Consider the following 65,208-nt stretch of genomic DNA (forward strand, 5'->3'; position numbering starts at 1 on the left):
CCCCACCTACATTGTCTTCTCCACCCCTCTCCCACCCCATCCATCGTCTTTTTCAAGATTTCCCATTGCCCGGCAGCATCAATCGTGGCCCGTCTAATGGATTGAAATTTGTTTTTTTTTTGTGAAATCTATTTGGGTTGAAATTCGTTTTTTTTTCCTGTAGCATCATCAAAACTATTTCCCCATGGAAGGTGATGTAATTCTCACAAGAGAAACTACAATCGATGCGGAAACAAAAGAAAGATAGAAGAAGAGACACAAGATAAGAAACAATTGGCAACTAAAGGATGTATTAAATCCAATAACCTCCAATTTCGATCCTAACAAGCACCTAATCCGGATAAATAGATAGACACAAAAAGAGGAAACAAAGAGCAACCTATGGGTATGTTAAACCCAAAGACCTCACTTTGTTAATCCAACAAGAAGCACCTAACTCTTATGATGACCTCAAGGGAATTGATATCCCAAGCAACCAATGTTTCTAACAAGGTTCAAGAAAAGCTTATACTAAGCTTTCAACACTCACACAAGGAGTTTCAGGTTCATAACCACAATATTCAAAACCAGTCTGACTAAAATGAACCCTAAGACGCCTATTTATAGTTTAGGGAATTATTACATAAATAGGCCCAAAAGTGACCCGAATGGACCAATAGGCGAGCTAAGTCGGGCTCGACCAATCATCTTGGCAAGTCGCCGACCAGTCGGCGATGTGCACTGGCTACTGTAACTTTCGGCGGTTTGGGGGTCAATGGGCGATGCGCCGAATGTCCTCCTTGCTCGCCGAATGGGCAGCCTTCTCTTGCAGCTCATTGGATCAGTTGGCGATCCTGGAACCCTCACCAAAGGGTTTTGGCGAGTCGCCGAAGTGATCTTTAACTCGCCGAATCGAGCACATTCTTCACTTGCTCCTCCTCGCTTCGTTAGGCCTCCCACGCTCCAAGATATCATCCAAGTATGGTGTTGCCCAACTGGGAGCTCCTTCAAGGTGCGTATGTGGCCATGCAAGGCGTGGAACCCCCTCTTTGGCATCCATACATGCCCAACAACCTCCATCATTGTGAACACTCCATCAAAACATTGAAGTTCGTGAATAGATAGCCTTGAGGCAATCTAGATTGCATCATTCTCCCCTTCTTGAAAATGATTCGTCCTCGAATCCATACCTTGCAAAACCATAGGGGAAGCAAACAGTACAAAGATCCTCATGGCATGAGGGCTAGCATTAGCAATAACAATTTCATCACCATGCTAAGGATGCACAAATTTAACATATAACTAAGCATCACAAATATCACCAAAGGGTTTTCAACCCATCAAAGTAATATACACCTGGCTAAGTAAGAAACATTGACAAAGGGGTAGAGCTAAGGAACCAATACACTTAAACAATCTCAAATGTAAGCCCTCATTGGTTCCATATCCAAACAAGCATAAGGACTCCCTTATGTCAAGTAGCAAATGATACTTTTCATCTTGACCAAGCATCACGTCACTAGTGCCACAAGTCAGCTTACTATCGGGGTCAAATGGAAAGGAGATCCATGGACTTGGATCAAGTACTTCTCCTTTTGCCCGATTGGCACTCTCATCTTCCAACATCATACTCCACTCAACAACATGAGCATCATCATATGCAAACAAGTAATAAAGAAAGGTGTCTCTCAAATACACTTCCTCTAGGGTGTTTACATGGGTATGACTACTAATAAGTTCAAACTCTTGGGTCATACCCTTGACAATTGGAACACACCAAGAAGAAGAGGGAATGGAGAACCAAACACCACATTCCTCATCCACAAGAGTACTCTCATCTTCCAAGAAGAGATTTCCATCTTGGGGAGGGAAATCCTCACACCATAGTGGGTTACTATAACAAGTTTAACTATCAAGAACTATACAGCTTTCAAAATTCACACTACTAGGTGCATCACTAGGAGTGATTTCATCGTCTTCAAATAGGATATTGTATTTAAAAGAGGGAATGATCAACTACTAGGGAATAATTAAAACATTCAAGTTCACCCTCAAAAAGACACATATCATCTTTCGAAGCATTTTCAAGCACATGATCTCTTTGAGCAAAGCAAGGGATTAAATCAGCCACAAAAGACATGCTCAAAGAGTCACTCCTAATAAAATGATCAACGTTTTCATTAGTACCACCAAATTGAGGTTTCTTAGTCACATTACAAGAACCCTCCTCAACCAGTGAACTACACTCACAAACAGGTTGATCAATACAATCATTACAAAATAATGAGTTAGCATTCAAAGCATATGTGTCAACACTAGGTAGACGCAAATCGATCTTACTAGAAGAATCAATTCGGTCATCAATAGGATCAACTAGTGTATCCACATTCTCAACAAACACATTATCAACTCATGGTAAAGAATCAATAGGCTCACATTAAGACAAGCTAACATTTACACTTTGTTCATTTGCAATGGTAAAAGTGCTAAGTTTAGCTATTGTACCTTGACGCATGCAAGAAAAATCTTCTTTACCTTAAAATCTCTTTTACCTTGGATATTGGGACATCCCATAAGTGTATCCATCACACCTTCAACTGTAGGCTCTTTGGTTGGAACTTGTGTTCCTCCATTCATCATGCTTGTACCTACATAAGAATCCTTACCAAGTGAAGGATGGACAACAATGTTAGATTGAGATTGTGGCAAGCCTCTCACTTCACTTCTCTCAACCTCTTCTTTTTCCACTTTGAGGTTGCCACCTTGCTTTCCCTTACTCCTCTCAATCTTTTGTCTCTCATTTTTCACCTTAGAAAGAGGAAATAGAGGTGTTCCCCAATGGTCCACAACACACTTGTACCCGTTCTGCTCATTTGGGACCCTATGTTCATTATAAATATATATATATATATATATATATATATATATATAGGTTATGAAATTTTTGGAATACGAAAAGATGACTTATTTTATTTGATAAATCTATTTCATAAATACTATTTTTTATAAAAAAAAATTACATATTATATAAATGCTACTACTTACCTTTTTTAATATTGTTTTTAAGGATTAACTCGATTTTTTAAATAAAAAAAATTCTATTATTGCGATGAATATTTTTTTTTGACATTTTTTCAAATCAGAAAGGCTTAATTAATTAATGAGTTACTAATTTATATTAATTTTCTTTTAGAATGACTAATTTTATCAAATAAGCTAGTCTTGCAATTTTATTTTTTTTAATTTAATAATTATGGCTATTTAATAAAAAGAGGTCATTATTTAAATGGACCTAATTTGAGCAAGATTTGAGCAATCCAAGTCTTTTAATTTAGCCAATCCATGCATGCCACATAAGAAGCACATCAGATTCAATCTCTACCATCCGATTTAATCTAAGGGCCCAATTTAATTCAGCGCGCACACACATATATATATATATATATATATATTACTCTTGATTATTTTTGACCGTCCAATCAAACGATCAAACGGTCCATAATGAGTAAGACTTTTCAACCCTTCTCAAAATACTCTACTGCCGCCCTATACTCTATTTTTGCCCAGAGATCATGTTCACCCTCCCCTTTCATCTTCCCCAAAGATCACCTCAACGATCTTCCCCTTTCCAGAAATCAGACGCCCCAGGCTCCTCTCCATGGCCGCCCCACATGCTCCCCCCATCCCCTTCGTCAGAGAAAGGCTCTGGGTAGCCTGAAAATGGCCCATCAGTCACACAATCCTCTCAAATCGACCTCAAAAGGTCAATTTTTGAGAGATTTTCTTCTCCGTCATGATTACTTTGCTGTTTCCTCTAAGATAGGTGTTTTCAAAAAATCAAAATTTGAATTCTTGGACCCCAAATCGACTATAAAAGGAGGACTTCGATTCTCATTCAAAAAAAAGGGAGGAGAATCACTTAAAAGAAATCATACAAGAATCGAGAGAAATCAGGCAACAAACAAAAAAAAAAGGGTAAAAAAATCATAGAGAGAAAACACTACAGGGTGAATCATTGTGATCGCCAGGGATTGTAAAATCATCTTTCTGTCCTCTGTTTTTGATTTATTTTAATTCGAGTTGAAGAAGAGTTTGTAGTCGGAATTCTTGACATAACCTCCCTAGTTTGCTGCTCCAGAAAAGGTATGGAACCTCACCTCTCCCAAAGTTTTCTTCTTATTTTGTCATTGTTTGTTCTGATAGTTTAGTAAGGATGAGGATTCTGTGTATGATTGAGATTTTTTTTTGTCTTTATTTGTGAACGTGATTCGAGTAGATATGGAGGTCGAAAGTATATTTCGAGTTGATTTCGTGAGCTAAAAAATCGTCACTGTTAATATTCTTGATTTTCGCAACCATATCATGTATAGTATTAACTTGTCCCGTTCGTCTTAGTTTATTTTGTTGTTTATGGATCTTCATTTTTTTGCCTAAAGATGATCTGCGAATCCAAGCTTTAAGTTGTTTAAGCCTATTTTGGTGTCCTTTTTTTAATCATCCTGAACCTGTTCATTCAGGTGTCACCTCTTTTGTTTGTAGTAATTTGTTGTGTTAGACTACTAACCCACCATTTTTTATTTACAACATTGTTATGCTTAAATAATAATAAAGAGAAGGATATTCTAGTTATTCTTTTCGATATACTTCTCTTAGTCGGGTTCCCATTTAAAATTCTTATTTTTGCTTCCCTTTACTCTTTTATGTGTTAATGGAGGGAATTTGCTGATTCAAAGTCTTGCCTTTTTATTTATGTGTAATTCTTGCTTTTGCTTCTGCTTTCTCTTCTTTCATCTACACAAATCATCTAAAAAATGCAAGTGCTATTAAATTTCTTTCATGTATATGTGAGTACTGCTTGCATTGTCGTCCAAGAATTGTAATGATGTCTCATCTTAATTTCTTCCCTAATATATGGTCGCTAGATTGTGTTAAGATTTAAACAAGGAGTCAAGCTACAAATTGTCAGAACGTGAATGTATATGTTATAGTTGTATGCTTAAGTTTGTTAAGTAAAAGTTCTCTATATAGTTGTTGGAAATTTAATTTACCAGAAACTATGAGATGTCACATTGCTTTTTTATTTGTTGGCTCATCCCATTTATGGAATCTCAAAACTATGTATATAGCTAAGGGTGATTTGCTTATATATTTTACCATGCCTGATTTGGTTTGTCTCACACTGTGTAAGCATTATGTATGTTTTTTAAAAAAAAGGGCAACTTTGGCAGACCTTGAAAGGTCACCACAAACTGCGTGCAACTTTGGCAGACCTTGAAAGGTCACCACAAACTGCGTAAACATTTGGCCTTCTAGTAATTGACGTCACTGTTTGATGTGTGTCCACATTTGTTTGCATATTTACATTATTGTACCTTTTAATTAGTTACTAATCTTTATCTCTTTATTTTTCTTGTGTTTCATGTACAACCGAAGGGCTGGAGTTTCTACTTTGGAACTCATTATTGGCCTAAAATATTAGGCCAACAACATTTAGGATCATCACAACGCTTGGAGTCTCGCAAATTAAGAGTCCAATGTTTTCTTAGCCTTTCTTACGTTGTCCTACTTATGTTGTTTTGATATGTTGGCTAACATTTACTTACAAGTTTTGATATATTGCTTGTCTTTTATTTTGAAGATTATTTATGTGAGCTAATATTATTTGTTTATGAATTTAGTTGAAACACTTTTAGAACAATGATACAAAAATTATTTTCTTTAAAAAGGGGTTGACATTTTTACTTATAACATTCTTTCAGGCCCTTTAAGTTGAAAAGAGGGGCATATAGTCTTAAAAGTTTTCCAATTGAAGTTTCAAAAGGGCTAAAATAATATTCATTTAGGCATACTCATATCTTAGGATCTCCAAATAAATTTGAAACTAGTTTAAAGAGTAGAATAATTATCTTTAGAAATTACTTATGGCGAAGATATTCACCTTTAGACATACTTATTTTAAAGAAAATAAGTAGGGAAGTAGGCTTATATATTTAACAAAATAAATGTAACTATTGAATAAGTCCAAATAGTTAGGCCTATTTTTATACTCTTTACATCACCCCTTTATAAAATATATTGGTTATTCTTACTTTTTTTTAATCAAATATTTCTAAAATATTTTAATTTATTAACATGCTATTTCAAGATTTTAAATATGTCAACAAGTTCAAAATACAAGGTATATACATATACACATCATACACATAAAGGTATAAATTCTATATTATTCCACATAAGCTATTACTTTTATCTAGGGATAAGAGTTTGAAAATACCCCAACTTTGGTCGGATTTGTTGTTGCGATACTAAACTTTTATAAGGACCTATTACCTCTCTAGACTATTTAATACCGTATTTTTTACCCCCTGAACTATTTAATAGTGTATTTTAAATGTATATATGTGCCCACGTGGACACATTACTATTTATAATTTTGCATTATTTTTTATGTCCACATGGGAAAATATATCTGATTAAAATACGGTATTAAATAATCTAGGGAGGTAATAGGTCCTCATGAAAGTTTAGTATCGCAACAACAAATCCGACCAAAGTTGCGTATTTTTCAGACCCTTGTCCCTTTTATCTACTATCCTTTTTACAAGTGTTACTTATTTATTTTTTATAATTTATAAATCTCTACACTTTAATATACATGTTATTTTACTACATCTAATTTATCACCAATTTATTCCTACATGTAAATAGAATAATAAACGTTCATATGTTTTTGTTTTTTAAACAACTTACATGTATAAACTATACTTTATAATAAACACATTTAAAATCACAAACTTTTTATATAATTTAGTATCATAATTATTTATTTCATTTAACCTCACTTTTCACACATCCTACTATACATTTAAACCTGACTAGAATTTTATTTTATTTTAGTCTTAATTCTATATTATTCCACATAACCTATTATTTTCAACCCGACAAATTTTTATATCCTTTAAACTCAACATTTATTTTTGATACATTTATATGTTTTTGTTTTTTAAAAAAAACAACTTACATGTATAAACTATACTTTATAAGAAACACAGTTAAAATCACAAAATTTTTATATAATTTTGTATCATTATTATTTATTTCATTTAACCTCATTTTTCACACATACTACTATACATTTAAACCCGACTATAATTTTATTTTATTTTACGTCTTAATTCTATATATAAATAAACGACAAATTTTCATATCCTTTAAACTCAACATTTATTTTTGCTACATTTATATAGGACACAACTATATTTTTCAACATATAAAATTGTCATCCATTTTAGTACATTTATTTATTTATTTATTTATTTATTACCGTATGATAAACATACTACTATTAATTTTATTTAATAGACATATATATGTCGTACCTTGTATTTTACTCTTTTCTTAAACTAATAAAATTTACTTATCATTGATTTTAAAGCAAATAAATGAACAAATTTTCCTAATTATTTTCCTAAATTGAGTTTAAGGACTATCTTCGGATAGGCTCCGAGGGATGCTTAATACCTTCCCCTCGAGTAACCAAAACCCTTACTCAGAATCTCACTAGTTTCGCAAATCAAAACAGAGTTTACATTTACATATTTAAAAAATGATTTTCCTAATATTTTCCTTAAAATTTAGGCGACGACTCTAAAACAAAAACAATTTTTTAAAAATCAGAGTGACAGCCATATTATGTTGTGAACTGTTTTGGCCGGTTTGAAATAGGGGTGCGACAACTTGGCTACTCCGCTGGGGACTTACCTAGGTTTTAACCTTAGAAAAACTCAATTTAGGAATAATATTTATGATTACGTGTTTATTTTCAGCTTATTATTTGATATATTGCTTGACTAAAAGGTTGCAAGTGAAATCCAAACTTGTGTTCCTCATTTGTTTTAAAACACTACTTGTTACTGCTTTCTCTACACTGTCATTTGCACTTTCTATTGAGTCTTTGGCCGTACACGCACACACTATACACGCGACGGGTGTTCCTGCACTCTTCCGAAACTCTCTTTAGATTCCTTAGTTTCAGAGTTGGTGCAATTAAGATAGTGCACCTTCTCGCAATTACTCCGTTCCACTCTCAATCATTTAGGAAAAAATCTTACTCTTAAAATAGGTAATGTTGCATAGCCTTAGGCAAGACAATATACGGTATTGTCGTTGAGTTTAGGAAACCACCCAAATGTCAAAGAGTTTCTTCTTCAAAACTCGACGACATAAACTTTGTGTGAAATTGATATAAATTATCCAAACTTAAACACTTAACGGATTTGGAGCAAATAAACTCATTACACCCTTTACCCTTTTTTAAGATGAACCTCAACCAAGACTTGCCGGATATTCAAATGGTCGTTTCAGCACCCTACATTCTACAGAATTGGTGGCAAAATATCCGAAGAATACATGGGGCTGAGATTCGAGGGCACTTAGGAGCATTATTGTCGCTTTTGGGGACACAATGCGATAAAGTATTTGTCACTCAGTTAATGGTATTTTGGGAACCGAGCACCGTAACTTTCAAATTCCTGGATTTTGAGATCACTCCAACACTAGAGGAGTTAGTAGTCTTACCGAGCTACCGATTAGAGGGAGGCTACCGATGATCCCGTCAGTTATCTGTACTGGTGATTTTCTAAGTCTTCTTGATTTGCATATATTTCGGTCATTGAGATATGTGGATGGAGGACAGGTCGAGTTAGACTATCTCTTTCAGAGGTTTGGGCGTTCAGAAGGTTACTATGAATATCAACATGAATTTGAATGTACTCGTGGAGCATGGGAACATATGAGGCCAAGGGTATTCGTTATGGCTTTCCTGGGGGTTATGGTGTTCCCGATAAAGTCTAATTCTGTCGATATCAACATATTGCCGATGGTTATAAACATCTTCAATGATCCACAAAGATTTTCTTTGGTGCCCATGATCCTCGCCGAAGTTCTTTGTTCGATGACAACCTGCATTAGGGGGCACAACTTCTTCGGGGGATGCAGTATGCTATTACAAATTTGGGCGAGAGAACATTTTTATCGTCATGATCCACAAGTGGAATTCTACATGGGTGCACGTAACAGGATCGAAAGCCATGAAGATCGTCTTCAAAATTGGATGGGTGCTCCAACAGAAAGGGAAAAGTGGCGCGCATTTTTAAACAACCTTACAAAAGATGCCATCTAGTGGAAGTTTTCTTGGATAAGAGGAGTGGCATTTGGAAGGACCTGATATTTTTTCTTTATCAAGTTAATTAGGCTGAGGGGCATTCAACCATATGCACCTCTTCGGGTTATGCGGCAATTTGGAGTCATCCAAGACATTCCGCTATGGTCAATCATAGGGTCATATGAAGATGCTTTCACTTCAGTCTCGCTAGAACAGATAAGAAATCTACAAGTCGAGTGGGAATACACGATCGATTTGGAAATAGGAGAAGAAAAATGGTGCACGCCAGAGTATTATGCTTGGCGAAATACTGTAAGTCATATGGCTCATCCAAGCGTACACGGGCATTGGGGGTTTGTAGACAACCAACAGATTGATTGGATTAGAGAATCAGTGCTTCCTCGCATGGGATTCACCACATCCATGTATAATCAGATTGTTCTCGGATCCATCGATTATTTGATTCAGGTGGTTGAAGAAGAAGAAGAAGAAGAGGAAGAAGACCCGGAAGAGGATCCTGAAGAAGACCCGGAAGAGAACCCTGAAGAAGACCCAAAAGAGGATCCTGAAGAAGACCCAGAGAAGAGGTGGAGGAAGACCACATCGAGGTTTTTGAAACGGGTTCTAACATCTATGACCCAAGAAATGAAGGGGTCATAGACATGTCTCCCGAATGCGGCCTCGACGAGCTTTCAGAGTACCACCCAGAGACATTTTATGATGTGGATGATGACGGTGATGATGCTCCAACCTGGCCGTAGATTCGTCTTTCTTCTTTGAAATCTTTTCATAAGCTCCTCAAAGTGCCATGTGGCCTATCTCTCTTGTATGCCTTATGGCCCCCCGTACTTTCATTTCTTAGGTTTCTGATTGCCTACCTCAATGTAACATCCAAGACTACCTTAATCAATGAAGCTATGTTTGCTCCAAATCTAAAATGTGTTAAATGGATAATTTATTATCAAACTGATTGCAACGTAAGCCTACCTCAGGCAAAAAGAGGTTCTACATTAGGACGCGTTTTGAATGTCACCAAATTGGCGTATATATGTGTTACACTTATATATTTGTTACATCTTTCAATATTTTCCAAACTAACATAGTTTCCTTTTTTCTTTGTTTTCTTTTCTTTTTCATCATTTATCCCCAAAAGTACGTTGATTTGTGTCGACTTGCAAACTGACTGACTCACAATACAACCTTCCACCCAAAGGAAAGATGACTGATTAAGACGAGTTTAATGGTGCTGCAAACATAATGATACCTATTGAGAACCCCGAAGGTTCTCGAAACATGACATACATCTAAAATGAAGAGAAAATGGCTCGCATGGAGTAAGAACTCGAGATCTTGAGAGAAGAACTACGCCAAGTGCGAGACTTGGCCATATTATCAGCTACCATTTTACCTACTTTCAAGGCACCTATCTACTTCACAAAGGCTAACCTGCCTTCTGCCGGCTTGCCAAATCAGCCAGAACAAACTCAACACGCTCCCGTTCACGGTCGAGTTCCACCAGCTTCTCCAACCGCAGTTAGGACCGTTCCCGTCCTTTCCAATCGCGACCCTACCATACCTACAATACAATAGATACTTGGGGCACATGTCGCCGCTCCGTATGAGCCACATGTTCCACCCGTATATGCCGCTGGACCTCCTACCTTCACAGTGCCAACAGTGGTTAATATCCCATATGAGGTCGATCAATATGCACAAATGGAGAAAGATACCCAGCTGAAAGAAGATGCATCGATAAATGCCCAGCTTCAGGGTCTAAGAAAGGCATTGAAAAGCCTAAAAGTTACTAGTGGAATGGAGATTCTGGATTATGATGACTTGTGCATCCATCCAGACATTGCATGCTGGTAGGGTACAAACCACCGAATTTTGACATGTCCTCACGCACATTTAAGGGCATACTGTGACAAGTTAGTCAGTGTAGGGAGAAATGAGAAGCTGAGGATGAAGTTGTTCATCCGAAGTCTGTCTGGAGAAGCATTTACCTGGTATACCCGCCAAGAACCTCGCAAATGGTGTGACTGGTAGGAAATGGATGAGGACTTCATGACTCGTTTCAGATTCAATACTGAAATTATTGCTGACAGATTCTCGTTGGCCAATATACAGAAGAAGCCATCTGAGAATTTCCAAGAATAGGCACGACGTTGGAGAACTGAGGCCGCAAGGCTGCAATCGCCACTAGATGAGAGTAAGCTCTCGAAGTACTTTATTCAAGCTCAAGAAGCTGTCTACTTCGACAAGATGATGTCAATGATGGGCCAGAAATTTGCAGAATTGGTCAAGATGTGAGACTTTATAGAGAAGGGTGTTAAAACTGGGAAGATTCAGTCTGTGGTCGCATTGCAAGCTGCAAGTAGGGCTATACAATCGGGTTCCATTAGCGGAATCAAAAAGAAAATGGAGGATGTTTCAGCTATCACTTACCAACAAGGAGGACCATCTTACCGATACCTAGTGATCCTTAAATCGCTACGCATACTTCACACGTCCCATACCCAGTATATAATACCCAACCATACTATAATCCACCCAGAGCACCAGTATACCAAAATCCTTCAAGACCATATGTCCCTGTCCAAGCACTAATCCACCAAAATAGACCAACATATACACCGAAACACATCCAAATCTTGAAGCTAGAAATGCTCACACTTACACATCGATCGCCGAACCCTATGCCCAATTGTTTGAGAGGTTCAGGACAACGGGAGTGCTGCAACCAGTTGAAGGAAAACTTCCTGATCCAATCCCTCGTAATTTTGATGGAAACAAACGATGCGCTTACCACTGGGGAATCCAAGGAAACGACACAGAAGATTGTTATGGGTTAAAGAACCAGATCGAGTGTTTGATCAGAAGAGGAGTAATCAAATGCACTCCAGCGTCTCCCAATGTGAACAACAACCCCTTGCCAAACATGAGAATCGGGAAGTCAACATGGTTACTCTAGATGAAGAATATGAGGGCACTGACTGTCCAGACATAGATAAACCAGATGCCATGACATCTTCGGCGCAACCTGATATCATTGTTCAAATAAGGGAACCTCTGACTGTCCAAACATATCTCCCAAGAGTTGTAGTGACCACTCTGATCGCTAAAAAGTCTGAATATGACACCAAAGCAGTCCCATGGGACTATCGAGCACGCGTCAAGGGCAAGATGATTGACACTGTCATGGCTCAAGCGATGACTAGGTCGGGGTGGTGTTATGCTCCAGAGGACCTAAATCAAATAGTTCTTGGAAAAGAACAGAATCCAAGGAAGAATGTTATCAATGCTGAAGCCGTAAAATTTTGAAAGAAGATGCAGCCTAAAGACTATTCAGTCGAAGAGCAGCTGAAGAAGACACCTACCTACATATCTATTTTGTCTCTACTTATGAGTTCTGAAGCTCATATGAATGCTTTGATGGAAGTGTTAGACAGAGTGAATATTGCAAAAGAGACCACCAGTGAAACCTTAGCTTCAACGATTGGAAGAATAGTGGAAACTAACAAGATTTCTTTCCATGATAATGGGGCTGGGGACAACAAAGCGCTTCATATCACAATCAAGTGTTGTGATAAGGTTGTGACTCGAGTTTTAATTGATGGTGGTTCTAGATGCAACATCTGTACTTTTACCACTTTGAGGGATTTAGGTGTTAATATGGAAGAGATAAGGGAAAGTCGTGTGAAAGTTAGAGCTTTTGATGGAGCCCAAAGAAATGTCATTGGAGAGATCTATCTCATAATGCAGGTATGGCCGGCTGAATTCCCCATCCTATTTCAAGTGATGGATGTATCATCCAACTACAACCTATTGCTGGGAAGACCATGGGTTCACATGGCAAGAACGGTTCCTTCCACTCTTTACCAATGTGTAAAGTTTGAATGGGGTCGCGCAGAAGTTACCATCCACGGAGAGCTCAGTCACCCCACCCTTTCTGTTAATTCTATCCCAGTCGCTGACGAGTTAGACGGAGCCATTTTTCACTCTTTGGAAATTATGCAAGCTGTAAGGGTCGATAAGGAAGTAGAGACAGGTAATACAAAATTGTCAAGTGCAGCAAAAATGCTTGCGTCAGAGATGTTGAAGTATGGATATCAGCCTAAGAATGGACTTGGACCTAAGTCCAATGGCATAGTTGAGCCTATCCGGCTGAAACATCAGAGAGGCACCAACGGGCTCGGATATGAGCCTGCCTCGGGAAGAGACTGTCGCGGGTCAAGTGATATAATCTTTGTACCAGATCAAACTTTGATTCGAGATCAAGCTGGCATTGATGACATCGTAGAAGGAATATGCAATCTGTTCGTGGACATGTCTGGAGAAGAGGAAGGGATAAATCTCAACAAGTTGACCATTCGTGATGCCGAACCTGGAGAAATCTTACAGAATTGGACCACCAACCCGTCCCTATTTCAACCAGAGTCCTGGTAGTGTGGAAAAGTAGTCTTAATTTTAAAATTCGCTTGATCAAATTGAGGCTTGAATCATGCCTAATTTTTTGTTGCTTGCCTCTTCTAAAAGCTAGAATGCTTTGAAATAAAAAGTATTTATTTTCTTTAAAAAATTTATCATTGTTTTAAATATCTATTTATTTATTTTATTTTTACTTACCATTTGCACTTTTCAGCACTCATATAAATATAAATCCTCATTCAACGGTTATGACATGTAACGAATCCACCGAGCAAGGTGAAAGCATTGAACAAGATCACGAAGAGTATGATGCTTGAAAATCTACCACATGAGATTGAACAAGTTGAAAGTCAAAAGAAACCCAATATGGATGAATCAGAGGTGGTCAATTTAGGAAATGAGGAAATTGTGAAAGAGACACGAGTCAACATACATTTGGAGGCTCAAAGAAAGCAAGAGTTAATAGAGTTTCTTAATCAGTATGTTGATGTATTTGCTTGGTCTTATGATGACATGCCAAGACTAAGCACTGATATTGTCTCACACAAATTACAGACTGATCCCACTTGTCTACCTGTTAAGCAAAAGACAAGAAAATTAAAGCCAGATTTGAGTTTAAGGATCAAGGAAGAGGTAACTAACAAAATTGAGGTGAACGTTGTGAGGGTTACAAATTACCCCACATGGTTAGCCAATATTGTGACTATGCCAAAAAAGGATGGAAAGATCAGAATATGTGTGGACTATCGAGATCTCAATAGGGCCAGTCCTAATGATGATTTCCCTTTTCCAAATATTCATATACTCATCAATAATTGGGCAAAACATGAGTTGCAATCATTTGTTGATTGCTTTGCAGGGTATCACCAAATCCTGATGGATGAAGATGATGTAGAGAAGACAATGTCTATTACTCCATGAGGAGTGTATTGCTACAGAGTAATGCCATTTGATCTAAAAAATGCCGGTGCAACCTACATGAGGGCTATGACTATCCTTTTTCACGATATGATCCACAAGGAAATGGAAGTGTACGTGGATGATGTCGTTATAAAAATCCAAAAGAAGTCCAGACCACCTGGATGACTTACGAAAGTTCTTTGAGAGGTTGCGTAAGTATAATCTGAAGTTGAACCCAACAAAGTATGCATTTGGAGTACCCGCGGGAAGACTATTGGGATTCATCGTTAGCAGGAAAGGCTTAGAGTTGGATCCATCGAAGATAAAGGCAATCCAAGAGCTACCTCCACCCAAGACCAGGATTGACGTGATGAGTTTCTTGGGAAGACTGAATTACATCAGTCGGTTCATAGCTCAATCCACAGTGATCTGTGAACCCATATTCAAGTTACTAAAGAAGGATGCTGCCACGAAATGGACAGAGGAATGCCAAAAGGCTTTCGATAGAATCAAAGAATACTTGTCCAACCTACAAGTATTGGTCCCACCAGAGCCGGGAAAGCCTTTGTTATTGTAACTATCTGTCATGGATAATGCGTTTGGATGTGTATTGGGACAATATGATGAGATAGGTAGAAGAGATCAAGCCATTTACTATTTGAGCAATAAGTTCACACCATACGAGGCAAGATAAACCTTATTGGAACGAACATGTTGCGCTTTGACTTGGATTGCGCAAAAATTTAGGCATTACCTATCTGCATACACCACATACTTGATCTCAAGAATGGATCCACTCAAGTACATCTTTTAGAAGTCGATGCTTATCGGTAAACTGGCAAAATGAAAAATTTTGTTGAGCGAGTTTGATATTGTGTACGTAACACAGAAGGCCATCAAAGGACAAGCCCTGGCTGATCACCTCGTAGAAAACCCGGTGGACCAGGATTACAAGCCGCTCATAACCTACTTCCCTGATGAAGAGGTTTTGTTTGTAGGAGAAGACATATCAGAGTCGTATGATGGATGTAGGATGTTCTTTGATGGAGCATCAACCTCTATTAGAGTTGGAATATGAGCTGTCTTAATTTTAGAAAGAGGTCAGTATTACCTAGTCTCAGCTAAGATTAGGTTCTACTGTACCAATAACATGGCAAAATATGAAGCTTGTATTCTCGGACTCAGGATGGCCATCGACATGAACATCAAAGAACTCTTGGTGATAAGAGACTCCAACTTATTGGTTCATTAAGTTCAAGGAGAATGGACCACTAAGAATGTCAAGATCCTTCCTTATTTGCATTACATAAAAGAGTTGAGTATGAGATTCATAAGGATTGAGTTCAAGCACGTCCCTCGAGCTCAAAATGAGTTTGCCGATGCTTTGGCAACATTGTCCTCGATGATTCAACATCCAGACAAGAATTACATCGAACTTATCGATATAGAGATACATGATCAACATGCATACTATTTTCATATAGATGAGGAACTGGATGGAAAACCTTGGTACTATGACATCAAAAGATTGATAGAAGCACAAGAATATCCTGAAAATACTACAAGCAAGCAGAAACGGACTTTGAAGAGGATGGACAATTATTTCTTCCTTAATGGATAAATCCTATATAGGAGAACTTCAGATTTAGGATTGCTGAGGTGTGTCAACACCGCAGAAGCGATAAGGCTTTTGGAAGAAATACATGTAGGAACATGTAGACCTCATATGAATGGGTTTACTTTGGCAAAGAAGATTTTAAGAGCCGGATATTTTTGGATGACCATGGAGAGAGATAGCATCCGGTATGTGCAAAAGTGTCATCAGTGTCAAGTGCATGGAGATTTTATACGGGTTCCACCGAATGAGCTCAATGTGATGGGTTCCCCTTGCCATTTGTCGCATGTGGCATGGATGTTATCAGACCCATAGAGCCTTCCGCATCAAATGGACATTGTTTCATTCTGGTAGCTATCAATTATTTCACAAAATGGGTTGAAGCTTCGACATACAAGGCAGTGACAAAGAAGGTGGTAGTAGACTTTGTTCGCAACAATATAGTTTGTCGGTTTGGAATTCCAGAATCAATCATAACAAATAATGCAATCAACCTCAACAACGATCTTATGAGGGAAACTTGTGAAAGGTTCAAGATTGCTCATCGAAATTCCACAGTTTACCGGCCACAGATGAATGGAGCAGTTGAGGCTGGAAATAGGAATATCAAGAACATTTTAAGGAAAATAGTGGACAGTCACAAGCAATGGCATGAGAAGCTACCATATGCTTTTCTCGGTTATCGCACCACAATCAGAACGTTAACTGGGGCAACTCCTTATATGTTGGTTTATGGTTCAGAAGCAGTAATACTCGCTGACGTAGAAATACCATCTTTAAGGATTATCCAAGAAGTTGGTTTGGACGATGCAGAATGGATACATAGCAGGCATGAACAATTGATGCTCATCGATGAACAGAGGATAGACGCGGTTTGCCATGGACAACTCTATCAGAACAGAATGACCAAAGCATTCAACAAGAAGGTCAAACCTCGACAGTTCACACGGGGGCAATTAGTATTGAAGAAGATCTTTCCTCACAAAGAAGAAGCCAAAGTGAAATTTGTACCAAATTTGCAAGGACCCTACAGGGTTCATAGAGTACTCTATGCAGGAGCGGTAATCTTAGCAGAAATAGATGGCAGACTGAGCACAAAGCCGATCAATTCAAACGCCATCAAGAAATACTACATTTGAAGACCTCAAGATTAGTGCTTATTTCTTGTAGTTTTGCATTTTTGATGTAACAGAACTACGTTTAGACCTGACTTCCCACGGCGGGGTACGTAGGCAACCCACATCGGATCCGGTCTCCCTTAGAAAACCCAAAATCATCATTTCCATGTATTTAGAATTATGCTTGACCTGAATTTCCTCGGTGGGATACGTAGGCAATCCTTTTTGGATTCAGTCCCTTGCATTTCATATTTTTCACTTTCTTTTTGTATTTGAACTACATCCGTACCTGATTCCGCTTGGATACGTAGGCAGCCTGAGTCAGCCCGGTCATTGCATTTCATATTTTCACTCTCCCCTGTTGTATTTGAACTACGTCCTGACCTGATTCCGCTTAGATACGTAGGCAGCCTAAGTCAGGCTCGGTCATTGCATCACAAGTTTCTTACTTTTCCTTCATGTTTTTCAGTCTTCTATTGTAATCGAACTACGTTACGACCTGGTTCCACTTGGATACGTAGGCAGCTTGAGTCAAGCTCGGTCATTGCATTACGTACTTCTATTTCTCCCATTTGTATTCGAACTACATTACAATATGATTCCTACTTTGGGGATACGTAGGCAGCTTGAGTCAGGATCGATTAATGCACTGCATAATTTCCAGTTTTTCTTACCCTTAGGAAACACTTCCTCATAGTTAGCGTAACCTCAGAATATGAAGAATCTCGATCGTCATAGTGTTTGAAAAAGAGTTAGAGAAGCTTCATCATGAGGGAAAAAGCTACAAGAAGACTATGTTAGATATAGTCAACAAAATGGAAATCTCGATGGAATTCGAAACATTCGTAATCTAAAAACGCTGGAGAATTACTACATATATATACCTAATATATAAGTAATATACTTATTTTCTAAAAAAAAAAAAGCTAATTCTTTTCAAAAAAAATTCTACTCTTCCACCTATCAAGTCTCTAGGTTAAGAAACTATGTGCAGGCTAAGAAGACGTCGAAAGATCCCAGTGACGAAGTTTCAGTCCGCGAGTCAATACAAATCAACACCCCCTACCAAACTAAAAACTTTCTTTGAGCGCAGGAACAAATGAATCAAGAAAATAACATCAAGTCTCGGGGCACGACCGGAGGCGCCATTCGACTTCTACAATCATGAGCCAAAATACTCTTTCCCTACTTTATTTCTCGAATGTACTTCAACTTGCATCTTATATCTATGAACATTTCATTTTTGCAGGTATTCTCAAAATCCAGACTAAATATTGAAGAGAGGTGCCCCTCGTCAGAAAATAGAATAGTTAAGGTTTTTGTCAAAATAAATCCACCAATTAGAGACTGTACATAGCAAACATCGTCAAACTCCGCCAACCGGAGGCTGTACATAGCAAATGTCACTCAAACTCCGCCAACCGGAGGCTGTACATAACAAACATCCTCAAACTCCGCCAATCGGAGGCTGTACATAGCAAACATCGTCAAACTCTACCAATCGGAGGTTGTACATAGCAAACATCGTCAAACTCTGGCAATCGGAGGTTGTACATAGCAAACATCATCAAAATCCGCCAACCGAAGGCTGAACATGGCAAACATCGATCAAATTCCACCAATCGGAGCCTGTATAAGCAAAAGAAGCAACACTCTGCCAATCAGAGACCACATCATAGTGATGTCACCGAAGCTCCACTGATTGGGGCACACAAGCACAACAAAGCTTTCATACACTAACAATAATATGTTACATTACAAGCTTTACAAAGTCGGATACATGCTTTTTACTTTACAAAAGCCCCGCCGAGCGGAGGTCTATAGTACAAGCTTTACACAGCCGGATACATGCTTTTACATTACAACAGCCCCGCCAGTCGAGGGCCTTTACATTACAAGTTACTTTACCTACATCACATTCACAACACAAAAAATGAGGACATCAACAATCATTTGGACATCTACACTCTACTCCTTACATTCCAATTTCAAATTATAATTTTTGAACCGCAACAGGTACTTTTCACCTTTTTACATGTTTTGCAGGACAACACATTACAATGAGGAACTCCCTCTAAGTAGCAAACTAGGGCAAGTTAGTGCAATGTCAAGCATCACTAGCTACGTCAAGGATTCACTTTCAAAACTCAACTCGACTCAATTTTCAAAAGTTCGGATAACTCTCTAAGATCTCACTTCATTATAATCCGACACTGGGGAATTTTTTTTTAAAATCATCCCTCTACCATAAGTCTCCAGTAGAAATTGCTACAGAGCATTTCTCATTCATGTTCTTTAGAACTATATCTCGTCCCTCTATTCGTGCTAATCTCTTCAAACCTCACCACCAAAACATTTCAGTATTACCATAATTCGATACTGGGGCAAAAAAATTTTTAACAAAATTTGCTATGTTCCTACACTCTCGAACTACATATGGCCTGATTACTCATGAAACCTGAGATATGTAGGCAACTCAGAAGCCAGAGTTCGGCCATAACTCCATAAACATTTCTTGCCGTTTGCTCAAGGTTTATTTTAGTGGGTCGCCTAAAATTGGATCATGTCTATGTTTCTTTGTCCACGTCTTCTCTTCTCTCTTCCATGGACAAAGAAAGGGGCAAGTTGTTGACACACAATTTTGGCTTTCCACATTTATTAAACTGAAATAATAATAATAGTAATAATAAAATATATATATGTTATGAAATTTTTGGAATACGAAAAGATGACTTATTTTATTTGATAAAGCTATTTCATAAATACTATTTTTATATAAAAAAATTAAATATTATATAAATACTACTACTTACTTTTTTTTAAATATTATTTTTAAGGGTTAGCTCAATTTTTTAAATAAAAATTTCTATTATTGCGATGAATTTTTTTTGTTGACATTTTTTGAAATTAGGAAGGCTTAATTAATTAATGAGTTACTAATTTATATTAATTTTCTTTTAGAATGACTAATTTTATCAAATAAGCTATTCTTGCAAAAAAAAATTTTAATTTAATAAATTATGGCTATTTAATAGAAAGAGGTCATAATTTAAATGGACCTAATTTGAGCAATCCAAGTCTTTTAATTCGGCCAATCTGTGCATGCCACATAAGAAGCACATGGATTGTGCTTCTTTAGATTCAATCGCAACCATCCGATTTAATCTAAGGGCCCAATTTAATTCAACATATATATATATATATATATATATATATATATATATTCTACTCTTGATTAATTTCGACCGTCCGATCAAACGATCAGACGGTCCAAAGTGAGTAAGACTTTTCAACCCTTCTCAAAATACTCTACCACCACCCTATACTCTGTTTTTACCCAGAGATCACGTTCACCCTCCCCTTTCATCTTCCCCAAAGATCACCTCAACGATCTTCCCTTTTCCAGAAATCAGACGCCCCAGGCTCCTCTCCATGGCCGCCCCATGTGCTCCTCCCATCCCCTTTGTCAGAGAACGGCCCTGGGCCGCCGGAAAATGGCCCATCAGTCGGTCAACCCTCTCAAATCGACCTGAAAAGGTCGATTTTTGAGAGATTTTCTTCTCCGTCATGATTACTTTGTTGTTTCCTCTAAGATTGGTGTTTCCAAGAATTCAAAATTTGAATTCTTGGAGCCCAAATCGACTATAAAAGGAGGACTTCGGTTCTCATTAAAAAAAAGGGGAGGAGAATCACTAAAAAAATTCATTCAAGGATCGAGAGAAATCAGGCAACAAACAAAAAAAAGGGGTCAGAAAATCATAGAGAGAAAACACTACAGGGTGCGCCATTTTGATCATCAGGGATTGTAAAATCATCTTTCTGTCCTCTGTTTTCGATTTGTTTTAATTTGAGTTGAAGAAGAGTTTGCAGTCGGAATTCTTGATGTAACCTCCCTAGTTTGTTGCTCCAGAAAAGGTATGGAACGTCACCTCTCCCAAGGTTTTCTTCTTATTTTGGCTTTGTTTGTTCTGATAGTTTAGTAAGGATGAGGATTCTGTGTATGATTGAGATTTTTTTTGTCTTTATTTGTGAACGTGATTCGAGTATATATGGATGTTGAAAGTGTATTTCGAGTTGATTTCATGAGCTAAAAAATCGTCACTGTTCATATTCTTGATTTTCGCAATCATATCATGTATAGTATTAACTTGTCTTGTTCGTCTTAGTTTATTTTGTTGTTTATAGATCTTCATTTTTTGCCTAAAGATGATTTGTGAATCCAAGCTTTAAGTTGTTTAAGCCTATTTTGGTGTCCTTTTTTTAATCATCCTAAACCTGTTCATTCAAGTGTCGCCTCTTTTGTTGGTAGTAATTTATTGTGTTAGACTACTAACCCACCATTTTTGAGTTACAACATTGTCATGCTTAAATAATAACAAAGAGAAGGATATTCTAGTTATTCTATTCGATATACTCTTCTTAGTCGGGTTCCCATTTAAAATTCATATTTTTGCTTCCCTTTACTCTTTTATGTGTTAATGCAGGGAATTTTCTAATTCAAAGTCTTGCCTTTTTATTTATGTGTAATTCTTGCTTTTGCTTCTGCCTTCTCTTCTTTCATCTACATAGATCATCTCAAAAATGCAAGTGCTATTAATTTTCTTTCATGTATATGTGAGTACTGCTCGCATTGTTGTTCAAGAATTGTAATGATGTCTCATCTTAATTTCTTCCCTAATATATGGTCGCTAGATTGCGTTAAGATTTAAACAAGGAGTCAAGCTACAAATTGTCGGAACGTGAATGTATATGTTATAGTTGTATGCTTAAGTTTGTTAAGTAAAATTTCTCTAATTAGTTGTTGTAAATTTAATTTACAAGAAACTATGAGATGTCACATTGTTTTTTTATTCATTGGCTCATCCCATTTATGGAATCTCAAAACTATGTATATAGCTAAGGGTGATTAGCTTATATATTTTACCATGCCTGATTTGGTTTGTCTCACACTGTGTAAGCATTATGTATGTTTTTTAAAAAAAGGGCAACTTTGGTAGACCTTGAAAGGTCACCACAAACTGCGTGCAACTTTGGCAGACCTTGAAAGGTCACCACAAACTGCGTAAACATTTGGCCTTCTAGTAATTGACGTCACTGTTTGATGTGTGTCCACATTTGTTTGCATATTTACATTATTGTACCATTTAATTAGTTACTAATCTTTATCTCTTTATTTTTCTTGTGTTTCATGTACAACCGGAGGGCTGGAGTTTCTACTTTGGAACTCATTATTGGCCTAAAATATTAGGCCAACAACATTTAGGATCATCACAACGCTTGGAGTCTCGCAAATTAGGAGTCCAATGTTTTCTTAGCCTTTCTTACGTTGTCCTACTTATGTTGTTTTGATATGTTGGCTAACATTTGCTTACAAGTTTTGATATATTGCTTGTCTTTTATTTTGAAGATTATTTATGTGAGCTAATATTATTTGTTTATGAATTTAGTTGAAACACTTTTAGAACAATGATACAAAAATTATTTTCTTTAAAAAGGGGTTGACATTTTTACTTATAACATTCTTTCAGGCCCTTTAAGTTGAAAAGAGGGGCTTATAGTCTTAAAAGTTTTCCAAATGAAGTTTCAAAAGGGCTAAAAAAATATTCATTTAGGCCTACTCATCGCTTAGGATCTCCAAATAAATTTGACACTAGTTTAAAGAGTAGAATAATTATCTTTAGAAATTACTTATGGCGAAGATATTCACCTTTAGACATACGTATTTTTAAGAAAATAAGTAGGGAAGTAGGCTTATATATTTAACAAAATAAATGTAACTATTGAATAAGTCCAAATAGTTAGGCCTATTTTTATACTCTTTACATCACCCCTTTATAAAATATATTGGTTATTCTTATATTTTTTTAATCAAATATTTCTAAAATATTTTAATTTATTAACATGCTATTTCAAGATTTTAAATATGCCAACAAGTTCAAAATACAAGGTATATACATATACACGTCATGCACATAAAGGTATAAATTCTACATTATTCCACATAACCTATTGCTTTTATCTACTATCCTTTTTACAAGTGTTACTTATTTATTTTTTATAATTTATAAATCTCTACACTTTAATATACATGTTATTTTACTACATCTAATTTATCGCCAATTTATTCCTACATGTAAATAGAATAATAAACATTCATATGTTTTTGTTTTTTAAAACAACTTACATGTATAAACTATACTTTATAATAAACACATTTAAAATAACAAACTTTTTATATAATTTAGTATCATTATTATTCATTTCATTTAACCTCACTTTTCACACATACTACTATACATTTAAACCCGACTATAATTTTATTTTATTTTATGTCTTAATTCTATATTATTCCACATAACCTATTATTTTCAACCCGACAAATTTTTATATCCTTTAAACTCAACATTTATTTTTGATACATTCATATAGGACACATCTATATTTTTCAACTTATAAAATAGTCATCCATTTTAGTACATTTATTTATTTATTTATTACCGTATGATAAACATACTTCTATTAATTTTATTTAATAGACATAAATATGTCGTACCTTGTATTTTACTCTTTTCTTAAACTAATAAAATTTACTTATCATTGATTTTAAATCAAATAAATGAACAAATTTTCCTAAATTGAGTTTAAGGACTATCTTCGGATAGGCTCCGAGGGATGCTTAATACCTTCCCCTCGAGTAACCAAAACTCTTACTCAGAATCTCACTGGTTTCGCAAATCAAAACAGAGTTTACATTTACATGTTTAAAAAATTATTTTCCTAATATTTTCCTTAAAATTTAGGTGGCGACTCTAAAACAAAAATAATTTTTTTTTAAAATCAAAGTGGCCGCCATATTATGTTATGAACTGTTTCGGCCGGTTCGGAATAGGGGTGCGACACTTCTCCTTGAAGGTTTGAATGTTCTTCAAGAACTTCAAGAACACTATGAACAAGATGAAGACCCAAAATAAAACCCTCAAGATTTTTAGCTCGAAATTTCACGAAATTCGAGATACAAGCTCTCCTAGATATAGGGAATAAACCCCAATACTTTTTAGCACTAAATTCCTTGCCAAAACTTCCAGATTTCAAAACCCACTTTACTTCTTCAAAGCTTCTTCAACCTCCAATGGTGGTTTCTTCAATAGTGAACCAAACTCTTTCAAATCTCAGTCCTAGACTCAAATAAGGTTAAGGAATACTAATCTAACCTTGGAAACTCCAAAGAAGACTCAAATCAACAAGACCAATTTCAGAATTTCTTCAAAAATGAGTTGAACACTTTTTTTTGTAACAAAACCCCAAGACTAGAATCATAGGAACGAATCTAGACTTAACTCTGATACCAAATGATGTAATTCTCACAATAGAAACTACAATCGATGCAGAAACAAAAGAGAGATAGAAGAAGAGACACAAGATAAGAAACAATTGGCAACTAAAGGATGTATTAAATCTAATAACCTCCAATTTCGATCCTAACAAGCACCTAATCCAGATAAATAGATAGCCACAAAAAGAGAAAACAAAGAACAACCTATGGGTATGTTATACCCAAAAACTTCACTTCGTTAATTCAACAAGAAACACCTAACTCTTACGATGACCTCAAGGGAATCGATATCCCAAGCAACCAATGTTTCTAACAAGGTTCAAGAAAAGCTTATACCAAGCTTTCAACACTCACACAAAGAGTTTCAAGTTTATAACCACAATATTCAAAATCAGTCTGACTAAAATGAACCCTAAGACACCTATTTATAGTTTAGAGCATTATTACATAGATGGGCCCAAAAGTGACCCAAAATGGACCAATAGGTGAGCTAAGTCGGGCTCGCCCAATCCTCTTGGCGAGTCGCCGACCAATCGGTGATGTGCACTTCACCTTGGCTCCCTCCTTTGATGGCTACTGTAACTTTCGGCGGTCTGGGGGTCAATGAAAGATACACCGAATGTCCTCCATGCTCACTGAATGGGCAGCCTTCTCTTGTAGCTCATTGGATCAGTTGGCAATCCTGGAACCCTCGCCAAAGGGTTTTGGTGAGTCGTCGAAGTGATCTTCAGCTTGCCGAATGGAGCACATTCTTCACTTGATCCTCCTCGCTTCATTAAGCCTCCCACGCTCCAACTCTCATCCAAACATGGTGTTGCCCAACTGGGAGCTCCTTCAAGGTGCGTATGTGACGATGCAAGGCATGGAACCCCCTCCTTGGCATCCATACATGCCCAACAGCCTCCATCCCTGTGAACACTCCATCAAAGCATTGAAGTTGGTGAATGGATAGCCTTGAGGCAATCTGGATTGCATCATTGGAGTTAAAGTTTGAGAGATGATGGCAGAAAAATGAGGAAGAAAATTGAAAAAAATGATTAAATGAGCCTTTCACACGCTGGTATTGAGTGTATTACACACACTATGCCATGTCAGTAAAAAGTGTTAAAATGATACAACGGGACATGACATGAGGTGTTTAGAATGAACAAATCTTAGTTAAGGTGTCTAAGTGAAAATTAGTGCCAACTTTAGGGGGCCACCGATGGGTTAGGCCTTTTTTAATTATACTTGCTTGGTGAATGATATATAATACATATATGAACAAAATATTAAGAAAGCATGTCCAAGTACATAAAAATAAAAATGAAGACTTGAGAATGAAATATATCTTACCTTCATGTACTTTTTTTTTGTTACATGTTAGATAATTCACAAACAAATATGATGAAGAAGAGAAATGATAATTTTAAATTTGAATCTTCATGAAACTAAATATGAATTTATATAGAAAAAATAGAACAAATGAAAAAATAAAGACTTCAGAATGAAATATTTCTTACCTTCATGTACTTCTTTTTTGTTACATGTTAGTTCATTCACAAATCAAATATTAATTTATATAGACAAAATAGAGAAAATGAAAGAATAAAGACTTGAGAATGAAATATTTCTTACCTTCATGTACTTTTGTTTTTTACATGTTAGTTCATTTACAAACCAATATGATGAAGAAGTGAAAAGGTAATCTTGAATATGAATCTTCATGAAACTAAGTATGAATTTATAGGCAAAATAGTGGTATACCATAAGACATCACAAACTTACAAATTTAAGTTTGGAGGTTATGGACATAAAAATTAAAGAGAAATAAGTCATGAGTAATAATTCCTAGTGAATATATTAAAAAATACTTATAAAATATAAGAAAGTATTATCATTTTATTATTAGAAGTGAGACAAACAAATAAAAAAAAATGTGAAGAGTTTTTATTGTAAATGTTCATCCATTAATAAAATATTTATTTGTAATAAATTAAGTAATTACTTTTACAATACAATAATTAATTTAATTTTTTTTAAAAGGCCAAAAAAGGAGAAAAAAGATAAATGCAAATGGAGGCCATAAAGAGGTGTCACACCACCTTGTCTATGTTTTTCCTTTATTATATATATAGATTATTGAGGTATTAATTCTTAGCAATCAATTCCTGAGAAGCTACCTTGTAATGTCTATATGTGCTATGTAGATACCTCTGTTGAGATAGAATGGTTAGTTTAAAAGTTAGTTAAAGGTGGTTAGGAGTTAGTTATTCTATCAAAAGGCGTGTTAGAGTCAGTTAGTGCAGAGTAATTGCCAGTTGTTGTTGAGTTGTAAATGTTAGCTTAGAGTAGAGTAGATAATCCTATATATACTCACTACATTGTAATTGTAATACAGTTTAGTATCTTCCAGAAATAGAGAAGGAAGTTATTTTACCTCTTCCTTTGTGTATTTTTCTGTTCTCCATTACTCCATTGTTGAGCTTGAAGGAATTTCATCATGGTATCAGAGTAGGAGTGATGAATTGAATTGCTCATGTCTTGGAATTGTTGAGTTTTAGTTTCGATTGTGATCTGACCAACTGAGATCTTCACGATTCTTCAGTTAACAACAATGGTAATGAATGGGGAGAATAACACCGGAAACAGTACTGGAATGACTACAACAATTGATGTCAATCATCCTCTATATCTGCAAGGATGCGACACACCAGGTAGTTCCCTCATTTCTTTTCAGCTTACTGGTCCTGAAAACTATGCTCTGTGGAGCAAATCTATGAGAATTGGGCATTTAGGTAAAAGTAAGATGGGAGACACACGAATGACAAAATTTCCATCCTCACTTCACGATCTATGGGAGAAAGTTAATGCCATAGTTCTATCATGGATCATGAGCTCAGTGAGCAAAGATTTGCTTAGTTGTGTAGCTTATGCTTCTGGTGCATGTATGGTGTGGAATGACTCGAAGGAGAGTTTCGATAAGGAGAATGGTTCTAGAGTGTTTCAACTGCACAGAGAAATTGGATCACTAACACAAGGAACATCCTCTATTTCGAGCTATTTCACTAAGCTAAATGATTTGTGGGTGGAATTTGATTCCTTAGTACCCTGTCCTGGATGTGAACGTCCATAATCTAAGAAGTATGCTGAGCACTATCAGTATCAACGACTTTTACAATTTTTGATAGGCTTAAATGAAACGTATTCACAAGCTAGGAGTCAGATGTTAATGATGATACCTATTCCCAATATCAACAAGGCATATACCATGCTTGTATCTGAGGAAAGCCAGAGGAATTTGGGGAAAATGTCTAAAGGATCAGATGGCATATCTCTATTCAGCAACAAAAGAGGATCTAATCAGCCCTCAAGTTTTGAACCAGGTTCTTTAGGGAAATACAGTCAAGCTGGCTCATCTGGATATCCTGGACCTCCTGGTCCTTATGGAAGGGGAACTTACAAAGGCAAAAATAGGTATTTGTACTGTGATTATTGTAAATGGAGGGGACATACAAGAGAGAGATGTTATAGACTACATGGATTTCTTGGAGACTCCAAACCTAAGAAGAAGCACTACTCAGCAAATGCAGTCACAAAAACTACTAGTCATGATCCTTTCCAATGCAGGAACTCACAGGAAATGGATCAATCTTCCCAAGTTACAACCAAGGAGGTGGCATGATGTTCACTCAGGAACAATATGATCAGATTTTAAAGATGCTTCACAAAGAGGTATCAACTGATTCAGACAAGCAGATGGCAAGTATGACTCAAGTATTTATGGCTACTAATAGTGAAACCTTTAGAAAGTAGATTATAGATTCGAGGGCCACTAATCATATGGTCTACAATAAGGACATATTGAATGGAATTTGTCAAATAAATGATCAGAACACCATGAGAGTTTTTTTGCCAGATGGGAATACACTAGAAGTAGCTTGTGTGGGAAGGTGCAGACTAGACAATGATCACACTATAAACAATGTATTGTGTATTCCTGATTTTACACATAACCTCCTATCAGTTTCCAAATTGATCAAAGATTTAAAGTGTGTTGTCACTTTCTTTCCTGATCTCTGTGTAATGCAGGATCTTCACAGTGGAGTGGTGAAGGGGATTGGTAGGGAGGTTGATGGTTTATACAATATTCAATTGCCCATAAAGAAGGAGGAGAATAAATCTCAACTGACATCAGCAAGTATGGTTTATAGTGACAATAACAAAGTAGGAAGTTTTGCAGACATGAAAATTTGGCATAGAAGGCTAGGACATGCTCTAGCTAGAGTGCTGAAGCAGGTTTCTTCTCTGAAGTTTAAAAATAACTGGGATGAGGTTCAGCCATGTGATGTTTGCCCACTAGCTAGGCAAACCAGAATGCCTTTTCCTTCTAGTTATAATGGATGCAATAAACCTTTTCACACCATACATGGTGATGTTTGGGACCATATAGGGTACCTAGTCATAATGGTTGTAGATTCTTTCTCACTTTAGTGGATGATTGTAGTAGGATGACTTGGGTGTATATGTTGAGAATGAAGTGTGATGTCATTGTTGTACTAAGGCAATTCCTTGCCTTAATCAAAACTCAATTCAATGAACATGTGGAAATTTTTAGAAGTGACAATGGGACTGGATTATTTAATTCTAGCTGTACACATTTGTTTAGTTCATCTGGTATTATCCATCAAAGCTCATGTGTTCACACACCACAACAAAATGGGCTGGTGGAGAGAAAACACAAACACATCTTGGAGGTTGCTAGAGCTATTAGGCTGTCAGGTTTTTTACCCTTGAAGTTCTGGAATGAGTGTGTCCTGAATGTTGTCTGTGATGAATAGACTGCCTATGCAGGTCCTATCTGGGAAATCATCCTTTGAAGTTCTCTATGCTTAAGTCCCTTCATTGCAACACATAAGGACCATTGGGTGCCTGTGTTTTGCCACCATCATCTATGGTGGGGATAAGTTTTCACCAAGGTCAATTGCAACCATATTGATGGGTTATTCTTCCACTCAGAAAGGATATTGACTTTATAACCTGCTTACTAACAGTTTCTTTGTGAGCAGAGATGTTTCTTTCAGAGAAAATTTATTTCCTTTTCAGATGATCAAAGACAACAAAAAATGCAGGTGTTCCCCAATGGTGTCCTATCTCAAATAGGCCCTGACCCTGCTCCTATCACATTTCCTCAGATGACCTCCAACATGACTTCTCCCTCTCCACAAACAGAATCATCTTCAGATATTACCAATACTGCACCTTCTTTGGTCCCTCACAGAAGGTCCACAAGGACCAAAGCTCCTCCGAATTGGTTGCAACAATATGTATGTGGTAAACCCTACTCAGCTCCTACTTCTACCTATTGTGTTTACCCCATGCAATCTTACTTATCCACTGCCAGGACTATTAGTCCTGTCTATCAGTCCTACTTGTCCAAAATCACTCCCATCAGGGAGCCTCAATCATATGATGAGCTGTCACAGATCCTATGTGGGTTGCTGCTATGAACCTAGAACTAGTTGCATTACAGGACAATCATACTTGGTCCATTGTTGATCTCCCCCCGGAAAAGCTCCAATAGGTTATAAATGGGTTTTCAAAGTGAAGAACAGGGCTGATGGTGAAGTTGAGAGGTACAAGGCAAGGTTAGTAGCCAAGGGCTACAACCAGAAAGAGGGATTGTACTATCAGAAGACTTTTTCTCCTGTAGTCAAAATGGTCTCTGTTAGATTAGTGCATGCTTTAGCTGCTTCTAATCACTGGTGTTTACACCAAATGAATGTGTTCAATGCCTTTTTTCAAGGTGATTTGGTTGAAGAGGTATACATGTCCGTCAGGGGGAGAATAGTTGCCAGCAAGCATGTAGACTGCACAAATCCCTCTATGGGCTCAAACAGGCGTCAAGACAATGGAACTTAACTTGTTGAGCTTTTAGCCAGTTCAGGATTCATACAGAGCCATTTTGATTACTCCTTATTTACAAGGAAGGTGGGAGACATCATAGTAATCATCTTAGTCTATGTTGATGATCTGCTCATCACATGAAATGATCATATATTAATTAGGAAGCAAAAATAGCACTGCAGGAGATGTTTAAAATCAAGCACCTAGGTGAAATGAAGTACTTTCTTGGGATTGAGATAGCTAGGTCACATGAAGGGATACTCATGAATCAGAGAAAGTGTGCTCTAGAATTAATCAGAGACTTGGGACTAGCAGGGTCCAAACCAGTGAATACTCCAATGGAATGCAATAAAAAACTAACCACAATGGAATATGATGAACATGTGGGAGAGCTAAGTGATGACAAGTTAGAAGATCCAGGTCCTTACCAAAGGCTAGTAGGAAAATTATTGTATCTAACTATGACCAAACCAGATATTACATATGCCGTGTACATGCTCAGTCAGTTCATGCATTGACCTAAGAAATCTCATATAAATGCAGCTTACAGGGTGGTGAGATATGTTAAAAATGAACTAGGTTTGGGAATACTTCTAAGCTAAGAAAGGGAACACAACTAAATGCATTTTGTGATGCAGATTGGGCAAAGTGCCCTAACTCAAGAAGGTCCATCACTGGATATGTGATGAAACTAGGGAATTCTGGAAATCAAAGAAACAATGCATTGTTTCTAGAAGTGCAGTAGAGGCAGAATACAGGAGCATGACTGTAGCTATTTCAGATAGACTTTGGCTGGTGGGAATTTGCAAAGAACTAAGGGTTGATGTTGCGACTCCAGTGAAGTTGCTTAGTGACAGTAAGACAGCAATCCAGATTGCTGCAAATCCCATATTCCATGAAAGAACCAAACACATTGAAATAGACCTTCATTTCATTCGAGAGAGAATTCAAGATGGAACAATAAAGACAATATATGTAACTTCTAAGGATCAAGAAGCAGACTTGTTCACAAAAGCATTGAATGGATCACAACATAACTATCTCTTGCGCAAGCTAGGAGTGTGGACTTATTCACACTACCTAGCTTGAGGGGAAGTGTTGAGAAATAGAATGGTTAGTTTAAAAGTTAGTTAAAGGTGGTTAGGAGTTAGTTATTCTGTCAAAAGGTGTGTTAGAGTCGATTAGTGCAGAGTAATTGTCAGTTGTTGCTGAGCTGTAAATGTTAGCTTAGAGTAGATTAGATAATCCTATATATACTCACTACATTGTAATTGTAATACAGTTTAGTATCTTCCAGAAATAGAGAAGCAAGTTATTTTCTCTCTTCCTTTGTGTATTTTTCTTTTCTCCAATTACTCCATTGTTGAGCTTGAAGGAAATTCATCAACCTCGATCACATATATCATCAGGGTCAAGCCAACATAGCCTACATCTGCTTTATTTTTCAATTACTTTATTTCTCTTTCTTATTTATAACAGAAAACAAAGGGGAAAAAACTGGCTTTTATTCTATTCATAATATAAATATCCAAGATATTTTAGATACTCCACTGCCCAGAAAAAAGGAAAAGAAAAGGAAAAAAGATGTACATGTTATTAGAAGATCCTTTTCGAACCAACTATGCTGCGCAAAAAGAATCTTCCAAAAATTATATTCCTTCATTTGATCGATCATTGCAACTCCCCAACCGGGGCTTCGTTGAGCCAGAGGAAATGGATGAAATCATACAACTTTGCGCTCACGCTAACCTGCTCAGAAAAAAATCAAGGAAAACCAACAAAGTCCAGTTGAACCCACATTTAGATGCTGCGCAGTGAAAAAAAACTATAACTCGAATAAGTACTAGGTTTCTCATCAGCATACCTTGTATGGTGTTGGGTTCAGCCTTCTCATGTGATCTGGCCGCATCTGCTCCAGTTGTTCAATACACCGTTCCCTTATGTCCTTCAATGGAGGCAAATCTTCTTGTATTTTATCTTCAGAAATGATAAAAATTAACATCAATTTTTTTTCAATATTGGATGCATAGACTCATCGACCATTTTCACTCACATATCATTTTAGTGGCATATACAGAATTTTATGTAAGCAGTGTCAACACTCCAAAATTTTGCGCAGAAGTGAACAAGTAATTAAGATCACTATAATGGAAAGTGGTCTCTTTTGTTATATTTATACCCAATATCATTCATTTTGCTTATATATTATCTATATATACGAACTGGTGTCACATGACATCGGTCGGGGCAAGGTTATCTGCCCCTGGAATAGTTGATAAAACTGAAGTAGACTTTGTGCCAACAAGTTCTGCAGAATTTTTACATTTCAACAACTGTTTTTCTTGTTTTTTATTGTGGAAACGAGACGAGGAAAAAATTGTACAATCTACTTTTCTTTATCTACATCGTCAACCTCCCCCCAGTTTGGAAAAAAAAGAACACAATTTAAATGGCTTGGTTGTTTTTAATGCCTAAACCTCCATACAAGATGATTGAAGAATGTCTTCATGAAAGGAAAATGTAGCAGTTTGAAGTCCTAGTCACTTTGCAAATAACTTGCAACTCACAAACCGTAGCTAAGACAGCCCGATATGTATTTAGGAATTCCAAGACTATAGGGTCACATTCTTTAAAAAACATTTTCCAGCTTAATAATTAATATAACTCGAAAGATAACAAGTCTCACCTGAACTTCCAGGCCAAAAACACTTTAAAAGCTCCTCAACATGTTGGGGAACAACATATGCCCTTTTAGATTCAGTAAACGGATGACGACACAAAATTCGTTCACCTACCTGTCAATGTTTCTTTGTTAACCGTTATATACACCAGATAAATCATATGGAACGCCACTTAAGAACTAGACATGACAAGCTTGATAAAATGCCTTAGGATGTACTGATAAAATAAAATAAATCAAAGTACCTTAGGAGGTGGCTCATTTTCACCGGTCATTATGTCAACAAGGGGGTAGCCTTCCTTCCCATACAATCTGAAACACCGTTTTTTACATGGAATGGAGACCTAGAAAGGAAACAGAATGAACGTCCATATCATGGAATAAAGAGGAAATAGAATGAAATCCATATTGGATCTGAAATGCCAAGAGAAGAGAGCATAGCTTCAGCAAACCTTTGTAACATCTTCAGAAAGCTTGATCCTAGGTTGATTATTTATCTCAACCAACTTGAAAACAACACCTAGAGCGGGCTGTGCGTAACAGGTAACCAAATGTGTTCCAATACCAAAAGAATCAACCTCGTGTCCCTGTTTAGGAAGTAAGTCAAATATCTACCTTTCAATCATGGGAAAACAACAGAAGGCAGTGCATACAATGCATGAATTCAAGCTATAGACTCAAGAATTTGAGGTTATAAGAATGAAAAGTATCTAGTCGGAAGTGTATACCCATGCCTCAGAATTTTAAAACAATGAACATACACTAGGAGGTAATGCAAAGAACTAAATTTTATTAGCATAATTTAGTGTTGTATTCTTGCATCCTTTTTTCCTGGTCGATTCTTGAGTGCTAAAACTGACATGAGCGCGAACCGCCATATATTTTCATTACTTAATGGTTTGCTTGTTACATAATATTTAGCTCAGTTTACTTCCAAAATTTAGACGAAGAGATCTTAAAGTCACCACACTCGACAAATATTTGACATTTTAAGGAGTTGTCTCTATAACATTATAAGCAACATGAGGATATTGATGAGAACTACTGACATATATATACATAAACACACACACACATGCATAGTTAAACAAATGGAAATAATGAAGCTGGACCAGGTTATAACAAAGTGAAGCGCAAGAAGACAGCTAGAGAAGAAAACTTTTATGGCAATGGGAGACATTATAGAGGTCGATGACATAGGACAGGATTCTGCATGTTACGCGTGTGTTGGATTCCTGGTGCTCTAACCTGTTTCTTTAGCGCATCCAATGTTTCCTCATTAAGGTCATTGCTAGCTGTGATGTTCATCTTTCCAAAACCAGGCACTCCAAACTCTTTTTCAATAGTTTGAAAGAATTTCCTGGCTTCGCATGACTGATAAGCAAGATCACCAGAATCTAATCTAACGCCAACTGCTCTATACCTGTAAATATAACATAAAAACGACAAACATAATAAGGCATGGACATATTCTGATAACTACAGTAGAAAATAAAAAATACATCAAGTAGAAACAGACTTGGTCAAACAAATGATGGTTTCAACTAAAATAATAAATCCTTAGAGGAGAGAACTATTAATTTGGACAGTAAAAGGAGGTAATCATGCTAAGTTAAGAAAAAAACTGTGCTCTCTCGACCAAAAAAAGTGGATAATTTTCCATAACATGAACACAATGTGCTCAAGGGAAAGAAGGCCTCGGATATCTAAGCTTCTCAACTCCTTTTTGTTTTTTTCAGCTATTTATTTTCCGTAGTTTTTTTTTTTGGCCTTTTCTTTTTGGGGGTGTGGGAGGCAGGGAGCCTACAATATCAGATTTCGGTGAGACCTCTTTCAAGACAAATACAATAAACAACAACAACTATGTCTCAGTCCCAAATAAGTCGGGGTCGGCTATATGAATTCTCATTTCGTCATTTACGCTCATATCATAATGAATAAAATAAAAGTTAAAAATACGTTAAATTTTATATATATATGATACTACAAGTTATAAAAGTTGCATACGAGTCTTAAGCTTATCCTCAACTAGTATCTATCACTTATATGGATCTTTCCCTTCTATTCTGCCCTATTCTTAGCTAGTTCATAAATGCGAGAGAACACAAAAAGGAAAACATAAACACTACAAAGCTTGACAAGATCAGATTAACAAAAAAGCACTAGGAATTCGAGCTGGCATCTCTTTTCCATCGGTTCAATATATCATCAAATATTCAGCAGCATACCTTTTAATCTAATAAGCATCATACGAAGTAGATGACACAAAATAGAACTTGTCAGGGGAAGCACTTACCCCAAATCATTAAGTGCAAGAGCAACTGCACAAAAATTTGGAACACCACTTCTCATGACCTGTTAAAGTACAAGTTATAGATGGTCAATAAGAAAGTAAGTATGTGCCAGAGCAGATTATCAGAACAGAGTAGAAATACACTATGAAACTAAAATCCTGCAAGCTGAAGATTATGCCTGAGCTGACAACTGGATACCATGATTATTCCCTTCTCTTTCAAAGTAGATTTCCTTATTTTAGGATATTAACGCAAATTACGAAGAATTTTTGCTCATTAAACTAGACATGCATAGTTTACAGATAAAAGGTCAAGTATCCCAAAAACAAAATAAAGCAGTGGCAGAAGTATCTAAAATTGCACTTACATCATAAGTATCGACAAGGGCCAAAAAGCTTCCAGGAAAGGCGAGCCCATATGAGGCGAAAGCTGCTAATTCACTTTGGTTTGTCTCATTGAAAATTCCACCTAATAAGCGTGACCGCTGAAGATAGCACAGTCATCATAACAATGATATCCAAGTTCAAAATGGAAGAGAAGAAGCATCAACCACCTTCATCACTTAAAATTTGAAGATTTGAGAGTTGCTCAATTTTGATTAAGAATCAATTGTTTGTAATCTCTAATACAGGAAGGGAGGACAGGAAAATTAGGCAGTCCCTTCAATTATATTAGACAGATATAAATAGAGATGTCTGCAGGAACTAAGAATACACCCAGATGATAGAAGATCTTTTTTCCGGCTTTCAGCTTTATTATGGGAGTCCAAGATAAGTCTGCAATAAAGCACCCAAGGGTGTGACCTAGTGGTCAATGAAGGGGTGAGAACCACGAGGTCTCATGTTTAAATCCCAATCCCAGCAGAGACAAAAACACTAGGTGATTTCTTCCCATCTGTCCTAGCCTTGGTAGATAGAGTTACCTGGTACCAACCTGTTGCAAGTGGGAGGTGGCAGATATCCGTGGAATAAGCCGAGACCCCGCAAGTTGGCCCGGATACCATGGTTATATAAAAAAAGAAAGCTAAGCTGCAATAAATAAAAAAATGTTTCCACGTAATCAACTCCTATGTAATATGTAAGGATCTTTATCATTTATTCTGACACCTGAGTTGTTTCCAGAGTAGGTAAATCAAATGGGGAATGATGATTAACTGGCACGATCAAGAATGATATGCTACCACTGACTGTACAGCCGCTTGAAATGGTATTTGGACTAAAGCTGAAATTCAAAAAGTCTCTCAAATGGGAATCATACCTTGGGATCACAAGTAAGCAATTAGCCACTTATCCACTAAGCTGCCTGCCACTTCAAGCTACCACTTAGGTTAAGGTGAACTCACTCGTGACTAGGTCCAAACATAAGACAACCTATTACCCTTATGCAACGGGCTTACACAGGTAAAGAGTGATAAGCATTTACATCCGGACAACCACCTGAATTGGATAAACCCCCAACACTTCCTAGATTAATCAAATTTTGAGTGGTCATACTAGAAAATTAGAAGCCCCCCGAGTAAAATTAATAGGGAGGAATGAAAAGGTGAAACCAAAACATAAAGGATACTTGAAAGTACGGGACAAAACATGCCCAAAGTGCAAAGTCAGAACTAAATGGATAATTTAGAACAAAATCTGATGGCTGGATATTGAAGTAGACAATAATAAGCCAACAAGCACACAGCAGTTAAATTAAAAGGGTGAAATAATACCTTTAATTTAGTAAGCCACGTCTTCACTAGACAAACAAAATCCTTACAAACCTTGGGACTATCAAGGTGCGTAAGTGATCTCTCAGTGATCTCATCTAGGCTCTGCATAATATTAGATAAAATCAGGGAACATATAACTTTGATCCAGGACAAGACAGTGAGCATAAAATCCCAAGTATTGAGCATCTAGAGACCAATTATAATTTAGATAGTCCTTATATAACCATTCTGTTTATCTTCATTATTAACAAGATGAACGAGACATAACCAATCAATAGAAAAACCTAAACCTTTAAATTAGAAACCATGCTAAAGACCAGGCCTCACTAGTTGACTGCTGACAACTCACCAAGGGCAGAGGCAGAGGGGTGTAAGGGGGTTAACTGAACCCCCTTTGTTGAAAAATTATACTATGTAAGTAGGGTAAACATGATTATTTTTTTTGTATATACATGAGTTATTGAATCCCATTTGCACAATTTTTCTTTTCTTTTTTGAATCCCCTTGTTTAAATTCCTCGCTCCGCCACTGCAACTCACTCAATAAGAAGTGCTAAAGCTAGTGAATATTGCTTTAATTTATGGAGAACAAGAAACACATAAGTTGGAATTCGAACTCACATAAAGTGGATTTTACTTCAACTTATAGAAAGATGTTTTGATTATCTCATTGTCACAAGTATCCATGAGTAAAATTGTCAAGTGATGCAAGTATATGTTACTGAAGTATACTTGTTCTCCAAGCAATCACATATTTACATGAATGTATGCACTTATGCATACAAGGACCTACAAAGAAAGCACGTCTGTTCTACCTTTTCAAATATAATTTCTGCAAACGAAAATCTTTATTTGACAACCCCTTCCAACAATCAAGGGTTCTATTACAGAGTTCAAATCAAAATCAATTAAACCTCAATCCCAAGCCTCTATTACATAGTTTACGAAATATACATTTCCTTAGCAACCAAAAACCATCTTTTCCAATATCCAAATTGGGCTTATTTCTATCACCATAAGAAGATATGTAAAAGGTAAAGTGGTATGTGTGCATCTAAATAAAATACTTAAAAGATCTAAATGATGATCTGCACCTACCAAAATAACAGTAACAGTAATATAATAATTAATTTCGATCTTGAATCAAAACAAACTAGAATTTATGTAAAAAGATGAAATTAGAAGATCTAGGGTGTGTTTGAATTTTCTAGTGTTTGAATAGTAAGTAGACAATAGTAATCAACTTTCGCAGGGGTGGGGTGGATGTGGGGTCAGAGAAAATGGCATGAGAGAGTTTTGGAAAATGACCTAATCCTCTTGATAGGGAGGTTAATTTTCCCGAAAGAGGATAATGTGTTCTTAAGAAAAAAATAATTCAAAGCATTTAAGCCAACCATACATGGGAATGTTTTGATAACGAATCAGTACATTCTACTAATCCTTGCATAACTAATCCTTGTATTAGTAATACATGCATAAATCAAATCAGCAACGAATCGACCCCTTAGGGGTTGTTTGGTAGGGAGGTATTAGAGAAAATAATACATGTATTACACCCTATTCAGTACTATTCTTTTATACACCATACCAAACGACCCCATTGTTTCTTGATAATTCTAAGACACCTTTCAGTTATGATCCTTGAACATCCCAAGTATGTAAGCAAAGATCATTGTGAATTCTGTGGGACAAACAAACTTTAGAAACACTTATACTAAAAGTGTGACTTATATTACACAGAAGGAAAAGCTATTGCAAGGTTCCACCTACCATAAATGAGCTAACGAAGGCATGGGAATGTGTTCCACGGAGCGGGATCCCAAATAACTTCCCAGCTGCCACATTGCTGCCAAATAAAGTTTTTGAAGAGATATATCCTCATGGCTAGATTAATATGATAAACAATTAAATCTCCAAAAAATAGGGAAAAAGTACCACGATACTCTAGGTTTTACGAAAAAACAGTTACTTCTTAATAAAACATAAAAAGCTAATAAAACTTTATGTTTCAGCAAATGCAACAGTAAAAAATAATCTGAGAAGTTAAGAGTTGCTTATCAAGAGATACATATTCATCGTATTGACGAAAGCTCAGCCCATCTAGAAAGCAAAAGGAAAAGAAATTCAAAGTAAATGAAATGTTCGAATAATCTCAATTGATGTCAACTATCCTTATCGAGAGCCTACTCTAGCGTCTAGCTTCATGTGATCTTCTCCATTTTAAGGTCAAATTTCATGATCTCCCAGTGTACTGATCATTTCAGAAAAGGTACAATTTTGTTTCTAGAAGAGAGAACATCCTTTACTTATAAAAGAAAATTTTGGAATTTAAAAGCACTTGACAAGAAAGCACATTCGAGGCATAGTTGTCGTGGGTGACTATCTGCGAACTACTTGTTCAAGAATCTGGCCAATTGAGTGTGTTCTCAATCATACCAATTGTACAGTGACACATTTGTACGGTTATGACAAGCTGTTTTTTTTTTATATCATTTATGACTAACTGGTTCTAAGAATCTTAAACTTTAATTTTATTTCAAAATAAAAAGGATGTCCAAATGAAATTAAAAACTGCATCTCACTTAGAAAGAGGAATAGATAATTGCACTATTTCATGGAAACAGATTATAACAGGATAGATTGTGTATGGAATCACCTTGTTGCATCAAATCCTCCCATATAGCAATATTTCGAAGCTGATATACCACCATCTGGACCCTACTCATGAAGAAGCAAAGATCATCGAATCATTTGTAAGAGAGACCTTCCAATTTCAAGTTATTGGAAGGAAAGATGAGAAACCTGTGCTCTTCGAAGCCCAAATTCCAGCAGCAGCTTGGACTTTCCCGCAACAAAACGATGTCTTGCTGCATTAGTAGTGACTAGCGATGCATAGTTTATGAGATTGACAAGTGCAGTTTCTAGTAGTTGAACCACCTTCGAGATTCAAAAGCAATTCCCAGATATGACAATCGAACAGAAGTTTGAGAAAATGCATGAAGCATCAATACTGAGAACAATGCATCTTTCAAGGACAAGCATGAATCAAAGGATAGTTTAGTTGGTACTCACAGCAATGGACCCTTCAATCCTCATCAGTGGCACCTTGGGAAAGACAACTGAACCTTCAGGTATAGAAAATATCTCAACATCTGAACAGTCAATTCCTCGAAGGTAGTTATAGAAGGCATCCTACAAAGTCCATTAGCAGATGCTTATCTCTCAAGCACTTAAGACTGTAAGGGCTCATTTGTCATGAGGGATAAGGGACAATTAATCCCGGGATTAATTTTAGGATGAGTTTATCCCATGTTTGGTTGGGATAAAGTCAGGGGATAACTTATCCCGGGATTAGTTATCACGGGATTGTCGTGTTATTTTTATCCCACATTGAGGGTGAGATAACAATCCCGGGATAACCCTTTCCCCAACCAAAAGAGCCCCTAAGTATGTCAAACAATTCTTCAAGCATACATGAAAAGGTAGTATGAAGGCACAAACAACTAGAAGACGAGATATTGAAACACTGCCTGATTTTCTCAACAGAATGAGATGGTATGTTCATGAGAGCAGAAAAAAAATTCTCAAAGAAGATGCGGGGTTAGATACCAATGTGAACAAAATTACAACTACTCTGACTTGCCATAACTGCTTCAGTATATTCATAACAATTTAGTGTACAAATATGGCATGAACCTCTTTCCTTTATGATAACCAAAAATCCATAGCAGCAAAGGAACATATGCCAAATGAAAGATAAATAAATTAGACGACGACAGCTTTTGCCAAAATTATCTAGATACACTTTGATATGTTGCCAAAGCAACATCTGGAATAAAAGTAATGACTAGAAATAAGCCACCAGTTCACTCATAACCACTCATGGTTACGTAATCTCATTAATTACCCAGGTTTCGTTCATAATCATATTTCACTAAGGTATCATGAAACAAGAAAAACATTAATCCTCCAGAATTCATGCACAAGTTTCCTATAATGACATATTATATAATAATAAAAAACAATGAATAACCCTAAAAGGACAAAAAGATACAAGCAGATTTCTATCTCTAGTCAAATATAACTTTTACACACATTACAACTGTTTATTTACTTTGTCAATAATTAATCTACCTCACACGACGGGGGCAATGATTTCCTGATAAAAGCTATCTCATCCTCAGTTAATTTGTAATGAGCAATAAGCTTTATGCATTCTTCTAACCCAGAAAATATTGTATATTCACCACCAAATGGATTCTTACGGAAATACAAGTCAAACCTGAAATATTCAACCAAATAGGGACAAGTCATTTAGTGGCTCACTTAGATTTTAGATGAACAAACATTTTCTCAACAACTGAATAAGAATATTACTGTTGTAAACTTAAAATAAACAAATTAATGTGTCCTTCTCTAAATTAAACTGATCAACATAAAAATGAGTATGTCCCGCTATAAAATACGAGTTGCTTCATCAAATAAACATGGTGAAGCAATCAGATATCTTGAGCTTGAATCTTATCGCCTGCCATTACTCCAAACACTTCCACATATTAGGCCCACAAAATGGAATTATACTCTTATGTCGGAATGCAATGGCGGAGACAGGATTTTCACTAAGGAGGTTCAAAATATGAAAGCAGTAAACACGAAAAAGGCTAAAGGGAGTTCAACATCTATAATATATACATAAAAAGAATAATTTTAACGATTTGTAAGTGTAAGTTTCAGCCGAACTCATGCATAACCGTCATAAGGCATGCATATATAAGATTAATAAATAAGTGTGTCCTCTGTTTTGTATTTTCAATAAGGCACTTGATCAGATGAATAAAAGTTAGAAATCTCCACAAGTTGATCCTCAACAATTGTTCATATTAATTCTTTATCTTTCAACAACGAAGAAAATGATCAATCACAATTCTAGACCCTATCAACTGCCAAAATGAATAATTTCGGTACTTGCACATTATATCAAACACATCAAATGCATGACAAATTGATAGAAAATCAATAATATGCAGGCACTCACACAGCTCGTTCATTGTGTTTTCCAGCTTTCCAATAAGCATAAGCCATTGTAAATTGATAAAGATCTGTTAAAAGAGGTGTCACCATTGGATTGGTCGGACCACTAATAACCCCAATTTTAGGCCCTCTTTGTTCTAATTTCTGTTTCCCATTTGCTACCACGGCAGCCGCCATGATTATTGTAATTTATTGAAGGAATTAAACCCGATAACCACAATTGTCTTCCCGTTAAATACTAAGCGAAGAATTATTATTATTACTCTGAATCTAACGATTGAGTTTCTGATTTCACCAAACACTTCCCTGCCGGTGACGTTGCCAGTACCGGTGCCTGCCGGTTTCTTCCCTGCTGGCCGTGCTATATTACAGCATGCAGAAAACAGAGGAAGAGGAAGATGGGAGGCCCAGCTGTTTGATAAAAGTTTTTAATTTAATTTATTTTATTTTTTTGTTTTTTTGAAGTTACCAAATACTAACACTTCTAGAACTGTTTGGGTTATTTTGGAGTTTGGACGAAAGAGGCGGATCTAAACTTTTAAATAAGTGGATATTAAGCTTTACACTTTTTTCTATCTATCCATTTCATTTTTTTATTTGTATATATACTTGATTTGGTATGACACGTTATTCTTGTAAAAATTAAGTTTTTTTAAAAAAATTAAATAAAAGATATTTTTTTAAATACTTATTTAATAGTCGATTTAGATTTTTGATACTGATGTTTACTATGCAATGAGAATGAATGACCGAAGGAGTGATGCTTAATATATACTTATACAAGTGATTGTAGAATTTAAGTTTTCAAATTAGATTTCAAATGGAGAATATGATGCTAAGCAATGAAAATTGAAGCCTAAATAGGGTGAATGTTGAAAATAACATCTTCTTGACCATTTTGTCCTCATCATCAAAAATAAAGTTGCAACAATTTTATTGTTGGGATCACATCAAACATATTCGTGTTTAAAAAAGCTCATTTAACCATTAATCTTTTTCATAATATAGTGAAAATCTAGTCTTCTTTTTGTTTCGATTTCACGCTCATTGGATTTTACTCTTTGTGTTGCAAATAAATATTCCAACAATTTATTAAAGTTAACTCTTAAATTTAAAATGATTCGCCATAAATAGAAGAGGATAAAATGGTTATAATTTAAGTGTTTCATATGAATACTCTTTGCTAGTAAAAGTTGACAATTAGATATTGTTTCAACCTTTTTGAATATCTTTAAACATGAAATTTACTAAAAAAAATATTTTAATTGTCAAAACTCAACACTTCATAATCTTGATTTACAAAAAATTAATAAGCTAACCTCAATATCTACGGTGTTTATATTAACTTTAATTTATAGGTCAACTTGATAATTAAACCAAATTCTTGCAAATCTAGAAAGTCTAGTTAGTTAGGAGAAAGACAAAACAATGACATTATCTACTCTTATTAAATTAAATTGGGAAGAATAGATCACCAATATGATTTGATTAAAATTAAACCAATACAAGCTAAATCTCAATATCCTTGTAAGGGTAAAGGAAAGACGAATTGTTTAACATAACTTTTTTCGGAAAAATATAACTCGGAAAAAGTTAAATATTGCAACTAGGACCGTCTATTTTCTAAAGCATAGAACTTTTTATAATAGATCATTTAACGTTGTTGAAATTTAATTTAGTGATTGCAGTAATCTTTAGCAAAATAAGTTGCTCAGCTTTAGGATCAATTTGAATTTTAAATTTTCATTTAGTCGTTTGAGTTTTGTTGAGATAATGTAGGCATTTGAATCATGTAGATTTCACACTACCTTTGTAGTTTATTTGGTACAAATAATTAGTAAATAACATCAAAAACAAGTTTTACAATGTTGAAAAGAAATTTAATGCTTGAAAAAAGTTATTGATACTCCTCTCTCGAGGTCTGTGAAGCTTCTACTGTCAAATTTATTAGTTCATCTTGTTTGAATTATGCAAGCTGGCTATATATGTTAAGCTTACCTTTCTATTGTGTTTTCTTAAATAAGTGTAAATGTAACAAAAAAGACATAATTATTATGAGTAATGCAACTATAAGTCAATACAGTCTGCCACTAAGTATTGAAATAACAATACGAAGACTTTTGTGAGATAGAGTTTTTTTATATAGTTAAACAAGATCAACTTTCATAATTTCTTAAACTCGCACTTTTTTCCATTTTAAATTTATTTTATAAGTCAAATGTATTTTACAATGTAATACAAAATCATATTGGTGTACATGCTCTATCATGTGCGCGCGCTAAACTAGTATAATGAAAAAATGTGTGAAAAATGTGAAATGTGTCAAATGTGTGAAAAAGTCAGATGGAAATCAGAAGTCTACCCAAGTTTTAATGACTCATATGATGCATCAAACTAGTGTACTATAGGAGTTAAGTCCTTTGACGTTTAGAGAAGTACCTGCAATCATCAAGCAATGTAAGTAGTTAACGCGTGAGTTGTTCAGTAAGAGAGTTACCTTGTGAGTATCTATATTTATTTCAATGGTCTGAGGTTATGTTGTATCGCTAATATTAGACTAGGTTAGAGAGCATTGAGCTCAATATTAAGGGCATTTGTTTTATGAATTGTTCTTATAAATCCTAAAAAATTACATCATTTTGCTAAGGTAAAATAAAAATAAAAATGGGTTCGTGGTGGTGGTGAATTGAACAATTTTTGTGTATGAAAAGCTTTTCTATTTCGTTTCTTCACCGTTCACGAGTTGAATTTCAGAAACAAAAATGGGTTGCGTACTATGCATGGCCTTTCCCTAGGATTTCTAGAAAATGTAAAATGTTGCTACATATGGTAAATAAGGAAAAAATACTTATAACTTTAGGAATATATGATCTTAATTAGTTACTAGTTTTGTGACAACAAATTTCTTATAACATTATGTAATCAACAAATAATAGTTAATTACAGTGACAATTGTTCTTAGATGAATTAACATGCGTATTTTTTCTATATTAAGCAAGAGACTTTTATTGCTCTTCAGTAAATAAAATTAAAGTCATCAATTCATTTACCAAATTCTGCTTGCAAAATATCCATCAAATATTGTGGAGTGTCCAAAAATAAAGAGTAATAGAACTTCAAGTCCTAGAGGTGGCCATGATAGCTAGCCTATCAGCTAGTATGTTTTGTGCCGTGCAGATAAAAAGAATTCCCATGCTTAGTGAGTTTCAAAAACCAATCCTAAGTGTGAGCCTATCCTAATTCAAAAGGGACACAAATAGCCTAAGTGTGAGCCTATCCTAAGTCAAAAGGGACGCGAATAGCCTTAAAGTAGGTCTATTCAACATGGTCATGGTTAGATTGTTCGATTTCGAGTCAAATATGTAGGACTAGACGATTTCACTATTGAAAAGAGCCTACACCTACTTCTCTTCAAAAAGTAGGTAGGAAAAATAAGATATTAGATAACTACATAGCAGATTTAGATCCAACAAGCAAGGCATACAATCTACTATGATGGGATTAATAAGCAGACGAAGGAGTACCTGCAATCATCAAGAAATGTAAGTAGCCATTGTGTGAGCTGTTCAGTAAGCGAACCACCTAATGAGAATTTATATTTTTTTTCCAATGGCTCAAGTTTAATTTGGATCGCTAAAATTAGACCTTGAAAGAGAGCATGAAGCTCAATAGTAAGAGCATATGTTTTTTGAATTGTGCCTATAAATCCTACGATTCAGTTAGTAAAATGTTTATAAAAACTTCTCCAATACCACTCAAATTTGAAGAGTGACCCATCATGAATCCAATGTTTAGTATGAGTTAGGGCATCAAGGGGATTGCTATTTAACATGTAAGAAAAAATATTGAGGTTTAGTTAGTCAAGTGAGGTAAGTGTTCCTTGAAAATGAAATTTATTCCATGCTTTCCACATTGTCCAAAGGCAATAGGGGATAAATTTTTTGAGATTCTAAAGTCATTTATATGTGTCCTGTTTTGAATTTTTGAATTTTATTAAAGTGTAACAACCTGTTTCCGTCGTTATAGAAAGGCCAACGGGGAAAAATTTTAGGTTGGAAAACTTTTTGGTACTAACTTTGAATTTCCCAACCTAGTCCAGATTTGGACGAAATTGGAGTCAGTAAGGTCTAGGGAAATCTGGTAACAATTGGGAGATCTAATTATGAATTTAATCATATGAGTAGATAACTAAGATGTTGAGGAATCCGTATGACTTTATGAATTGAATTCGGGTGGGTAGAACTCCCGAAGCAGATCTTAGCATGAACATGTATTTTCTGAGTGTCATGGGATGAAGGTGTGTTATGAAATGAGAGTTTGGAATTCTTAAATTTGCTCATTGTTTCCGTGCAAGCCGCTAAGGCAGGATTTTCCGCCAGGGCGGGGCAGCTGTAGCGGGGTGAGGACCGCTGTGGCGGGACAGACGCGACTTAAGTAAAAAATAAACCCCAAAAACATTTTATTATGCAAGTTTCGACTTTGAGAGCTAAGGATCGACCCCAGGTGTTTTCTTGACAGTTTTGCACCATTCTTGAGGCCAAATGTAAGGTTTTCACTCCCCGAATCAACTTTTCGATCTGTAGAACTTAGTTTCTTGGGTAATTATCGATGGGAGAGGGTTTTGATCTGTGATTTATGGTGGAAGAAACCCTAACCTAGTATGGGGATCAAGGGTTTGGCCTAGGGTTGATGTTATTGGTTATAATCCAGATAATTAGGTCTTGTTATTTGATCTTCGCATTATTATGATTGTTTGTAGACCATGAACAAGCGTAAATAATCCAGAAAGGGAAGAATCAAGTTTCTTAGGGGATTCAAGTTTTGTTCGAGGTAGGTGATAGTTATGATCTCATGTTGGTGTGATATGTATTTGTAATTACTTCATTATGATGCATGTATGTATGTGAATGTTGCACTATTCATCACATTAATCGTAAATGAGGATGATTGAATAATTATATGCCATGAATCATGACTTGATTGTATAATTATGACAATGTACACTGTGATTGTGATTATGAGAATGTACATTTTGATTGTGATTATGAGAATGTACATTGTGATTGTGATTGTGGCTTGTTGAATGAATCAGGTGTTATGTTCCGACACACTAACTTGGATCGGGTACCACGTTCCGACGCATATATGGGATCAGATGTCATGTCCAGCACACTAACTTAGATCGGGTACCAGTACCGATACGCTAACAGTTTTGGTTTGAGTTCCGTGAGAGGACCAATGACTTGACATAATTGTATATCTTGAGATTGTGAAATTGTATGTTGTTCGTAGGTGATAATTGATATTGTATATGTTTGGTGTATGCATGTTTATTATTGTTGTAATGACTTATATATGTTTCACCTTTTGGGATAACCGTGTGATCCTACCAGTACACTGTGGTTGTGTACTGATACTGCACTTGCTCTTTCTTTGTTGAGTACAGGGCATCTTCAGGCGGCTACTGACAGATGTTGCTTAGAAGATCAGTGAGCAATCAAATTCAAGGGTGAGCCAGTTCTTCCAGGTTTCCATGAGTTCTCTTTTTGTTTATGTCCACATTTGCGGGCTTAGACTAGTGCTTTCCTTGTTAGTTTGGGGTTGTACCCCTTCTTGTTAGACCTATGGTTCTTGTTAGAGTTTTGGTACATTGACTTTCAGGTTCTAGGTATTATTCCGCATTTGTTTTGTTAGACTTTTGTTGGAGTTTATGGGAACTCCCTATTTTTCTTTTCTTAGACATCTACCTCATTTCGTATCTTTAAATGTCTTAGTTTTTGGTTAAGTTGTTTAGCTTGGGTTATAGTAATGGTTCTCCCACCGGAGAGTTAGTGTGGATGTCAATCACGATGGTCTAGGTCGTGAAAAAGTTGGTATCAGAGCCTTAGGTTTAGAGTCTTGCAGAACGGTACAGAGACGTTTGTACTTTTCTTCGAGAGACTATAGGACTTTAGGAAATCTCTCTGTTTTCTCTTGTCTCATTTCGTGCTATAACTTGATTCCAATTGGTATCTCGCGATTCGAATTGGTATCTAATCTCCTTCACTATTCTGTCCACAAATGGTTAATACTAGGTTCAACGGCGTCAAGCCCGTATCTCCTGTCAATGTGCCAACTGAGGAATCCGCAGCGAGGGGTCGCAGTCGAGGTAGGGAGAGAGGAGAGCAAGGGGCAGAGGCCGAGGAAGGGTAGCATCTGCTAGGGATGGAGTTTCGGTTGAGAATACTCCCAGAAATGAGAATCCTCTTGCGCATCATGAAGAGATAGAGGAGAATGTTGAGGTTGAGGATGAGGAGAATGTTGGACAAGAGGAAGAAGTGCAGGCTGAGACTACATGTATTCCTCCGTTAGATCCAGTGTTAGCTCAACATATTATGTCATTCTTGAAAGGATTGGTTGGTCCTGGAGTGATGCTCCCAAGGTAGGTGGAAATGTAGGTACTGATGCCTTCTTCCGTCCTTTGTTGAGTCCTGTTATGACTGGTAATGAGCATGAGATGTTGACTAAGTTCTTGAAATTGAAACCACATGTATTCCATGGTTCTGAAAGTGAGGACACGTATGAGTTCATCCTATATTGCTATGAGAGGCTTCATAAGTTGGGAATTGTTCATTAGCATGGAGTAGAGTTTGTGACTTTTCAACTTTAAGGTGAGGCTAGGCAGTGGTGGAGAGCTTATGTGGAATGCAGATCTTCAACTTTACTCCCACTCACTTGGACCCAGTTTCATGCTCTATTTTTGGAGAAATATGTGCCTCGGACTATGAGGAATCGTAAGAAGGATGAGTTCATGGCTTTGGAGAGAGGTGGTATGTTTGTGGCTGCTTATGAGGCTAAGTTTCATGCTTTGTCTAAATATGTTACGCAATTGGTGACTATTGAGGAAGAGAGGATCTGCCTATTAGTGAAGGGACTAAATTTTGAGTTGCAGGTATTGTCTGTTCATATGACCTCTGCAGGAAAAAGCTTCAAAAAGATAACACATTTTGTGAAGAAAGTGGTGGGGGTGAGGCTAGACGGTCAGACTAAGGCATTGGATAAGAAAGCTAAGAATTCAGGTAACTTTCAGGGTTCTTACTCCAGAGGTTCAGGGAGGCCGACGCTTGCAATCCAGCCAATTCAGTCTGCTATTCCCGCTTCTACAGGTAATTACTCGGAAACTCCACCTCAGAATTTGATTCAGGGTAGCTAGGGAGCCGCACCTTCGGCGGGCAACATACCATCTTTTGATTGTACTTGTTGTGAACACCCAATTTTTGACGTTTTTATTTTACTCCTATAATATATATGTATATATATTTTCTTATAGTTTTTGTTTTGTATTTTGGGTAGTTTATCTTTGTTTATATTGTTTTTTATATTGGCCCAAATGACCCAATTTTTGATTGAATTGGGTTGATTTAGACCAAATTCTGATGGCCCAATCAATTCTGACCCGGTCCAATAGAAATGGTCAAGATTAAATCTCAACCATCCATGATTTTTTGATCCAAGCGTTCTTATGGGACCCTACCAAAAATACAAAATCCCAAAATCAAATTTTTATTGTCATTTTTTATTTTTCTTCTCCCCTTTGCTTCCACCAACCGCCGGCCGGCTACCGCCACCGCCGGCGGCCACCACCCCTTGGCCGAAAAAATCTTTAAATTTTTACCACTTCTTCCTTTCATCCTCCTCTACACAAATCCGCAAACCATTCATTCATATTCATAGCCAAACTCCGTAGATCTAAGAAAAACCAAACATAAATCTTCACCTTTTTCTTTAGATTTACGAAGTTTCGGCCATCCCCGTCCTATATCCTTTACATAAAAGTGTAGAGCTCTTCAAGGGCTATCCTTTGATGTAAAGTTTATGTCCAAAATCCGTCAAAAAAATTCTGGCGGAATTTTCCGGCGACCTCCAATCGTCCGAAAATTTATGTCAACCATTTCCCCCCCTCATCCTCTATCCAAATCCGTCATTATCACATTTTTTAAACCATATAAGTTATTTTGATGCCGGATTTGTATTGTTTTGTTAGTGTTCTTCAAGTTCATGTTTAAGTTGTTGCTTGAGTTTTATTATTATTATTATTTTTATTTTATTTTTTAATTTCGTTTTTATTTCTTATTTTTATTTTTCTGCCTTATTTGTTGTGTTTGATCTTCAAAATAGTTTACATGTTTAGATTTTGTGTTAGTGGACTGATTTTGTTCTGATTTTTGGGTCTTGATCAATTTTGGGCCTATTTTAAAATTTTCAGATGACCCATTTAGCTATTATTCAATTAATGAGTAAAAGAAATGGGTCATCCAAAATGACATTTTGGGGCCTATTCTAAATTTTCAGATGACCCATTTAGCTATTATTCAATTAATGAATAAAATAAATGGGTCATCTAAAAGGGCAATGTAGTCTTTTAATTAATTTTATCTTGAAAAAAGAAAAAGAAAAAAGAAAAAAAAGGAAATTTCATTGGTCATCTTGGGTGGCACCTTGGGAAAACAAAGAGTCCAATGCATGCATTGGCTCTTAAGTTTTCAAGAAGAGTGGGGGATAAATGCTCCACACCTATTTAAACCCCATTCTTCTTTCATTTCGGAAAAAAAAGAAGAGAAAGAACAAGAACAGAAAATTAGAAGAGGAAAAATCATTACATCTAAAAAGAAAAAATATATATATATTTCATCTTGGGTGGTCTTTCGGGAGGGGAATTGAGTTTTGCTTTCATCATTGTTTTGTCATCATCTCTCTAGGTATATTTCTTTCCTTACACTTTGCAATGTAACTTCAAACTTAATGAAGCATGTTTATATTTTTTATTTAATTATTATGTTTAGTTTATTTGAATTAGTTAAATATGTTATGATACTTAATATAATTATGTTTCATTGTTATTGTATATTTGTGTTTTATTACTAAACTAAGTGTTAATTCTATCTTTATCATTATGAAACGATACATAATTTTATTGGAATTAGTTAAATTATATCTTGTTGTTATTATATATTTACGTTCTATTATTAAAGTAGGTGTGAATTTTATATTTATCATTATGAAGTTGATGCATAACTCATGGTTTTTTTTTTGCTAAAAAAAAAAAACAACAATCTCAAAGTCATTTTTTAGTTTTTTAGTTTCTGGTCATTCTAAGAAAAGAAAAAAGAGAGGTTGTTTTAAAAAAAAAAAAAAAAAAAAAAACTAAATCTGGTCATTTTTGCAAAAAGTGTAAATCTGGCCATTTTTGCAGAAAATGTAAATCTGGTCATTTTCGCAAAAATAATGTAAATTTGATCATTTCATAAATTCAGTTTTTTTTTCTCTTAAATAAATATATAAAATGGTTATTAAAACGAAATACAAAACCGGCTACTTTGATTAGTAATTTAACTATTAGATAAAATAGGCTATTTTTGCAATTTTTCCTTTCAAAAGAAAAATATGACCACTTTATGAAAAACCAAAATTTTTATTAAAGTGGTCATTTTTTTTCTGAAATTATATCAATATAATTTTTTTTTTTTTTAGTATATCACTAGTTGTTTTAAAAGGGGCCTAGTCATTATTTTTTTTTAAAAAAATAGAATATATACTTTTTTTTTCTTTGTTGTTATCATCAAGTAGTGACACTTAATATATTTATTTATTTATTTTTATTTTTTTTTAAAAATCTTTGTTCAAGTCTATATGTTGTAACAAGTTCTTTTTTTCATTTTTTTTTCTTTTCTCATTGTTAAATAAAATTTGAGTCATGAATTATCAATCTTTTTTTTAGAAAAATAAAATAAACTAATTTTATTTTTTTTTATTAAAAATAAAATTAGTAACTAACACAAATTTATTCTTTTATCCAAAAATTACTTTAGCCAAACATGAGTTGATAAAGCGACCGTGCTAGAACCACGGGACTCGGGGGGTGCCTCACACCTTCCCTCCGGTCAATAGAATTCCTTATCCAATCTCTGTTTTCGTAGACTAAAATAAAAAGATTTTTTTTTTAAATTAGAAATTACTAGGTGATTTGGAACACCTAAAAAAAAACTTATTTTCAAGTGGCGACATTTTTTTTAAAAAAAAAATCATTTTTTTCTTTAGTTTTATATATATATTTTTTATTTTTTATTTTTTTTTTAAAAAACCCGTCATATCCATAACTATTGTAAAAAGAGAAGTGGTGTGACAGATTTGGCAACTCTGCTGGGGAATTTCTTTAGAATTCGAGCTTTGTACATTAACAATATTTGGCTATTTTGAATATTTGGATAATTTTTTATTTTTTTTGTTGACTAATTGCATTATTTCAATGATTCATTATTTTGATATTGTGTAATTGTATATAAATTCCCTCCTTTCGCACACCCTCTGAATCTCCAAAATTTTGTTATACACTGTGTGTGCGGATACGCTCCACGGGACTTCTGTCTAGGATGAGCCAGTGTGCGGTTACACTCCTGGTTATAGGTTTGTCACACATGTTAGGCGAGGTTGGACCACCAGTTAAGCCGGAATAGCTCTGCTACCGGTACGCTGACCCTCCCCGACTCGAGTTGTCCACTCGAGTAAGCCAGTCTAGACATCTTCCAAAAAAAAAGTGCTAAACCTAGCAAAAACTATCTCCGGTAGGCTACGTTTATTTGTATCATTTGAATTTGACCTAGAAAATCTAAGATATGTGCCCACTCTAGACCAACATGTTCATTTTATGTGTTACGTGAGAATAATTTGTTCAGAAAGCTTTTATATTGTTGACCAGCTTTATAATAGCTTTGTCTTTCAATTTTTTTATTTTACTTTTAAAAAAAAATAATAATAAAAGAGATTGAAATAAAAGAGTCTTCCAAGTGTGAGTTTTTTTTTATGAACTACACATACCTGATTCTCACTAAAATGAGATACGTAGGCATCCCTTCTCGGTTTCGGTGTTTGTAAAAAGAGGTATTTTGTTTTTTTTTAAAAATAATTTTTTGTTTACTCTTCTTTCCTCCCTCGGTTAGAGTTTGTCATAAAATATTAATTGGACTATATTCAAAGGTACAAATGGCACCTCTGACAAAAGGACAGGGTTCCAAAGGGCCTAGAAGTGAAGGAATTCCAGAGTTCATGATCGTTGACACAATACCCAAGAATTTATGGCGATGGTGGACAGACATGGGGAGTCATGAGAAAAGGAGAGTAAAAGAACATTTGGGACATCTAGTGCATCTAATAGAGATTGACCGTAGAAGGGATGTGATCGAGGTATTGATTCCTTTCTAGGATTCAAAAAATAATGTATTTCGATTTTCTGACTTCGAGATGACACCAACTCTGGAAGAAATCGCTAGCTTCATGGGGAAGGGGTTCAGTGCTCGGGGTGCTGATCTCCGCAACAAAAAACCTATAATTCCAAAAAACGTTGATGCCAAAAAGTTCCTGGAACTTCTCAAGATCAATCAAGTAGAGAAGGAGAGTTTGAAAAATGGGTGGGTTTCATTGGACTTTCTATACGAGAGGTATGGCCAAAAGTATGAATTTAAAAACTATCGGAACCAACTTAGCAACCAAGGGGGTGAAGAGGCTTGGAAGGCGAATGGATGTTTTGCCTTCATGGTCGCGTTTTTGGGGCTCATTGTTTTCCCCAAATGGGACAAACATATTGATATTTGTTTGGCTAGGGTGGTGAAGGCGTTGACCACAATGGAGAGTCCTACTATTATTCCTATGATCCTGGCAGATATGTTCCGTGCATTGACTAAATGCATAAATGGAGAAATGTACTTTGAAGGCTGCAACATTTTGTTGCAAATATGGTTTTTGGAACATCTTTATCACCATGATCGTGCACCCAGGTTCACTCCAGACTGGTGTAATTATGTTTCCTCCCATAAGGAAAGAGAAGCAAAAATCAATTTTTCAAAAGGAATTATAGCGTGTGAAGAGAAGCTTTCGGTGACCACGTCTGATGAAATAGTGTGGAATTATTATTGGTTCCCAGTTAAGCATGTCATATGCATGTCTAGTGGTATCTCGTTTCTGGTGTTAATTGGGTTTAGAGGTGTTCAACCCTATGCCCCACTTCGAGTTATGCGTCAGCTGGCTAGAGTACAAGAAATTCCACCAAATGATGATATGAGTAGATTTGTATTTGACACCCCGCCAGGTTTTGCCTTTGATAACACTGATATTCTGAAGATCTGGTTTGGAAGTATAATTTCTGAGCTAAGTGAAATGGTGGTGGAGCAAGATAAGGGAAAAGTGGTGCCTAGGTACTTATCATGGTTTCGTGATCCAACAACATTTGATGACATTCCCGAAGGATCCAGCAGAAAAAGAAAAAACCAGCACATCATAAGACAGTTGGAAAAAGAGTTGGAGAAGGCCAAAACCACCATTGCCTGACAAGAAGTTCAAGTCCAAAAAGGAAGAAATATTCAGTTGGAGTTACAAGATATGGAAGGGGAATTGAAATATGTGGAGGGGAAATTAGCCCGTCTAGAGGAAAAGTTGGATAGTAGAATTCACTTGGCCTGACAAATAAAAAAGGAGCAGAGTTTTGAAATTTCTCGATTGAAGAGGGACTTAGTGGCATCTGAAGAGGTCGTGAACTACCAAAGGGGAGAACTTAAGCGGCGGAAGGAGAAATTTGAAAAAGAAAGGTCATGTTGGATGCATTTACATGATTAACTTAAAGCAGAGTTAGAAGACCATAAAAGAAGAATCAGTCAGTGTGTCGATATTGAAGAGGGGCAAAGGCAAATGATCATTGAGAGAGCAACACTTCGCCATCAACTTGAAGCAGCAGAGGAGCGAGAGGCCCTCTTAAGGAACAATCTTGGTGATCATTAGGTTTGGTTGAATAACTGCTATGAAAATATGGGAAAGACTAGGCGTCAAGTTCATTAGCTGGCGGAACAAACCTCCTATGTTATTAAAAATCATCGTCGCATGAATGATCTAGAAGTGGCTGAGCAAGCATGGCCATTGTTCCCCATCTGCCAAAGGTGTTGTTGAATCTGTATGTGACCTTGAGAGGACAAAGAAAGCCCAAGGAAGATGATGAAGATTGAAGAAGAGTTTAGCTGTTTAGTTTGTTTATTTGTTTTATCTTGTTTTGTTTAAGACTCAGTGTTTCAGTTTAAAGTTCGGTGTTCAAAGAGATCATGTTGATCATAGTTGTGTTTAAACCCATTGATTTTGCTTAAAGTTTTTTGGAAATGAATGAAAGGGTTGGATTTTTCTTGTCTAAATTAATGTTGTTGAGTTGTCTAAATTTCTGAACTACGTAATGATCTGATTCATGCGGTGACATGATACGTAGGCAACCTCTAAAGGGTTCGATCAAAACTTTTTTATTTTAAAAAATAAAATTAAAAAAAATGGAAGACAATGAGCGAAGCAAAGCTGGGATGAGACAATAGCCTTTTGAACTCATGTTATTATATGATTAACAAATGTGTGAATGATGTCTAACCCCTAACAAGTTTGTTCATTTCTCATCTCTCTAGTAAGCTTTCGGTGGTTGGTTTGTGGTAAACTGGCAGAACACCCGTACTTTACCAGGTCTAAGGTAAGAGCATCAATGACAAGTAATACTGAAACTGTGGTGAACCCAATGGATACTCCACTTGATCCAACGACAAGAAAGTCAACAACTATTGAAGAAAACCGGACATTAAGACATGTTATGACACAATTGTGGCAAGCCTGGGCCAATGGCCAAGAACCACCAACGTTTATCCCCGATTTTCCTGAGATCACTAGTATCCGATCTTCATCTTCTCAGGTCCCGATATCAGATCCTTTCTTTCCTCCGGGGTATGGACCATTTGATAATTGTGGGGTCGGACCATCAACTACACGCCCTCAAGGCATGCCATTCAGGAATAATCCCACTGTCGCGACAGCTGCACCGGTCTATACTGTCCCACAACCAACTGTGACGCAGAGAGCAGCTCAAGAGGGACAGTTCACCGTCCATCCAGAGCAATACTATACTCCTGGGATAGCATTCGGGGGCCCTAATTCTGTACAATTCGGCTCCTCTATTGATGTTGAGAGGCCCCCTCAAGTCTCAGAGCAAGAAAAAATGTTGAAGAAAATGAAAAGCATCGAGCAACACATGAAAAGTATGTTTCCAAAAGTGTCGCATTCAAAGACTTGTGTATGTTTCCAAATGTCCACTTGCCACCTGGATTCAAAACCCCTAAATTTGATAAGTATGACGGGCACGGTGATCCCATAGCTCACCTCAAGAGATACTGCAATCAACTTAGAGGTTCAGGGGCTAAAGAGGAACTGCTCATGGCTTATTTTGGTGAGAGCCTGACTAGTGTTGCCTCAGAATGGTTTATAGACCAAGAGATCTCCCACTGGCACATCTGGGATGATATGGCTCAAGATTTTGTTAGACAATTTCAGTACAATGTCGACATTATGCCAGATCGCAATACACTTTCTAATATGAGAAAAAAGCCAAATGAAAGCTTCAGAGAGTATGCTATCAAATAGAGGGAACAAGCAGCCCAGGTCAAACCACTTTTAGATGAGCAAGAATTGGTTGATATCTTCATAGAGGCTTAAGATCCTGACTATTTCTACCACCTGACAGCCGCAATGGGAAGACCGTTTCACACAGCAATCAAAATTGGAGAAATGGTTGAAAGTGGTCTAAAAACAGGAAGGATCGTGAGCCAGACAGCAATCAAAGCTACCACACAGGCCATTCAAGGTGGTTCAGGCAGTTTTGGAAATCGTAAAAGAAAAGAGGAAGTTTCTTCGCTAGCATCAGGGTCAAGGGGTGCTTAAAGGAATTCTAATTGTCCTTATCCACCAATTCAGGGACAATCTAGTTATCCTCAACATTACTACCCTTATGTCCTTCAATATCCGGTATCTCCATCTCCATACACGGTCTTCAATGCTCAGTCATATGTGCATTCTCCCAATCGCCCACATTTTCGAGCCCCAACTCAAGGAAACCTTTGCCCACAACAACCACCCTATCAGGTCCCTTACAACCCTCCTCCTATGCAAAATTATGCTCAAGAGCAAGGACATAAAAGGAAATTCACTCCATTGGGAGAGTCATACTCCAACTTGTTTCAAAAGTTAAGAAAGATAGGAGTGATTGGGTCTATCCCACCACATCGTCTGAATCCAACTGCTCCAGGTTTCCAAGCCAATGAAAGATGTGAGTATCATTCAGGGGCCCAGGACATAGCACTGATAATTGTTGGACCTTGAAGGGGGCAATAGAGAAGCTAATCGATCATGGAGTGGTCGTTGTGACAGATGATCAAAACACTCCCAATGTGACTAATAACCCACTTCCAGCTCAAAACAATTTAGTGGGTATGATCTGCGATGATCAAGAGTACAAACTCCTTGGCAAAATGGGAAAGTTGTTTAGGAAGATCGGAGAGGAAAACAAGTCGATAAAGAGTTTAGAACCAGTTGCATCTTTGAGTGTGGAAGGTGTCAACCTTGATACCAAAGTTTTGTGTGTCCCGGAGGTTTCGAAGGGGATTGAAGTTCGAGCAGGTATGCCGAAGTTGTATGTATCAAAGGGTTTTTCATTAACACAACAGGACCAAAATTGCTTGGCAAAGTTGAAAGGACCTCTCTTTGTTAAGCCCGTCCAACAGCTTCTGGTAATTGATTCAAAGGTTGTCCCTTGGAACTATAACAAAATCACTATGGTTTACCGAGGAAAGGAGATTGTTGAAGAGGTTGATGAAGCAGGAGGGCTGACACGCTCTGGAAGATGTTATTCTCCAGAAGAATTAAGAAAATGGAAGATGACTCAAAACATCCAAGTACCACTGAAGAAAGCAATTACTGAGGAAGAAGCAAAAGAGTTTCTAAAAAAGATTAAGGTTCCAGATTACTCTATTGTGGAACAATTGAAGAAACCCCCGGCACAAATTTCATTGTGTCTCTACTCTTGCACTCAGAAGAACATCGTCGTGTGTTGAATAAGATTTTGAATGAAGCACATGTATCGAAAGAGACCACGGTAAATTAGTTAGAGAAAATGGCCAAGCGCATCTTTGAGTCAAACACCATCACTTTCACTGATGATGAGTTGCCCACAGAGGGAGCTGGACACAACAAAGCTTTGCTTCTTACAGTGAAATGTGAAGGGTACTATGTAAAGAGGGTCATGGTAGAAGGGGATCGGGGGTAGACATATGTCCTCTCTCTACGTTGCAAAACTTGAAAATTAGCCTTGACAGAATTCGCCCCAACAATGTATTTGTTCGAGCTTATGACGGCTCAAGGCGGGATACCATTGGTGAAATAAAGTTAAACATGACAATTGGACCGGTGGATTTTATGATTGTGTTCCAAGTAATGGACATGGACACATCTTATAATTTTCTATTGGGAAGGCCATGGATCCACACGGCTCGGGCAGTCCCATCAACTCTGCATCAAGTTGTTAAGTTTGAACACAACCATCAGGAAATCATTGTGCATGGGGAAGATGATTTGCCTATTTACAGAGATCCCTCCATTCCATACATTGAGGCAAAAGAATGATGTGATTCCATTGTTTACCAGTCTTTTGAGGTCGTATCAGTTGATCACTTTAGAGAAGGAGACCCCATTATCCAACCACGTCTCTCTTCTTCCTCTTCAATGGTAGCAATGACAATGCTCAAAATGGTTATCAACCTAGTAAAGGTTTGGGACTATGTTCACAAGGAATTGTGGATCCCATTACTCTTTTAGGGAACCAAGGCACCTCTGGCCTCGGATACAAACAAAGTAAGAGAAATGGTAATGAGACTAAGAACCACAAAAGAGCTGATTGGGCGTTGCCACAATCAATTCCCCATATTTATCATTCCTTTATCAAGCCTCAGGGTCCAGAAATGGAAGCTTCCTTTACTCACGAAGACATTGAAGAAGTTATTCAAGATCTCAGTCAGTTGTTTTGTGAAGTAAACATGGTTCAAGTTGGTAAAGGTACAAGTCATGCCGATGTGCAGCTCGTGGGCTCCGGTTTTGAGTTAAACAATTGGGAAGCCACTCCTTTCCCCATAAGGAAGGAGTCTTGGTAGTTTGTTTTGCTACTCTTTTGTATTTTGTTGTTGTCAGGGTTGTGATCCGAATATTTGAAAGTGTTTTGTTTTAATGTCAACCCTTCTATCCTTTTTTAATTTCAATGAAATGAAATTCTAGTTTCATAGTAAAATTTTTTCTTTTCCCTCCCCTGATTCTTATTCTCCATTTTTCAGTTTTGTAAATGCCGACTTTGATAACATGACATGCATGCAGAATTCACTCCCAGATCTCAAAGAGTTGTTTATCCTTGAATCCCCGAGTCGAGAGGTTGAATATGATGAAGAAGAGGCTTTTAGGGAAATTAATAGGGAATTGGAACAGTTTGAGCACAAACCTAAGCCTAATCTTAGTGAAACTGAGGCTATCAATTTGGGAAGTAATGAGGAAGTCAAAGAAATAAAAATAAGTCTTCATGTTAAGAAGGAAATTAGGGATGCCATAATACAACTTTTGTTTGAATACAAAGATGTGTTTGCTTGGTCCAATGATGACATGCCAGGTTTGAGTGTTGATTTAGTGGTCTATAAGTTGCCCACTCATCCTGATTTTCCACCCGTCCAACAAAAAAGAAGAAAATTCAAACCGGACGTGAGTGAAAAAATCAAGGAAGAAATCATAAAACAACTAAATGCAAATGTGATCCAAACCATTCGTTACACTACTTGGTTGGAAATGTTGTTCCTGTGCCGAAAAAGGATGGAAAGACAAGAGTTTGTGTTGACTATCGAGATTTGAACAAAGCTAGTCCAAAAGACAATTTTCCCTTGCCTAATATCCACATTCTAGTGGATAATTGTGCTAGACACGAAATTCAATCATTTGTGGACTGCTATGTGGGGTATCATCAAATCTTGATGGACGAAGAGGACGCTGAGAAAACTGCTTTCACCACTCCATGGGGGACTTATTGCTATAGGGTCATGCCATTCGGTCTTAAAAATGCTGGGGCAACTTACATGAGGGCTATGACCACCATGTTTCATGATATGATGCATAAAAAAATCGAAGTATACGTCGATGACGTAATCATCAAGTCTAAAACACAAGCTGACCATGTGCAAGATCTGAGAAAATTCTTCGAAAGAGTGCGAAGATATGATCTCAAGCTTAATCCAGTAAAATGTGCATTTGGAGTTTCATGTGGAAAACTTCTAGGTTTTATTGTCAGTAGAAGGGAATCGAATTGGATCCTTCCAAAATAAAAGCCATTCGAGATTTGCCACACCCGAAAAATAAGACCGAAGTCATGAGTCTACTTGGGAGGTTGAACTACATTAGCAGGTTTATTGCTCAACTCACAACCACTTGTGATCCCATTTTCAGACTTTTGAAAAAGGATGTTGCTGTCCGATGGACGGATGATTGTCAACAAGCGTTTTGAAAAAATCAAGGAATATTTGTCCAAACCTCCCGTGTTGGTCCCGCCTGAACTTGATAGGCCTCTCTTTCTATATCTTTTAGTGACAGATAATTCCTTTGGGTGCGTTCTCGGTCAACACGATTCCACAGGCAGGAAGGAGCAAGTTGTCTACTACTTGAGCAAGAAATCACTAGTTATGAGGTCAAGTACACCTTCTTGGAAATGACATGTTGCGCCCTAACTTGGGTAGCTTAAAAGTTAAGGCATTACCTTTTGTCCTACACAACTTACCTCATATCTAGGATGGATCCTTTGAAGTACATCTTTCAGAAGCCAATGCCAACCGGCAGACTCGCGAAATGGCAAATCTTGCTCACTGAATTTGACATTATATATGTCACTCGAACTGCAATGAAAGCTCAAGCTCTGGCAGACCACTTGGCAGAGAATCCAGTCGATGGCGACTACGAACCACTGGATACATATTTTCCAGATGAAGAGATTAACTCAGTTGAAGAAGTAAATCCAGATGAAAACCAGGCCTGTCAATTATACTTTGATGGAGCAATCAACAAAAAAGGCACAGGGATTGGGGCAATTCTCATATCGCCCACAGGACAGCATTACCCTGTGACTGCTCGACTTCGTTTCTTCTGTACAAATAACACAACAGAGTATGAAGCTTGCATCATGGGTCTAAATATGGCAATAGATTTAGGTGTGCAAGAATTGATTGTGTTGGGAGATTCTGATTTGCTTATTAGGCAAGCTCAGGGCGAATGGAATACTCGAGACCTCAAGCTTCTTCCCTACAAACAATGTGTGGAAGATCTTAGCAAAAGGTTTAGGTCCATCGAGTTTAGATACATCCCTAGATTTCATAATGAATTGGCAGATGCCTTGGCTACTTTGGCCTTAATGCTTCCATATCCTGGAAACACTTGTATTACTCCCTTGGAGATTCAACTTCGGGACCAACATGGCTATTGTAACACTGTGGAAGCAGAATCAGATGGTGAGCCGTGGTACCTAGACATCTGGAATTTCATGCAAACAGGGAAATGCCCCGAACATGCCAATGGAAGCCAAAAAAGAACTATTAGACGTTTGGCTAGTGGTTTCTTTTTTAGCGGGGAAATTTTATATAAACGCACCCCGGATCTGAACTTATTGAGATGTGTGGATGTTAAAGAAGCCGAGAAGATCATGAATGAAGTATATGCTGGGGTATGTGGACCACATATGAATGGATATGTCATTGCGAAAAAGATATTCCGAGCAGGATATTACTGGCTTACCATGGAACGAGATTGATTTCGCTTTGTGAAAAAATGTCATCAATGTCAAATTCATGGTGATCTCATTCATTCACCTCCTTCAGAGTTGCACCCCATGGCCGCTCCTTGGCCCTTTGTTGCATGGGGAATGGATGTCATCGGACCAATTGAGCCAAAAGCTCCAAATGGACATCGATTCATTTTGGTCGCAATTGATTACTTTACTAAATGAGTAGAGGCAATCACTTTCAAGGCAGTCACTAAGAAGGTGGTCGTGAATTTTGTCCATTCAAACATCATTTGTCGTTTTGGTATCCCAAGAACTATCATCACAGATAATGCTGCAAACCTTAATAGCAATTTGATGAAGGAGGTATGTGAGCAGTTCAAAATTGTGCATCACAATTCTACTCCATACCGACCAAAGGCCAACGGAGTTGTGGAGGCAGCCAATAAGAATATCAAAAAGATTCTCAGGAAAATGGTTCAAGGCACTAGACAATGGCATGAGAAGCTGCCTTTTGCACTTTTAGGATATCGCACAACAGTGCGCACCTCGATTGGTGCAACTCCTTATTTGCTGGTGTATGGGATTGAGGCTGTGATACCAGCGGAAGTTGAAATTCCATCTCTTCGAATTATTGTCGAGGCTGAAATTGAAGATACTGAATGGGTCAAAACCCGACTAGAGCAGCTCACATTAATAGATGAGAAGCGATTGACGGCTGTCTGTTTTGGTCAGCTTTATCAACAAAGGATGGCTCGTGCATATAACAAAAGGGTGCACCCCAGACACTTTGAAGTAGGTCAACTGGTCTTAAAGCGCATTCTCCCGCACCAAGAAGAGGCCAAGGGAAAGTTTGCCCCAAATTGGCAAGGTCCATATCTTATCAAGGAAGTGTTGTCCAAAGGAGCCTTACACCTTACTGATATGGAGGGAAAAATCACAAGCATAATTGTTAATGTGGACGCAGTCAAAAGATACTACATCTAATGCGTTCTAAGATACTGTGACAAGTTTGTGGCTGAGAGAACAAAGGCATCTCTTAAAAAAAAAACCAAAGAAAAAAAAACTCTCTTTGAAAATTTGAACTACGTTTGACCTGATTTCAGGATACGTAGGCAACCCTTTGGGGTTCGGTCATACAAAAAAAAAATCAATATTCCAGTATCTATAGAAAACTGGGGCATTTTTTTCTTTTTGATAGAATAGAATCAAATTGATTTTGTTTTTGATTTTATTCTAGCAACCAACATTTTGATCAACTCTGAGAGCGATAAATTTGGTATGTCTTGCACGGACAATTGATCATCAAGGACAACTTTGTCAAAAAAAAAAGAAAAAGAAAAGAGAAAGTCTTATCGGTGAAAACCTTTATAGGCACCATAAGACGACAATAGAGAAAATCTTATCGGTGAAAACCCTTGCAGGGCACCTTAAGATAAAAGAAGAGAACATCATGAAAATGACTAGTTGGGAGAAATCTGCAAAGAACACCATTTCTCGATACCTCTACATGAAGAATACATAGATCAGTTATAAATTGATAATGGTTCAGATTTTGAGAATTAGACAACTCAAGCGGATCTGGGGTCAAGTCCAAAGTGCATGTCATGGTTAACTCAAAGTCGACATATGCCTCCTGATAAGTTCTCTTTCTCATTTTTCTTCAAAAGAAATGCTCTGTCTTAAGTTTATAGTCTTTCTTGATCCAATTTTTTTTTTTCACACTCTTAAATCTGATATTTCTCTAGTCTTTTCGGTATAATCTCTTGACAAATAAGGTAAAAGATTGCAAAACTTACTACGGGTTCCCAAGAGTAAAGCTGAGTATCCGAGTTAACATGCCTCGAGCAAGGACTAAAAATGCCTCAAATCTTCACTGAAAACTCGTGAAGGAGCACGTTATAGTCTCTTAAGTCATGAAAAATATTCAACAGGAAAATTCATCCTTTGGAACATCCAGTCGCACCATGATATTTGGTAGTATTAAAAAGATCAGCGCCCTTGAATCAACAAAGAGGAAGCTTCAAAGGTTGTTCAACCGAGAATTTTGAGTAGAATTGGAGAAATTGGTCAGGAATATGGTCAAGTCATCGGAGCATCAAGGCCACAAACCAACCGCCGCTTTAAACTAACAATTTTCTCTTTCTTTTGCTCAACACAGAAACAAAAGAAAATGCGGGATTACAAGTAAAAAATGAAACATCACAAAACGAAAGTTCTCCAAAGTCTTCACATGTTTGTTGTTTCATCTCATGCTATTCGCATGTTTACCTCTCAATTCGAGAGTTTCGGGCAATACGCACCACTCTAAATTCCGTGCAATACGCACACATCCCTTATTTATGTGCAATACGCACCAGTCTGAATTTCGTGCAATACGCATCAATCTGAATTCTGTGCAAATACGCACTCATCCTTTATTCACGTGCGAAACGTACCAGTCTTTCTTTCATGAGCAAGATGTACCAATCTAAATCACATGCAATACACATAGATATTGCATTCATGTGCAAAACACATTAGTCTTCTTTCATGTGCAATACACACCAGTCTTTATTCACATGCAATACGCATCAATTTTCTATTCATGGGCAATACGCACCATATGCATATCCTGGGCAATACGCACCAGCATTCATGGGTTATACACACCATATTCACATTTTTGGGGATATACCCAATCTTAGGACAATCCACAAAGACAATACGTCTTATTTGAAACTCTCAGGGCAACACACCCCGCTTCTCCTTTTCTTTCTAGGGTTATACGTCCTTGTTTAAGATTCTCATTCCTTTCTTCCCTAATAGAAACACATCTTTTTTGGGTTCTTCATTTTGTGATCTTGAGTTTTGAGTTTCAACCGCTAACTCAAGTTAAAACATGCACCTGAGAATGATCCGCAAGCCTCCAAGAGAGCATGAAGATCAATATCAAAGATAACGCACAGAGCAAGTCAAAAATCAAGACGAGACCCTAAGAAAAACATCAAGTAGGGATCTTGTAACTCTTATAATGTAGAGAGGCATAGTTCTCTAGCTCTCTTCTTTGTAATTATAGACAGTAGATGATGACAAGCAATGTGAAGGAATCTTTTGACCACAGTTTCTGATAGTTTCAGCTATCGAAGTTTCTCGAACTACACTTACCTGATTTCCTTTTAATCAAGGATATGTAGGCAACCTCTAAAGCAAGGTTCGGTCATCTTTTTCAAAATGGTTTCAACGGAGTTTGCACAGTCAAAAATTAGCCACTTCGTTCACTTTCTTTGCTTGAAAACTCTTCATATTTTCAAGCAAAGAGGGGCATGCTGTGAACACCTAATTTTTTATGTGTTTATTTTACTCCTATAATATATATGTGTGTGTATATATATATATATTTTCTTATAGTTTTTG

At 36.6% G+C, this 65,208-nt stretch overlaps 2 protein-coding genes and 1 pseudogene across 2 annotated transcripts; 2 read left to right on the plus strand and 1 right to left on the minus strand.

Annotated features, from left to right (window-relative positions):
* Positions 1 to 16,378: 16,378 nt before the first annotated feature.
* LOC125810279 (uncharacterized) lies at positions 16,379 to 17,224 on the plus strand. The gene has a single exon (XM_049489786.1). The coding sequence runs from the start codon at positions 16,379 to 16,381 to the stop codon at positions 17,222 to 17,224; it is 846 nt and encodes a 281-aa protein (XP_049345743.1).
* Positions 17,225 to 31,942: 14,718 nt separating this feature from the next.
* LOC125810225 (nicotinate phosphoribosyltransferase 1-like) lies at positions 31,943 to 42,568 on the minus strand. Its single transcript, XM_049489728.1, has 15 exons — positions 42,142 to 42,568; positions 41,241 to 41,388; positions 40,179 to 40,298; positions 39,909 to 40,043; positions 39,763 to 39,824; positions 38,877 to 38,952; positions 37,108 to 37,209; positions 35,764 to 35,880; positions 35,399 to 35,457; positions 34,351 to 34,525; positions 33,555 to 33,689; positions 33,348 to 33,446; positions 33,109 to 33,217; positions 32,287 to 32,399; positions 31,943 to 32,171 (listed from the first exon to the last, which is right to left on the minus strand). The coding sequence occupies exons 1-15, from the start codon at positions 42,312 to 42,314 to the stop codon at positions 32,094 to 32,096; spliced, it is 1,701 nt and encodes a 566-aa protein (XP_049345685.1). The 5' UTR covers positions 42,315 to 42,568; the 3' UTR covers positions 31,943 to 32,093.
* A 19,601-nt stretch (positions 42,569 to 62,169) lies between these two features.
* LOC125810280 (protein Ycf2-like) overlaps positions 62,170 to 65,208 on the plus strand; it is a 9,371-nt pseudogene continuing 6,332 nt past the window's right edge.

Source organism: Solanum verrucosum, unplaced genomic scaffold (genome assembly GCF_900185275.1).
Source record: "Solanum verrucosum unplaced genomic scaffold, falcon-dt-bn FXZP01000038.1, whole genome shotgun sequence".
Taxonomy (NCBI): domain Eukaryota; kingdom Viridiplantae; phylum Streptophyta; class Magnoliopsida; order Solanales; family Solanaceae; genus Solanum; species Solanum verrucosum.

What these genes read in the sequence shown, in the direction of transcription:
- LOC125810279 (XM_049489786.1), top strand. Translation starts at nt 16,379, where the DNA reads ATGGATGTTATCAGACCCATAGAGCCTTCCGCATCAAATGGACATTGT.
- LOC125810225 (XM_049489728.1), bottom strand. Translation starts at nt 42,314, where the DNA reads ATGGCGGCTGCCGTGGTAGCAAATGGGAAACAGAAATTAGAACAAAGA. An exon ending in TTTCTGAAGATGTTACAAAG is followed by an intron (nt 33,447 to 33,554) that starts GTTTGCTGAAGC and finishes TTTCCTTTCTAG; the next exon opens with GTCTCCATTCCATGTAAAAA. An exon ending in AAAATGAGCCACCTCCTAAG is followed by an intron (nt 33,218 to 33,347) that starts GTACTTTGATTT and finishes AAACATTGACAG; the next exon opens with GTAGGTGAACGAATTTTGTG.